Source organism: Brassica napus, chromosome C7 (assembly GCF_020379485.1).
Source record: "Brassica napus cultivar Da-Ae chromosome C7, Da-Ae, whole genome shotgun sequence".
Lineage (NCBI taxonomy): Eukaryota > Viridiplantae > Streptophyta > Magnoliopsida > Brassicales > Brassicaceae > Brassica > Brassica napus.
In genome coordinates, this window is record NC_063450.1 from 38,914,446 (window position 1) to 38,979,869 (window position 65,424).

General features: G+C 37.9%; 14 protein-coding genes across 20 annotated transcripts; 8 read left to right on the forward strand and 6 right to left on the reverse strand.

The window, feature by feature from the left end:
• The first annotated feature begins 3,145 nt into the window (after nt 1–3,145).
• Nucleotides 3,146–7,567, forward strand: LOC106409262 (polygalacturonase At1g48100). Of its 3 annotated transcripts, none has more exons than XM_048762070.1 (7): nt 3,146–3,703; nt 4,370–4,663; nt 4,963–4,995; nt 5,139–5,346; nt 6,198–6,279; nt 6,369–6,477; nt 6,806–7,567. In XM_048762070.1, exons 1-7 carry the CDS (start codon nt 3,452–3,454, stop codon nt 7,238–7,240), a joined length of 1,413 nt encoding a protein of 470 aa, XP_048618027.1. In that variant the 5' UTR covers nt 3,146–3,451; the 3' UTR covers nt 7,241–7,567. The 3 variants fall into 3 exon arrangements, with proteins under 3 accessions (XP_048618027.1, XP_048618028.1, XP_022561760.2); XM_022706039.2 differs by having other exon boundaries at nt 3,177–3,703; nt 4,960–4,995; XM_048762071.1 differs by lacking the exon at nt 4,963–4,995 and having other exon boundaries at nt 3,148–3,703.
• Nucleotides 7,568–7,812: 245 nt separating this feature from the next.
• LOC125589732 (LOB domain-containing protein 24-like) lies at nt 7,813–9,880 on the forward strand. The gene is made up of 2 exons (XM_048762076.1): nt 7,813–9,162; nt 9,257–9,880. The coding sequence occupies exons 1-2, from the start codon at nt 9,010–9,012 to the stop codon at nt 9,455–9,457; spliced, it is 354 nt and encodes a 117-aa protein (XP_048618033.1). The 5' UTR covers nt 7,813–9,009; the 3' UTR covers nt 9,458–9,880.
• Nucleotides 9,675–11,810, reverse strand: LOC106409663 (pentatricopeptide repeat-containing protein At3g26630, chloroplastic). The gene has a single exon (XM_013850249.3). The coding sequence runs from the start codon at nt 11,218–11,220 to the stop codon at nt 9,862–9,864; it is 1,359 nt and encodes a 452-aa protein (XP_013705703.2). The 5' UTR covers nt 11,221–11,810; the 3' UTR covers nt 9,675–9,861.
• Nucleotides 11,811–11,833: 23 nt separating this feature from the next.
• LOC106409666 (glyceraldehyde-3-phosphate dehydrogenase GAPA1, chloroplastic-like) lies at nt 11,834–13,666 on the forward strand. The gene is made up of 4 exons (XM_013850252.3): nt 11,834–12,091; nt 12,177–12,284; nt 12,458–12,762; nt 12,850–13,666. The coding sequence occupies exons 1-4, from the start codon at nt 12,050–12,052 to the stop codon at nt 13,595–13,597; spliced, it is 1,203 nt and encodes a 400-aa protein (XP_013705706.2). The 5' UTR covers nt 11,834–12,049; the 3' UTR covers nt 13,598–13,666.
• LOC106409665 (probable magnesium transporter NIPA8) lies at nt 13,628–16,675 on the reverse strand. Its single transcript, XM_013850251.3, has 13 exons — nt 16,307–16,675; nt 16,026–16,202; nt 15,870–15,951; nt 15,726–15,787; nt 15,555–15,640; nt 15,402–15,475; nt 15,216–15,318; nt 15,002–15,130; nt 14,814–14,913; nt 14,596–14,715; nt 14,306–14,469; nt 14,124–14,223; nt 13,628–14,031 (listed from the first exon to the last, which is right to left on the reverse strand). The coding sequence occupies exons 2-13, from the start codon at nt 16,116–16,118 to the stop codon at nt 13,804–13,806; spliced, it is 1,341 nt and encodes a 446-aa protein (XP_013705705.1). The 5' UTR covers nt 16,119–16,202; nt 16,307–16,675; the 3' UTR covers nt 13,628–13,803.
• A 164-nt stretch (nt 16,676–16,839) lies between these two features.
• LOC106409662 (DNA cross-link repair protein SNM1) lies at nt 16,840–19,229 on the forward strand. Its single transcript, XM_013850247.3, has 9 exons — nt 16,840–17,493; nt 17,576–17,815; nt 17,889–18,033; nt 18,107–18,241; nt 18,328–18,394; nt 18,467–18,544; nt 18,651–18,703; nt 18,785–18,922; nt 19,029–19,229. Exons 1-8 carry the CDS (start codon nt 16,859–16,861, stop codon nt 18,881–18,883), a joined length of 1,452 nt encoding a protein of 483 aa, XP_013705701.1. The 5' UTR covers nt 16,840–16,858; the 3' UTR covers nt 18,884–18,922; nt 19,029–19,229.
• A 267-nt stretch (nt 19,230–19,496) lies between these two features.
• Nucleotides 19,497–21,303, reverse strand: LOC106409669 (nudix hydrolase 13, mitochondrial). Of its 3 annotated transcripts, none has more exons than XM_048762075.1 (6): nt 20,779–21,303; nt 20,623–20,677; nt 20,329–20,443; nt 20,172–20,255; nt 19,926–20,075; nt 19,497–19,806 (listed from the first exon to the last, which is right to left on the reverse strand). In XM_048762075.1, the coding sequence occupies exons 1-6, from the start codon at nt 20,819–20,821 to the stop codon at nt 19,675–19,677; spliced, it is 579 nt and encodes a 192-aa protein (XP_048618032.1). In that variant the 5' UTR covers nt 20,822–21,303; the 3' UTR covers nt 19,497–19,674. The 3 variants fall into 3 exon arrangements, with proteins under 3 accessions (XP_048618032.1, XP_048618030.1, XP_048618031.1); XM_048762073.1 differs by having other exon boundaries at nt 19,497–19,854; nt 20,779–21,272; XM_048762074.1 differs by having other exon boundaries at nt 19,497–19,854; nt 20,623–21,247.
• A 1,564-nt stretch (nt 21,304–22,867) lies between these two features.
• LOC106349320 (nodulation receptor kinase) lies at nt 22,868–25,718 on the forward strand. Of its 2 annotated transcripts, XM_013789263.3 has the most exons (8): nt 22,895–23,510; nt 23,759–23,974; nt 24,058–24,263; nt 24,343–24,469; nt 24,575–24,649; nt 24,722–24,905; nt 24,994–25,126; nt 25,198–25,718. In XM_013789263.3, the coding sequence occupies exons 2-8, from the start codon at nt 23,821–23,823 to the stop codon at nt 25,450–25,452; spliced, it is 1,134 nt and encodes a 377-aa protein (XP_013644717.2). In that variant the 5' UTR covers nt 22,895–23,510; nt 23,759–23,820; the 3' UTR covers nt 25,453–25,718. The 2 variants fall into 2 exon arrangements, with proteins under 2 accessions (XP_048618035.1, XP_013644717.2); XM_048762078.1 differs by having other exon boundaries at nt 22,868–23,510; nt 24,994–25,718.
• A 650-nt stretch (nt 25,719–26,368) lies between these two features.
• On the forward strand, nt 26,369–27,763 carry LOC106409668 (protein COFACTOR ASSEMBLY OF COMPLEX C SUBUNIT B CCB1, chloroplastic-like). Its single transcript, XM_013850254.3, has 4 exons — nt 26,369–26,877; nt 26,956–27,086; nt 27,176–27,328; nt 27,411–27,763. Exons 1-4 carry the CDS (start codon nt 26,554–26,556, stop codon nt 27,598–27,600), a joined length of 798 nt encoding a protein of 265 aa, XP_013705708.2. The 5' UTR covers nt 26,369–26,553; the 3' UTR covers nt 27,601–27,763.
• A 982-nt stretch (nt 27,764–28,745) lies between these two features.
• On the forward strand, nt 28,746–35,279 carry LOC106410230 (alpha-mannosidase At3g26720). Of its 2 annotated transcripts, XM_013850716.3 has the most exons (29): nt 28,748–29,064; nt 29,161–29,244; nt 29,321–29,409; nt 29,486–29,660; nt 29,784–29,903; nt 29,993–30,076; nt 30,153–30,224; nt 30,294–30,407; nt 30,518–30,618; nt 30,701–30,794; nt 30,880–31,047; nt 31,146–31,235; nt 31,486–31,551; nt 31,647–31,703; nt 31,824–32,043; nt 32,217–32,350; nt 32,446–32,508; nt 32,590–32,649; nt 32,721–32,798; nt 32,901–32,948; nt 33,033–33,152; nt 33,221–33,286; nt 33,378–33,490; nt 33,577–33,661; nt 33,810–33,920; nt 34,002–34,097; nt 34,180–34,227; nt 34,671–34,739; nt 34,830–35,279. In XM_013850716.3, exons 1-29 carry the CDS (start codon nt 28,852–28,854, stop codon nt 35,058–35,060), a joined length of 3,069 nt encoding a protein of 1,022 aa, XP_013706170.2. In that variant the 5' UTR covers nt 28,748–28,851; the 3' UTR covers nt 35,061–35,279. The 2 variants fall into 2 exon arrangements, with proteins under 2 accessions (XP_048618034.1, XP_013706170.2); XM_048762077.1 differs by having other exon boundaries at nt 28,746–29,064; nt 32,446–32,649.
• An 821-nt stretch (nt 35,280–36,100) lies between these two features.
• LOC106410988 (transcription factor ICE1) lies at nt 36,101–38,507 on the reverse strand. Its single transcript, XM_013851640.3, has 5 exons — nt 38,352–38,507; nt 37,072–38,112; nt 36,749–36,973; nt 36,502–36,672; nt 36,101–36,391 (listed from the first exon to the last, which is right to left on the reverse strand). The coding sequence occupies exons 2-5, from the start codon at nt 38,089–38,091 to the stop codon at nt 36,308–36,310; spliced, it is 1,500 nt and encodes a 499-aa protein (XP_013707094.1). The 5' UTR covers nt 38,092–38,112; nt 38,352–38,507; the 3' UTR covers nt 36,101–36,307.
• A 3,547-nt stretch (nt 38,508–42,054) lies between these two features.
• Nucleotides 42,055–43,691, reverse strand: LOC106408140. Its single transcript, XM_022706770.2, has one exon. The coding sequence runs from the start codon at nt 43,662–43,664 to the stop codon at nt 42,180–42,182; it is 1,485 nt and encodes a 494-aa protein (XP_022562491.2). The 5' UTR covers nt 43,665–43,691; the 3' UTR covers nt 42,055–42,179.
• A 1,698-nt stretch (nt 43,692–45,389) lies between these two features.
• Nucleotides 45,390–47,046, forward strand: LOC106352421 (short-chain dehydrogenase reductase 3a). Its single transcript, XM_048762079.1, has 4 exons — nt 45,390–45,562; nt 45,656–45,736; nt 45,833–46,101; nt 46,440–47,046. The coding sequence occupies exons 1-4, from the start codon at nt 45,543–45,545 to the stop codon at nt 46,970–46,972; spliced, it is 903 nt and encodes a 300-aa protein (XP_048618036.1). The 5' UTR covers nt 45,390–45,542; the 3' UTR covers nt 46,973–47,046.
• A 9,328-nt stretch (nt 47,047–56,374) lies between these two features.
• LOC106409182 lies at nt 56,375–58,470 on the reverse strand. The gene is made up of 6 exons (XM_048764241.1): nt 58,466–58,470; nt 58,254–58,365; nt 57,805–57,888; nt 57,458–57,593; nt 57,180–57,256; nt 56,375–56,834 (listed from the first exon to the last, which is right to left on the reverse strand). Exons 1-5 carry the CDS (start codon nt 58,468–58,470, stop codon nt 57,222–57,224), a joined length of 372 nt encoding a protein of 123 aa, XP_048620198.1. The 3' UTR covers nt 56,375–56,834; nt 57,180–57,221.
• Between the last annotated feature and the right edge of the window lie 6,954 nt (nt 58,471–65,424).

The window sequence follows — 65,424 nt, forward strand, 5'->3', positions numbered from 1 at the left end:
GCAGCAAGGTGTAGGTAGCGTTGGTAAATTACGCGAGGACACTTTTAAAATCACCACTCGTTGACCAGTGTTTCTTTTTTGAGGTGGGATTAATTTGTAAAAAAAAAAGAAAATCCGACTCCCCACGGACAAACATATTGTGTGATTTTGAGTCTACTGTTATTGAATGTTTCTTTTGTTGTAGTTTGTGTTGTAGATTAGCTTATTTGTTGTCATTTGCTTTGTTCTTGTCCTTATCAAAATAAATTTAGGCATATTACGACTGCTAAGATTGGAAGCTGCATTTCTTGATGTTACAACATTTGGTTTTTACATCAGGGAAAAAAACGACGAAGGAGGAGCATGGTAGAATCGAGTGTTCTGGTCCCCTAGCGCCAGCCACTGGATTCGTGACTTCTGCCAAAACAGTTGCTCCTCTATGCGAGAAGATGATGCGAACGATCCGCTGCCTCAGATTCGGCTCTGAACGTCTCTGTGGTTGGGTCTGCCAGAACTTGTGATTGACAAGTACATAGGTCCTCAAACGCTTTCTTTGTTCGCAGAGACAGGTCACCATAGCGAGTTCTATTGAGCTTCCGAATATCATGCTTGAGGGATTTCAAACTTTGATGGAATCTGCTTAAAGCTGTTCTAGAGTGAAATAGCGGACCAGTCTCAGCCCACTTATGAGCAACTAGCGGCATGAACTCCTCATTGCCTATTAGATAATTGAAGAACTTAAAAGGTTTCCTCGTGCTGGTCTGGTGCTCAGTTAAGGAAACCAGACAGCGCGCATGATCCGATACACCCCCAGCATCAAACTTCGCATAGGAACGAGGGAAAGCTTGCAGCCATTCCCCATTTACCAAGACACGATCAGGTTTTTTACCAACTGGATCCAAACCCCTCTTATTCCACCATGTATACACTGAGCCCACATAAGGAAGATCTATCAAACTACACCCCGCCACTATATCCTGAAAGTCTCGCATGCCAGCTTGATCCACCATATAGTCTCAACATTGAGAATGTTCCTCGGAGGATAAGGTAACATTATAGTCTCCCAGCAGTATCCACGGAAGAGACAAGTGAGCATAGGCTACCCTCGTGCCTATGATTTCTTTTCATAATGATCGTCTCTCTGCTACAAAATTTGAAGCATAAATAGCCGAGCATATAAATTGCTCCCCTGTAGCTGGAATATGTACTTCACAAGTAATTATTTGTGCACTCTTGTGTAGAAGAGTAATCACCACATCTTCCTTCCAGCAAAACCATATCCTTCCAAGACGGTTGAACTCATAATTTGTAATACACTTCCACCCTGGAAGAGCGGATCTCATCACCCCGACATGATTCTCAAACTGCACTCGAGTTTCTATAAGACATCCAAAACTCAACTTTTCAGTTCTATAAGTATCTCTGCTTTTGTATTATTATTGCTTTTCAAAATGTTCAAAACTACATATATAGTTTTATATAGTCTTAACAATTTGCAAAATCAGTGTACAATTACAGGTTCACAGGTAAATAATGAATTAAACTTCATAAGTAGAATTGCAAAAATACAAACTTATCAATTATAAAATTGTTTTTCTCCGACAAAGCATTATCTTTTGTAATAGAGTATCTCAGATATTTCCAATATGTATGAAATTTTCTTATTTAAGGTATATTTGAATTGATGAATATCATCTTGATCACTACTTTACATATACTCTAATTAATGTCTTATAACTAGTAGGGAATAGTGGTGTATTGCCAACTTAAGTTTGTCCTAAACTCGTAAGCTTTTAATTCACCAAACACCCAACTTTGGGTTTTGTCTTCTTTTGGAAAATTAGTACTAAACCTCCTGCATTCAGATATAAAATATGAAAATAATCCTTTGTTAACTAGATAATTATTGTTGCTTTCTATAGCTCCTCTTTGTCTCTCGATATATAGTTATTAAAATACCTTTTTGGAAAGTTCTTCTGTTATTTTAATAGTTTGTTAATAATTAGCATATACCACATAACGCACAGATTTTTTTTTAACTAATAGCTCACAGATTGATCCACACAATAATACAAAACAATTAGATTACAAGTTTCAGATTAATCAATATTTTTTCTTGAAATATTTTATATGGGGAATTCCGTATACGTAGAAAAGTGTAAAGTTTCCTAATGTATTAAACCTATATCTATATTGTGTCCCTAATTAAGAAAATTAATGTCATTTTTAATATTTGGTTTAGTGAAGTACATTGATATCATTCAACAAGCTTTTGGAACTAACTAATTATAGGTATAATGTAAGTTTTGGATAAGGACTTTTTGCTTTTATAATGCAAGAGTGCATAACTGTTGCTTATGATTGAGGAACAAGCAATTGCTAATATTACAGGTCACTGCCCATTAACTTATTTTAATAATTACAGCAATTAATCACCTTTTCTGTTAGGGTCTTATGAAAAATTATCCATGGCATAATATATGTCTTATTATTAATTATCAGCTCATTTAGTTTTCTTTTTAATATATGCAGCCACCTTTCTGCATATAAAGTAAATTAATACCTAAGATGTTTCATGCATCTTTCATGATGTATACATAAATACGGCATTGTAAATGTATGGTCATTTCTTTTATAATTCTACAACGCTTTTTTGGTTGGCATTTGTGTTACCATTTTGTATTTTGTGTAGTAGCACATTTAAATACTGTTATTAATTACATTATAGCTTTTCATCTTTCTATTAACTGGAACCTTTACAAAGAATTAAAATCAGGCTTAAATTATTGCTCACTAGAATTATTAATCAACAATGGACGGAAAGAATGTATTTTAAACCTATGAAAAGTGGAGAAAGACAGAAATCAAGTGTCTAGGTTGCAGTTGTTTCTGTGGATTTAGAGAGTGTTACACTGTGCCAGCATCAATCATGTTTTGGAAAGAACTTACACTAAAGTTCTCATTTTTTTTGATAATAATGGCTTAAAAGAAACTTAAACAAAATAAAAATGTGGATGCGGTGATGAGTATTGTATAGATACACCAAGAAGAACATGACTGGTAAGAAACTGGACTAGTATATATGTAGAAACCAAAAACCTTACCGCGTGCAGACTTAGATTTACGTTTATGGTTTATGTATAGGGTATTGAATTTATTTTGGTGTAAACCATACTTTTCCGAAAGACTTATAGGTAAATCACTCAGGCTCATATATGTTACCATGGAATCGCATTTACGTCCACTCAACCCCAAATCCAATAACAGTAAGCCACTACACATCCATTTTATGTATGGGTAATACAACTTACAAGACAAACTTTTCTCTTTTAAAGTTTAAAGGGTACTTCTGAAAATAGTTCAAAGGAAAGGGTCATTTTGAAAAAAGATTGCTATATAACTCGTCCATCAACTACATCTCTTATAACCATCTCCTTTCCCACCAATAGTCACAACAAAAGCATAAGAAAATATGAAGATAATAAAGAGTTCGCCGCTTTTAGCTATGCTGATCGGCTTCATTATCATAGCAGCCGCAATCTCCACAATCTCCGTTGAGGGTCGTAAACATCACGTCAAGAGGATCAAACCCAAACACAGTCGTCATTCTAAAGATACCCCTACCGGCTCTCCTGCACCCGCCCCTTATCCGTCCACCCATGATGGTGTTTTCGACATCCTCTCCTTCGGTGCCAAGGGCGATGGGATCTCCGACGACTCAAAGGTACGCACAAAGATAATTCATATATTTCTAATACCAACGATTTAATTTCAAAGCAAGAGACATATTAGTCAGACGTTGCATTTGCGCTTGTGGGTTACTTTTGAAATCTTTAAAAATACTAAATATTTCAAAAATAAAAATGATTACTTGGGTATATGTACACTATTACATAAAATAAACTGTTTTTGTTAATTGTAAATATAAACAAAACATAAGCGGAAGGAGAATTGTTTAGCATTGTGTTTTCATTTTGCAAAAATATTTTATGAAATATGAAAATGTATTATATCCCCCAAAATAATTATAAAAGAAAAAGATATTCATCATCAAAACGCAAATGGAGAAATTGGGGTTCTACAATTAAGAGCTTACGTATTTTGGAGCTCAATAGTAACTTCAAAACTTCTTGTAGCGTTTTCACTTGTTAGTACACAATCTATTCGGTTTAATTTATTTGGTCGCAGGCTTCAAATGATTTATCAAAACTAAGGTAGATTTACATCCTTGTTACACTGCTATCTAAAAATATTTCTTTCTTTTACCTAAGCTTAAAATGTATCTAAAATACTTGTCGGACCAGATATTTAGATCTTTTTTTGGTTTTAGATATATGTATAGACATTTTCTTTATTGTTATGACATTTGTATCATTGGGGAGCTGCGCAGGCATTGATCGGAGCGTGGAAGGCGGCTTGTAGAGTAGCCGGAGGGAAGGTGGAGATTCCGGCAGGGAAAGAGTTTATGGTGAAGGCGGTGACGCTGCAAGGACCGTGCAAGGAGGAAACGGTGGTTCAAATAGAAGGAACCTTAGTAGCTCCTACTAAGATAGGGTCATGGCCTAAGTCAAGCTTGTTTCAATGGCTTAACTTCAAATGGGTCAGTCACGTCACCATCCAAGGCTCAGGGACTCTTGATGCTCGTGGCTATAACTGGTGGAACCTAGACAATTATCAAACTCAAGTACGTTTTTATTTTCAAGTATTTAAACAGCATACTAGATTATTTTTGGACTTAAAACCCGGATACGAGATTCAACCAAGAGATTCCAGCCTTTACTTTTAAATATGGTTAAGATTTTATGCCTTAAATAATTCAAGTTATTAAGTTTAATTTAAAGAAAATTATATTTAGTCGTCTTTATTGTTGTTTTTTTAATATTCGTTAAAATACCAAACCCGAACCGGAATTTCGGAATCGATTACAATCTTGAATTAGCGGATTTATGATTGTTTGTTTGCTTTTGTCTTCCTTTTCAGAAGAGAAATAAGTATATCCCACTAATGAAACCAACGGTGAGTATATATATATATAAGATTATTATTATTGTTATCAGACTAATTTGTCACTTTTTATATAAAAAGAAAATTGGTAAGCCTACTTTTTATATAAAAAGAAAATTGGTAAGCCTATTGATTGGCTTATTTTATACGCATAGGCACTTAGGTTTTATTCAAGTGGTAACGTGATGGTCCGTGATATAAGCATCGTGAACAGCCCATTGTGTCACCTGAAGTTTGATGATTCTGATGGAGTCAAAATCAACAACATAACGATATCTTCGCCGGAGAATAGCCCTAACACCGACGGCATCCACCTCCAGAACACACGTAATGTCGAGATTCAACACTCCAACATCGCTTGCGGTACGTAACTCCCTTTAATACAAATTACCTCTTTTTTATCTAACAAAAAAACTACAAAATCGAGAAGCTTTCCTATGATCACTCTAAACCAAATAAATTAGCCGGATCAGATTACAGATCTTGATGTATTTTTCTCCACTTAAGCTTAAGCAGTACTTATACAATATTCTAATAAATACCTTTCAATGTTTTTGATTAGTGATTATGATTGATAATCCACATAATCTATGAGTTTTGTCATGCGCTTCAGTCGTTTTATAACCAATGGTAAAAATGAACATATAGCCTATTGCATATGGAATAATTTATGACTTGGAGTTTGCTCTGCCTTCTACCGCGGCATTGCTCCCATATTATGTGACTCATTATGCAGTGAAATTTTGAGTTAAATAAACTAAAATTTAATTGAACATAGTGGTCGCCACGTTGTATCGCCAAAGTGAAATGAATATCAGGAAAAATAGATAAGTAATGTAAAAACTTTTTAAAAGTATTATAAAATAAAGACCCGAACAGGTAAAGACATCATTGGCAACAACACAACGGTATAACTGTCACCCAAACTAACTTTTTATGCAAACAAGCAAGCATGCAGAACGAAAAAGCTCTCTTTTCTTTAATTTATTGGTAAAATTTATAGATATATTAAGATAGATGTGTGGACAAGATTCTAAATGTTTAAACACCAGAGATTCTAATGTACTTAAATGCTAAACCCAAATCATGATTTAATAATTTTAATAAAAATTATTAGTTATTTATTATATATGCATATACTTATACGGGTAGACTTTAGTTCTAAAGTTAAAAATTCCACATTTTGTTTAACAAGCATTGCCTTTTTTATACAGGAGATGACTGTGTATCCATTCAAACCGGCTCCTCCAATGTACACATTCACCACATCAGTTGTGGCCCTGGCCATGGCATCAGGTTGGTACACACAGTATGTATATATGTATATTTCATAATATTCTTTTTGTTTTCCTTTCAGTCTTACTGATTTCTTTTTGTGATCACAGCATAGGAAGTCTGGGGAAAGATGAGACCGTTGCATGTGTGTCTGATATCATAGTTGAGGATATCTCAATACAGAACACTCTTGCTGGTGTTCGAATCAAGACTTGGCAGGTACGTATGTTATATTTAATATATTACAAAGATATGTATCACACTATAATTAAACACTCATGTTTGTGTATAGATGGTTTAGTTCATTTTTATTCAATTTATCAACAAAATTATATCTTTTATTTCGAAAGACTATAATAATCCAATTTGTAAATATTCGACTATAAAATGAACCGGTTGCTTCGTTTTCCAATTAATATTGAAGCCCCTTTTTAGTTTGTTTTGGTTCCATTTTAACTACCTGAATTAATATCAAACTATTTTATTTCATATACAATACAAAATTACATCTAAGTTTCGGTGAATGACGCGAAATGATTATCCGCAGGGAGGATTAGGGGTTGTCAAGAACCTAACATTCTCCAACATACAAGTAACAGACGTGCAAGTACCGATAGTAATAGACCAATATTACTGCGATAAGTCCAAGTGTAAGAATCAGACTAGCGCAGTATCAATTTCGGACGTCAAGTACAACAACATCGTCGGTAGTTTCACGGCACAACCGGTACGTATTGCATGCAGCAACAACGTACCATGCATGGACGTGGATCTAATGGATATTAGGTTACGACCTTCCGGAGGAATCAGAGGGTTACAAACTCATCAACAGCAACACGCTTTGTGTTGGAACTCGTACGGCAAAACACAAGGGCCTTTGGTTCCTTCAAGCATTGGTTATTGCTTAAAGAAGAGTAATATTGATGGTTATTATCCCAAGAGATTTATTGCTTCGTCCCATGAAAAACTCTGCCCTTTATAAAACCTTTAATAGAAATTTAGAGTTATTCTATTAGCTGGAAAGATTTTATATATCTTTTCGTGCTAGATGATAAGATTTTAAATCAGTTATGCCACCGGTTCTATCCCAATAGGTACCTGTGTTTGGCATATATTTGCTTTTAAATTGTGTTTCTTTTGGGAGATCATGATGTTTCTTTTTGCTTCCCTTCTCCAACTTTTTGTGGGTGTGAGAAGGTAATGGCTCTTTTATCAGCTTTTTCTGTAGTGTTATGATGTATGATTCCAGTTTCAGAGGTTTGATGTTATTTTACTTGTTGCTTGTAATAAACATTTAATCTTAATTTTACTTGAACTTCTTAACAAAAAGAATTTTTTTTCACTAGTAATTTCCTACTTCACATCTAAAATATTTTTTGATGGAGAAATATACGTGAATTGAAGATAACATGTTTATTTGTAATTTGTCGATTAAACTAACCTGCTTTTATAATCTGTTGATGAACTATTTGATATATCAAAAAGAAACCAAATTGTAAAGTGGATGTGCAACTTTTCATAATAATGAACTTAAATAATAAGGTTGAAATTATGTATGAAGAGAAAATAGAGAATGCTTGAAGGTAAAATGTGAAATATTGGAAGACAATTTTTAAAATTAAAAAGGCTCAGAAGACAGAATTGAGAGAATATTCCCAAAAAAGAACAATAACAAAAAACCTTTAATTTCCTTAAAAGCTACAAACAAAAAGGAGGTTTAAACTTTAGAATCATTTGTTAGTGGAGGTAGAACCAAGTGATAATACTTTGGCTTTGGTGGAAAGGCCACATTCTCTCCTATAATTTTATGGCTACTAACCACGAAACCTAACTTTTAATATAACAATAGCCATCCATCGATACAAAACTATAGAGAAATGTAAAAATAAATATTTGAAGTGAGAATCTCTACAAAAGTCATGAGTGATGTGAGGCTGAAGATGAGTAGTGATAGAGTGTCCTCACCGGCCATTTTGGCTCTCTTTAATCAAAATCTATCTCGCACGCGCATGTAACATCTCTTTTTATTTCGTTTCTAACTATTTCTTTCCCTTTTATTCCCTTTTAATGAGTACAGAATTATAGAAAAATAGAAGGCTGAAGAACCTAAGAGAAGCACACTTCACTCATAAAGAAAACTAGTGTTTCAAAAAAAAATCATACAGAAAACTAAAAAAGCCGACAATTTTTCGAAAAACCTAATCAGTTTACCTAGTTATGAACAATCCATCATACATATATCGCTTATAATAAAGTTTTCCTTTATTTATTTATGTTAAGCAAAAAAAAATGTTTTCCTTTCTAAATGCTGTGCATGTGATATATATATCACGTAATGTTGATGGTGTTACTGTTACTTGATAATATAAACAAAGAGGGTTGTAAAAGAATGCTTTTAAGTTTCAACCAAGCGATTGAGCTCTCTGATGTGAAGTTCATGCAGGAGAAGAAACTGACTGGGAAGTACTTCGAGGAGATATTAGTCAAGAGAATTAAGGCAACACCGATTTTTCCTTTTAAGTTTTAACAAAGTTAACACTTAACGGTAATATTCTACTAATTAGTAACAATTAAAATCATCATTAATAAGCTTACCTTATGTAAATGTCCTCAAAATTTTCATAAACTGGAAAGTAGCCGTTGGATCATTGGAAAAGAAAAGGAAACTAAGAAGAATACAAATAAGCCAAATCCGTGTTCTTAGATTTCATAATTTTTTGGTATCTTTCTTCTCTCTGGAAAAAATCTGTAATGAATCCAAAAAGATGTGCTGCTTGCAAATATCTGAGAAGAAGATGTCCAAAAGATTGCATTTTCTCACCTTATTTCCCTCCAGGCGATCCTGATAAATTTGCATGCATCCACAGAATCTATGGTGCTGGAAACGTTTCCAAAATGCTTCAGGTATATAAATTGTTTTTGTGTATGTGTATCTGTTCTACATCCCAATCTAAGATAACTTCTGGTATTAAATATTGATGGTGGAATCATTTGACAGCAACTTCCTGTTCAGACAAGAGCTGAAGCAGTGGAATCTTTGTCCTTTGAAGCAAAATGCAGGGTAGAAGATCCTGTTTATGGATGTGTTGGGATTATTTCTTTACTCCAAACAGAAATTCAGAAAACCCAAACTCTTTTGGCCAGAACTCAAGCTGAGATTGCTGTTGCTCAAGCCAAACATAGCCAAAACCCAAGTTAATGAATTTATGTAATACTATCTCAGTTTCATCTATAATTTTCCGAATAAAAATCTCTTCTTCATCTCTGTTTCTGATTGCTTGTACTCTCCTTGTATGCATTTTGTTCAAACAATGCGCATTTTGTTCAAACAATGCTTGTCTGTGGAAGTTTCAAATATGACTTTAACGAAAGTTCCAAAGTTAATGATCGTTTTGAGAAATCCATTACCAAACTCATAATAATAACATGTCTATATTAAGACGATAACACTTTTCATTTTTCTACCTTCTACAATTATGGAACATTTTCAAGTAAACAGGAGAGCTAAGACATGAACTATACTTGTATAGTTACAAAGATTGCATATGAATCTGTTTAAAAGAGGAAAAAAAATATATGACACGAGACACTTAACCTTCAAAATCAGCTTGCATCCCACTTGGAGAACGTAATTTGATGCTGGTTCCAACTTTCGTGCCTTTCGTTCGCTCTATCCGTGCTTTCAACTTCAAATGAAGTGCTGATGTTTGAATCAGAATCCATAGAATCAACATAGCTCGAAACTCTGTTCACTTCCAAGGCTTTCTCCAACAGTTGGATCATACAAGCATTATGTTCTTCAATAGGTGTGATACCATAAACATAGATCATGCGTAAGAAGTACCTCAACCCTTCTTTCACATTCCCAGTGTTTGCACAAGCAGACAAGACACCAACAAAACTGATAGCATCCGGCTCCACCCCTTCTTCACCTTCCATCTCCCCAAACAGAGACAAAGCCTCGTCCCCCAAACCATGAACCCCCAAGCTAGTGATCATCGAGTTCCAAGTCGCTAAACTCTTACTCTCCATCACATCAAAGACTCTCCTCGCATCCTCCAAGCTCCCACATTTACTATACATATCAATCAAAGCAGTCCCAAGGAAACAATCAAGCAAGAACCCATTCTTGTGAGCGTAGTCATGAACCCATCTCCCCATAGACAAGCTCCCTAGCTGAGTCGAAGCTTGCAACATACTAACTAACGTAAACTCGTTAGGCTCCACGTCATCCACCTGCATCCTCCTGAAAAGCTGAAACGCCTCGTCGGGTCTACGGTTCTTAACGTAAGCAGCGATCATCGCGGTCCACGAGACAACGTTCCTCGTAGGCATTTGCCCGAACACGATCTCAGCATCATCTAATCTATCATTAGAGACAAGACCGTTGAGCATAGTCGTCCACGAGACAATGTTTCTACCAGGCATTTCATCGAACACCTTGCGACCACAATCTGGTCTCCCACATTTAAAGTAAAGATCCATGAGAGTGTTCTGTAAGAAGACATCCGAGAACAAACCGGTTGTGATAGCTAAACCATGGACTTGTGTGCCTAAACGAGGAGACGAATCAGCGAGGCAAGCTTTGATGACGAAAGGGAACGTGAATTTATCGAACTGCGAATGGATTGTGAGCATGAGGACGAAAAGGAGGAGAGCTTCGCGAGGCTTGTTGTTAACGGAGAGAGATCTTATCATGAGGTTCCAAGTGAACGTAGAGGGAGAGTGGAGCTGACGGAAGACGAGAGAAGCGTATCGGGTTTCTCCGAAGGAAGAAGAGAGGGTGATGAGGTGTCGAGCGAGGAGCTGGTCGTTGGCGAGGTCGTGGCGGATGATTTTGGCGTGGATTTGTTTGAGTTGGGGGAAGTTTGAGCATGTTCTGAGGAAGAAGTAGGCTTTTTCGGGTCGGAAGTGGGGAGGAGAGAGGAGGTTTGGTGGTGGAGACGGCGACGGAGCCGCCATGGATTAGTGATAATCCACCGGTTCTCTCTCTCTCTCCCTCTCCTCGATTGATCGTGTGTGGTGGATGGTGATGAAGCAAGGGAGGAGGTTCGAAACGGCGTCGTTTAGAGAAAAACATTTACAGTAAAAACACTAACAATTTATGGAGTAAAAAGTAAAATATACTGCTTATTTATAAATTTTATTTTCATCCATTTTAAAATTATTTATTGTTTTTAATTTACTAAAATATGTATATTAGTGTGTAGATGCATTATAAATACATTTCTATAAATAATATGTTAATAATAATGATAAAAATAGGAAAAAAAACCATTTGAAAGAAAATATAATTATATTCTACTTCTATGTATAAATTTTATATAAAACAATTTTTTTTTGAAAAAATAATAATTATTATTATTAACTTATGATATTAATAAAACGATATCTCATTTCATTAAATTCTGTTATATTCTAAAGTTGTGTAATTTGATTAAAATAACTAATTTACTATGTAGTAATTTATAGAATTTGACTCTATTTTAAAAGAAGAAAAAAATTAGTAAATGTCAATTAAAAGCCTTAATAGATATTAGACCATGACCACAAAGACACGTTGAAGAGACCTGTGAAAATGTGATCATATATAAATGTGAGAAGATTACAAAGATAGTGATTTGATAACCACAACCATACAAATGAGTAACAAAAAGCTATCCAAAATCTAATCTTCTTTTCCTCCGACTCATCATCATCATTTCCTTTTACTATATTACCACCTCTCTCCTTCACATCTTCCTTCTTTCATCTGCTGTTACAACCTTGACTTTGATCCTGTCTTGTCACCATGGCTTCAGCTACTTTCTCTGTCCCCAAACCATCTCTTCAGGTACCTCCCTTCTTCTTCTCCTGATGATGTCTCTTACAGGCTCTTTACAAGTTGAGTAAACGTGTTTGTGTTTTGTTGTCTTCAGGGTTTCACTGACTTCTCAGGATTGAGAAGCTCCTCTGCATCACTTCCCTTTGGCAAGAAACTTTCTTCCGATGAGTTTGTTTCCGCTGTCTCTTTCCAGACCTCTGCAGTGAGTTCTTTGTTTTCCTCCAGCATTATCTGTACCACTCATGTTATGTCTTTATGACATGTTTATACCAAGAAAACAGAATGTATGTTGATAGATCGGACATGTTCTGCGACCAGACTTTGTCTGTTTTGCTGTTTTGTAAATCATTTAGATGTTTGTGTGCATGTTGCTAGATGGGAAGCAGTAGTGGATATAGAAAAGGTGTGACCGAGGCTAAACTTAAGGTGGCTATCAATGGATTCGGTAGGATCGGGAGGAACTTCTTGAGATGCTGGCATGGCCGTAAGGACTCTCCTTTTGATATCATTGCCATTAACGACACCGGCGGTGTCAAGCAGGCTTCTCATCTCCTTAAATACGACTCTACTCTCGGAATCTTCGACGCTGACGTGAAACCTTCCGGAGACGCTGCACTCTCAGTAGATGGAAAGATCATCAAGGTTGTATCTAACCGCAACCCGTCTCTTCTCCCCTGGAAGTAAGTCAACAATACAATGCAGTTCTTTGTCTGAAACTTGATCAGTCTTTATAATCATTTGATGTTGGTGGTTGGTGGTTTCTTTAGGGAGTTAGGAATCGATATTGTCATTGAAGGAACAGGAGTGTTTGTGGATAGAGAAGGTGCAGGGAAACACATTGAAGCTGGAGCCAAGAAGGTTATCATTACAGCTCCAGGCAAAGGAGACATCCCAACATACGTTGTTGGTGTCAATGCAGATGCTTACAACCCCGACGAACCGATCATCAGCAATGCATCTTGCACTACAAACTGTCTTGCTCCCTTTGTCAAAGTTCTAGACCAGAAGTTCGGTATCATCAAGGGCACAATGACAACCACTCACTCTTACACCGGTGACCAGAGGTTACTAGACGCTAGCCACCGTGATCTAAGGAGAGCAAGAGCAGCTGCGTTAAACATCGTTCCCACATCCACAGGAGCAGCTAAAGCAGTGGCTCTCGTGCTCCCTAACCTCAAAGGGAAACTCAACGGAATCGCTCTCCGTGTACCGACACCGAACGTGTCAGTGGTTGATCTCGTTGTGCAGGTCACCAAGAAGACTTTCGCTGAGGAGGTCAACGCTGCTTTCAGAGAATCTGCAGAGAAAGAGCTTAAAGGTATCCTTGAAGTCTGTGATGAGCCGCTTGTGTCCGTTGATTTCAGATGCTCAGATGTGTCGTCCACCATTGATTCTTCGCTAACTATGGTGATGGGAGATGATATGGTTAAGGTGATTGCTTGGTATGATAATGAATGGGGTTACTCGCAGAGAGTTGTTGATTTGGCTGACATTGTTGCCAACAACTGGAAGTGATTTGAATGTTTTATAACAGGTTTCAAACAATAATAGTAATAATAATATACAGAGATGTAACGTTATACATTTTTGGGTTTTTTTTTTGCAAGAATACACAATCGTGCAATGGTCTTTTTTGCTACTAAAGCCATAATATGATAAAAGAGAAGAATGTACCTGAGAAACTGTTTCATAGCTCTCTTCGTTTTTTTTTACTAATCTACTTAAGCCTTTGAAGGGTGATGATGATGAGATGTCTTTTCAAGCATTCTTGTTCCTTCTTCTTCCATGGCTAGTTTACTCCATCCTGATCCTCTCATTGACAAAATCTTGGCCCGTTCGAGTCCGTTTCCTCTGAACCCTGTAATCTTCGACGATACCATAGGCATCACGAGAATGGCCGATGCGTTTATGGAGTCTTCCCCAAAGCCCAATGCCGCTAAACAAGCAGTCTACAACACAAAACAAAGAAGAGTTAAAAAAATTTGTTTTAGTGTTGATAAAGCTTTACTAGTGAAGATGTTTTGGCTTTGGGGGTGGGTACCTTTGTCTTGGCAAATAGATCAGTTGCTTTCATATACATTCCTTGTACGACTACTCTTGTGTCTTTGCTATGTCCATCTTCAGACGATTGTGATATCAACCTGTTGAGAAAAAAAACAACAAAATGTCAAATACAGCTAACTTAATTAACAGCTTCGGGATTAAAAAGTAGGCGTTATCAACCTGTCCTCCTCGGATGGCACGTCAGAGGACACTATTGAGTCAAGAGATGATGTATTGTCTTTTGACTCGTTGCCTCTTGTATCATCAGGTGCTAGTAAAGATATGCCTATGAATACGCATAGCATTCCTGATATGAACATTGTTGTTCTTAGCGCATCGAAAACCTGTTTAAAGAAGAAGAAAATAATAAGCCTGGTGATTCAAGTTGGCCAAACTAATCATCTAACCCTTCGTAGCCTCAAGATGTAGAAAAGAGAGGAAAATGATCACAGTTAAGTAAATAAATGAACCTGAAACTCTTGAAAGTAGATGAATCCTGTACAAATGGAGAAGAAAGTCCAAGCAATCTGAAACATTGGAACTATGAGAATTGCATCATACAGAGACAATCCTTCGTTTAATCTTGTCATCTGCAGCACAAGCACATAATAGACAATTTTTACTTTAGTACAATCCATCAAAGGCGCAACAAAGCAGACACAAATTTCATCAGCTTTAAGGCTTTTACCCAGAATCCAGCTGTACTGAGGAATAAAAGAAGCATAGAGTATGTGAACCAGCTGTGCAATTGATAGCTACTAGACATGGCTAGTCTCAGCAAATTTGAGCTGCAAGATGAAACTCATATTAGCACTTGAAGTCAAGGGCATAACTTATCAGTTTGTTCAAGAAAAGTCAGTAGATTTACAAACTCACAGTGACTTGGCGAATAAAACCGAGCATGATCCTATAGCGCCAGAGACCACAGCATATGAGAACGGAAGCAGCATTTTCCAATAGGAGCTAATCTCTTGGCCAGGTGTAGATAACAAAACCTCTCCCTTCCTGAATATTCCGATTAAAGATATCAAGAAAGAGGGCAGATAAATGAAAGATAGTGCAAGACTACAGTTTCAAATGCAAGACTCACCTATAGAGGAAATGGTTTACAGCTACGATTAGAATCAAAATCCCACAGTATACTAAGAATGTGACATTGCTGTACTTTTCCGCCAACTGTTCCGGTGTGAAAACTGTGCACATGGGACTTGCATTAGGTCACGCCTTGTGAAAAAAACGATAGATCAAAAACCTTCAAGTTCAAGAATAGTTTTACCTGGTGACTGATGATTACCAAATGCTACCAGGAAAACGTTTCCAAGAACTATAAAGGCTGTAGCAACAAGTACTCTGTGACAAAGGCATACCAAACAACATTAGAAGAGGTAAAGTATAATGTTAAAGATTGCAGAGAGGATGGTTGACGTACTTGACAGTCACCATTTTGTTCAATACAACATAAGCAAAGGCTATGTTGGATACAAACTGAATGGATCCAAGAGCTGCTAAAAGCGACTGCAAAGAGAGTACGTCAAGGCAAGAAAACCAAAAGAGAAAATGTTATTAGTGCAAGCAGGGAGTGTAGAACAAATGACTCTACCTGAGCAGCATAACCAAACGAAATGAAATTGAGGCAGTTCCCAAGAAGAAAGACAAGGATCCCTATAAGTTTCCAACAAAGACAGAGCTAAGAACTAGCTTCCTCATTAATGGGAAAGAAAAGATTTAAGATCCAAAGCAATACCAACTCTCCATGTCTGAAAATGTATAATGGGCTTCAACGGCGTCTTTCCTCCACCACCATCCTGTAAAGCTAACCTCTCTCTCTGACAATACACAAAAAATCAACAAAGTAAGGTCAAATGTAACCAAAACATTATTGCGGGAGGCAAATGCAGACCTCGTTATGTCCCAATTTGAGAAGGTTAGTGCCGAAATTAATAGCAACGCTTCCAAAAATATTGATGAAAGCTCCAATGACCCACTCTCCCATGTTTAAAGAACAGAGATACGGGTCAATTAAGGATCATCTAAAGCTGCAAACTTGGAGCAATCAGAGGCCTTAAGCCTTCGAAATCTGCAAGAGAAGAAGAAGAAAAAAGACACAAGCTTGCTGCTTTGATAAGGCACATAAAGAGATCATATGTTTCTTGAATCCTTGTATTGAAACAGAGATCAAACCTGCGAGGAGGAGAGGGTAGAAGAGCTTCTTGTTCAGATCCAGATTGGTTCTCTTAACAGCAAGAGCAGATTGCAAGTCCTCCTCTCCCAACAAGAAAATGAAAAACTATTTAAGAAAATTGTAAAAAAAAAAATGGTTTTAGCTTTTTCCTTTTGACCAAAACACAATGGCGTCGAGCAGAAGGAAGAATAAAAATTGGATCTTTTCTCTCAAATGGAAGGTTCTAATGTTAAATAAAAAGATTTGAATTTTCGCGAGGAAAGGTCCCAATCGCCGAGAAAATTCCCAACGACGGTGACGGGTTAAAGGAGGAAGAAGAAGACGACGAGGACGACGATGAGGATGAGATTCGATTCAAATGTTGATGATTGGGCCCCCCCCTTTGTGTGTGTGTTGTTATCTGTCTTCTTTCTGCTCCTCACGTTTTGTTGGGCTTTCTTTTTGCCATTTTTACCCTCTCTCTCTCTCTCTAGCCGACACATCCTTTGGCGGGTTAAAAAAGGCAAAGTTGACCCTTTTGACCTTTCGTTTTCTCAGAAACATAAAAAAAAATGGATGCTTTTGTTGAAGACGACGGTTTTGGTTCTCGTTTCAACGACGGTGTTGAAGAAGAAGAAGAAGAGGGGTTTAGTTTCTTTGACGATGTTGTTGTTGAAGACGAGAGAGAAGAGGGTTTTGCTTCTGATTTCTACAAGGCTGGTTCTGATTGGTCTTGTTTGTTGGAAGGAGAAGAGGAAGAGACCGATAAGGTTACTCCCGAGAGTAAGAAGATGAAACAATCCAATTTGTTTGAGGTTTGGGGTTTACAGAAGTTTACTCCTGAGACTGAGAAGAAGAAGACAACGAAACAAACCGACTTGTTTCAGGTCTGGGGTTTACAAAAGCCTTCTCCTTCCACTTCTTCTTCGTCCAAAAAGACGAGTACTGCTTCAGGAAAGAGACTCAGAGACTCTCCATGGGCCAATGACACGCCTCGGCAATGCCCTTTTTACAAGAAACTTCCAGGAACACCGTTTACTGTGGATGCCTTTCGCTATGGTTGTGTTCAAGGCTGTTCTGCTTACTTCCTCACTCACTTTCACGCTGATCATTACATTGGTCTCACTAAATCTTGGTCTCATGGTCCCATTTACTGCTCTTCTCTCACTAGTCGTCTTCTCAGACTTAGTCTCTCTGTTAACCCCTCGTGAGTTCTTTTTGCTAATGCATCATTGTTGTCTAGAGTCAATCCTTTCAAGTTTGTGTGGTGATTATCTGTGTGTGTGTAGGTTTATCCATCCGTTGGAGCTAGATGTGGAGTACACTATTAACGGGGTCAAAGTCACTTTAGTTGAAGCTAATCATTGCCCTGGTGCTGCTCTTATTCACTTTCGCCTCTTGGATGGAACCTGTTATCTGCATACTGGAGATTTCAGGGCTTCTAAGCAGATGCAAACTCATCCTCTCCTCTTTAACAGACGAGTTCATGTCCTGTATTTGGATACAACCTACTGCAATCCCAGATACAAGTGAGACCAAGAATTTTTAATTAGTAGAACTTACGATGGATTTGATCCATTATTCTTTAATGTTTTTGTTCAGATTCCCCTCTAAAGAAGATGTGTTAAGTTACGTTGTGAGAATCACAAAGGAGTTCCTGAGGAAGCAACCGAGGACTCTGATTGTGGTTGGTTCTTATAGCATTGGAAAAGAATGTGTTTATCTAGCTATTGCCAAAGCACTTGGGGTATAAGTTACTGGACCCTCTCTTTAGCCATCTTTTCTGGACTTGTTAAGTTCTAACCTCGTGGGGTTATCAGGTTAAGATATTCGCAAATGCTTCAAGAAGACGGATACTACAATCTTTTGGATGGGATGATATTTCAAATAGTCTTTGTACAGATGGGAAAGCCACATGTCTTCATGTTTTGCCTATGTCAGCATTGAAATTTGAAGTATTTCTCTGAAACCAAGATGCTTATTTCAAGTATTGTTAGTTAACTTCCATAATCTTATCTTTGTTCTGATAATTTCTCTGAAGAGACTTGATGAACACTTGAAGGTTTATAGAGAACAGTATGGAGCCGTTTTGGCATTTAGACCCACAGGTGAATCTTTTTTTTTTTGTTTTGCAGTTTTTGATTAAACCATTGGTTACGAAAAGTGAAGTTCGGTTTCAGGTTGGACATACTCCGAGAAGGTTGGTGAACACCTTGATCTGATAAGACCAACATCAAGGGGAAAAGTTACCATTTATGGTGAGTTTCATTGTTGTAATGGTATCATCAATGGTATTATGTACATAGCTCAAAGTATCATGAATATGGATTTGTCTGAGTGTCTGTACTTATTTTATCTTTGTAGGGGTTCCATATAGTGAGCATTCAAGCTTCACAGAACTTCGTGAGTTTGTTCAAGTGCGTACCGTGAATGCTGTTGTTGTTGTCTATTCGTGTCTGTCCTGGATAGGTTTAACACTTCTTTTGGCATTAACACAGTTTTTGAGGCCAGATAAGATTATTCCTACAGTGAATATCTCTAATGCTGAGAGCCGCGAGAAAATGCAGTCATGTTTCAGAGAATGGCTCAGACGCTGAGATTCAACTTTAGGTTGTTGGATAATTGCTTCCTATTTGGTAAGAAAAGAATCTAGCTTTACGTAAAAATATAAAGATTATCCTATTGGTAAGAACACTAATAACTTTTGAGTTTCTAGCTGTGATACTTGTTTTTTATTTGCAGTTATCTATTTCTCATTGAAGCTTGTAGGGATGCTTGATGCTTCCGTAACATCCTGGATATTGCAACTGTAGAGTTGAAGCGCTGTCTTGATTATTCTCTTGTAAAACTTCAACTGGCTAATTCTTTTAGTTATGATGATTGGTAAAGTAAAGGTTTTAGAAAAAAACAAACCATTCTATATGTTACATTTACTTATCTTTACTTTGACGAATGATTAGCATCAAGCTGCATTATGCAGCTCCTTACAAGAAGCAAACGAGGAGACGATTCAAAGAATGAATAAGATAACCAAATCAGATAGAACGGAGAGAGAGAGAGAGATCTAAACTCTGGAGGTAGAGAATTGCCATTAACCTCACTGCAATAACTGAGGTTGTCTTTTTGAGTTTTTTGTCTAGTGGTTGTAGCTGTTGTTCTTTCAGACAACAGGAGACAGAAGAACCCATAGATACAATGGCAGAAAGCATCTAAGACAAGCCTCTCAATATATGTTTTTCTATTCATTACATTTAAGTCACAGGGTACCCTTGGAACAAAAATCATTAGGCTTCTCATGTTTTAACTTTGTTTACAGAAGAAGCTTCTTCTCAACAATCCATACTACACAACAACTGAACAAGTTTGATATGCCTGAAGAGAAATGAAACTAGTTAACTACAAAGCAGTACCGAGAATCTATTTGACGTTCTCCTCGCTTTGAAATGCCTGAAGGGGAAAGAGTTTCTTCTTTTGAACTTCCATCTTCTGTCATCACTCTTAGAAACTCTTCAAGAGCACTCTGCATCCACTCATACCGACACAGTTCCAAAGCTTCTTTAACATTCAGCTGTGAGTTTATAGAACCTCTTATCAGAACATATACGACACAGACAAAAGCAAAAGAGTTGTGCAGCTTACCCATCTCCTCTCGCGGTTTTCTTGCTCTGGCCATGCTGCAAGTTCTTCCTTCACCTCTAAAGCAAACATGTAACCTTTGCATCCACCACAACATTCAGCTTCCTCACAGCTACTCTTGCTTCTAAATTCCCAAACTCCTAATGGATCTTCCTATAGACACAAAACAAAACCAGACCAAAAGACAATTCAGTCTAAGCAAAATCTATTCAAGAAGTAACTTTTGATGAAGAAGAAAAAGAAAGTTACTCTTAGTATTCCTTTAACTCCAGCTTCTTCCATGGCTTCACGAGAAGCAGCTTCAAGAACAGTTTCATCATCTTCCCATCCTCCCTGAACAATAACACAAAAGTGATTAGTTTAAAAAAAGCATCAAAACGAACACTTAATTCAGGAAAAGACAAACCTTTGGGAAGACAAGATCATGTCGGTTAGGAGATGAAACCATGAGAACTTGAAGCTTGTTTTCGAGGTCAACACTTGAATCCTCTTCATCTTTCACCAGTCTATACGGAATGCATCTGTCATTATATTCAACACACCAGTTTTTTTTCCAATTATTGATTTGCAATATTGAAATTCCATTTTTTTTAAAAAAACAAACCAATCAAAGCACATCACATCATATCAAGAAAGACAAACATTGATAAAGTCAACCAAAACACACTAAACTAAAAAAAAAAAGAAAAGGATGTTGTACCCAGAAACGAGACGGAAGTTGTTGTCATAACGTTGACGGTCTCGTCCTGTACGTGCTGAAAGATTCGACATTTTGATAAAAACCTGTGACGTGGATGGAAACTAACTACAAAGAAAATGCAGTTTCTAAGCTTTGGAGAAAACAAAAGATCCTGACTTTGTCTGTTGGTGTCAGCAAGAAACATCAACATAGCTTCCATGACGAATCATCTTGTTCAACAAAGTTCATCTTCTTCTTTTTCTTTACCCAGAACTAAAGAAGAGAGAGAGACAGAGAGAGCAAAAAGAAACTGAAACCCAAACGAAAAAATGTTAAAGAAAGGAACGGCTCTGGTTTGTTTTGCTATCTATAGTAAAGGAAGAAGCTCAGATTATTCCGGGAAAGAGCTGACGAAAGTGTGTGAGAGAGAGAGAGAGAGAGAGAGAAAGCATTCAATTCAATTCAATTATTTATTAACCCACCACCCATCTCCTTCTTCCACGTTTCTGTTAGTGTTTATTTACTAGCTAGGGGTCCGCCTCGAACCCCACCAAAAGATATAATCAAATCATTTACTTGGATAGAGCTCAAAATCAAAAATGCTCTCTCACCTGGTTCGTTGACTAGAGTCTAGAGGCTATAGAAAGAAACATGAACCGCGAACTAACATGGTAGCCTTTGAACATCGATATGTTTTCTTAACGTTTCATATAAAGAAAAGAAAAAAAAAAGAGTACAGAAAGAAACACAAGGGTTAGATTACGTGTGTAACTCTTACCATTCAATGGGGGGATCTTTTGAGTTTTATGCGTACAAATGACGATGAACTATATACCAAACACGTGAAACACCAAACTAAAACCAAGTTAACCCGGTTTAATTAGTTGGTAATCTTGTCTTTTTTTAGTAGCTCACATAAACCGGTGAAGCCACAATCAAACCCGGAATGCTTAACGGGCCAAAACGTTAGGCTATAGAGCCCATGCATCATGTACAAGGTTAATTCAAATTTATTGGGTCTAATATGGGCCTTTTGAAAAATGATAAGACGGTTGGTGCAGAACATTATTAATGTTTATTTTTTGCAGTCACTTTTCAATCATTTCCAGTTTGTATCATTTATTCATGATGGCCACGACCGCCGCTTCAATCATTGGTCTCGTTTCACTTTCAAAATTTCATTTTTTTTCTTCTTTTAAATAGAGGAAATAAGATTCAATAAAAAGTCAAAACAAATGTTAAACGCAGATTGATGATGGTACATATATAAACGCGAAACGCATATCGTGGAAATGTGGGTTGAAACGTTAGCGTCAGTAACTAACGGGTATATATATAAGAAAGAGTAGAAGCAAATGTCTATACAGCTGGCTTATGGGTCCCTTGACCCCACCTTTTTACTCTGTCGATGTAGAATGTGGTCCTACTCCTAATTATTTAATTAAATAAAAAAGCGAGTTTGTTGAATTGTTTATTATTTAAAGAATATTTGTTCGCTGGATATCTATTTTATCATTAATAACAACGTTCTTTTTATAATTTGCCTTTTTTAATCAGCATTTTACAATTAGTGCCAGATAAAACAACACTTTGCTCCTACTTTAAAAACCTCTTTAAAAATACAGTACAAAGTTGTCTTTTTCGATTATAGTGGTTGCGTTCAAGTTTCAATGAGTAACACTCCAAATTTTAAAACAATTAATATTTTGAAAATACTAATACTATGCATAACTGTACAAATAGTCAAATAGTTATAACATAAATGGTAAAATTGTGAACCAAAAAAGTTTGATTGAACTTAAAAAAGTAGAACATAATACTATATTTTGTAATATCATCGCAAATTATCAATACAAGAATTATTTAATTATTTTTGGATAAAAATTCACATCTGTCAATAGCTGCTTATTAATAAATGAGCAGAAAAAAATTATTGACATTCAAGAAAAAAAAAACAATTTTTACCTGTACTATTAACATTCAAGTTAAAAAAATCTGTAGATAGTGTTAATAAATGAGCAGAAAAAAATTATTGACATTCAAGAAAAAAAAACAATTTTTACCTGTACTATTAACATTCAAGTTAAAAAAATCTCTAGATAGTGTAAATAAAAAAAATCAATAAAAGGAAAATAAAAACATGCGAAAAAAGGAAATAGAGTAAAAAAACAGAGAGATTTGCGGAGTAAATAAAAGAGGGGGGGGGGGGGGGGGGGGGGGGGGGGGGAGGCAGAAACAGAGTGGAGTGTGTGTGTGTGTGTGTGTTCGTCTCTTTTATATTTTGCGGCGTCTGAAACTGAGTTACACGGCGGTTCACGTTTCTTTCTTTCATTTTTGTTTTCTTGTTCAGACCGAAAAATAAAATAAATAAAATTCCTTTGGTTGGAATTGCAAACTGGCGAAGTGACCCACTTGTCTTCAAAGGGGTTCTCTTTTTATTCCCCCCACCACAAAAATTAAACAATGGGTGTGGTGGTTGTACAATAGTAAAAACTCTCTAAAAATGTCACTTCCAAAGAGCATCTGAAAGAAAGAAACAGTAGTAAATAGTTTTGATTCTTGTTGTTGGGCGTTGTTGTTGTTGTTGGTTCACAGTAAGTAAAAGCTTCAGTCTTAAGAGAGAGAGAGAGAGTTGTTGTCTGAACGATGTCACTTTCTGTCGGCATTGTCTGCGTCCCAACACAATACTTAGTTCGAGAAGTTGCTGCAAAGATTTGATGTTTCAAACCTCTTCTCCATCTTCCATTTTCACACCCAAATCTTCTTCTTTTTTTTTCATTTTCCTGGGTTTGATTATTGAATCTGCCAAAAAAGATTTGATCTTTCTCACATTGAATGTTGTTGTGGGGGAATCAACGCAGTTATTCGCCGATGAAGTAGAGAGTTTCTTTTCCTGAAGATCTGTCAAGGTTTTTAAATGAAAAAATCATTTATCTCCTCCTCCCTCTTTTAATTTCTTATTTTATTACTGCATGTTTGGTTTGATTGATTCAATTTTTTTACAAGTTGACACCTTTTTCATGTATGTATGTATATCTACAAAAGCTTTGTTTGCTTTTAGTTTTGTCTTCTTCTTTCTCCTCTTCTTTATAATCTCAATCGTATCTTCTTTTCTTCGCCGACATTCTCGTGTTTTTTTTTTTTTTTAAATCTACAGGGCTATCGCATGGTTGTAGTAGTAGTAGCTTGGAGCATCGGAGAGACCGTCTTTGTTACCAAATGTCAGCAATTCCTGCAGCAGCCATTGGTGGTGCTGTTGGAGCTCTTGTCTTGATTGCTATTTCGTTTTTTCTCATATGGTTTTGCATCTTTCGCCGCAAGAATGCGTCAAGAACTTCTGATGAGACAGGCTCTTCTGATCCATCAACTCAAGGTATGTTTAAATCACAACTCCCATCACTTTCTCTCTCTCTCTATCTGTTGACTTTTCTTGGGTTCGAAATGATTCTATTGAAGGAAGAAACGTTGCGATTGAGTTGTCAATGAGAGAAGCTAGAAGGTTCGAAATGGAGGAGCTTGCTCAAGCCACCAAGAGTTTCACCAACAAAAGCCTTATCGGTATTGGCAAGTTCGGAGAGGTTTACAAAGGTCTGCTTCAAGACGGTGTTCTTGTCGCCATCAAGAAAAGACCCGGCTTGCCTACACAAGAGTTCGTCAACGAGGTTTCTTATAATAACTCTTTCAATGTTTGGTTAGAACACAAGTGTTTTGAGAAGGCTTACAATGTATATTTTTCTACAGGTTCGTTATCTATCGTCTATCAATCATCGTAACCTTGTAACTCTTTTGGGTTATTGCCAAGAAAGCAACACGCAGTTTCTTGTCTACGAGTATGTTCCTAACGGAAGTGTTTCCAGTCACCTGTACGGTAACTCTCTGTCCTTGTAGAGATATTTGGTAACTGAATCAGTTTTCGTAACTTGTGTTTAGTAGACAATGTAGTCCTCATTTTGGAATCTTGTCTTTTGATTAGGTGCTGGTGGTAAAGTACCTGGAAACAGGCTAGAGTTCAGAAACAGGCTTGCCATATCTATAGGAGCAGCTAAAGGTTAAAAAAACTCATGCTTCTTGAATCATATGCCTTCTTGTGTACTGATCTTGCTTGTGTTTATATCTCTAGGCTTGGCACATCTCCACTCGCTGAGTCCTAGACTGATACACAAGGACTTCAAAACTGCTAATGTTCTTGTGGACGAGAACTTCATTGCTAAAGTTGCGGATGCAGGAGTCCGTAATTTCTTGGGAAGAGAGGATGTTGGTACATCTTCTCACGTTGTTGCAGACCAGATCTTCCTCTCCCCTGAGTAAATCTAGCTTCTCACCTCTGAGGCTTCACATTTTTTTTGTTTACTGTTTGCATCCAAGTTTCTCATATGTTTCTATTTTTGACAGGGTTCAAGAGTTCAGAAGATTTTCAGAGAAAAGTGATGTATATGCTTTTGGGGTGTTCCTCTTGGAGTTAGTAAGTGGAAGAGAAGCATCAGAACCATCCCCTTCAAGCTCAACACAAACTCTTGTCGAATGGGTAATGTACTATGTAATCACAGAGAATGTTGATAATGAAGTGTATTCTGAATCTCACTTATTGATTTGCAGATGCAAAACATAACGGATTACACTGAGATACCAGGAATGATTGATGAGAGACTAGGTGGTACATACACAGCAGAAGGAGTGGAGGAGGTTATTACACTGACATTAACATGTCTTGATGTCTCAAGCGAGAAGAGACCAACAATGAGTTATGTTGTGACAGAGCTGGAGAGGATATTGGACAAAGAAGTGAGCTTGACAACAGTCATGGGTGAAGGTACTCCTACTGTTACTCTTGGAAGTCAGCTTTTTAAATGATCAAAAAATTACATTTATATATACATATATATATATTTAAGAGGAGGATGAAGGAGAAGACTGATCAGCTGTTTATGTTAAGTGTATAAAGAACAGCTGAGCTATTATTATTTGTTTGTTTGTTTATTTCCTCCTTTTTTTCTACTTCCTTTGGAGGTTATTTTCAGCAATTTTTTTAAAAAATGAGTGCAGAAAATATAACTTTGTAAAAAACATTATTTATTGATGATATAAAAAGGAAGCAATGAGTGTGGAATGTTGTGTGATTTCTCTCTGTTGTTGTTGTTGTGTTAGCAAATCCATCTGTTAGGACTAGCAGAAAATCACTAGCTGTTACAGTAGATATAATAAAGTTTGGACCAACAAATTTACAGTGTCAGAAAATTTGAACTCCCTGTTAGAAAGATGATGGTACTCCTTTGTTTCATGAACCCTACTACTTATTATGTTTGGACCCAAAAAGATTCAGAGTTACTTTTTTTTTTTTCCTATAAAGTAGCAACTTTGGGAAAACGATTTGACCTTAGCTTTTTCAACCCACCTATGATTTATAGCCTTTATTGCCAAAGTAGAGGACGGTCCAGCAAAACTTTGATCAAAAAGATTCCAATTACAAAACTGGTTGTGAGATGTTGTGAAGCAACTCTGTTTTATCTTTTGTCTCTAATAAGATTCTTCCTTTCTCAATGCTCTGTTTTCTTGTTCTAGTAATTAATTAATGTCCCTAAAAAAACCTTTGTGGGCACGCAGAACTATAAACAGTAGTCATTTTAAACAGATGCCAAAAGGAAATCAAAATCATGTTTGGGTCTGATTTTGTGTCGGGGAGAAAGATCTCAATGATAAAGACTCTTCTCTCTCTGTTGATGAGTGAACTCGTTAAATGATGGTTGGTGGGTCTCATTTCATTTATCTACCTTCCAGATCTTTGATGACCTCTTACAGAGAAACAGAGGTTCTGTTATTGCAACGACGTACGTCATATATTCAAATTAAATTAAAATTAAAAAAAAAAATTAGAGCCACTCGATTTTGGATAGACTCATTGAATGACACACACATGATTGTGTAAAAAGCCATTAGAGACTCTCTCTCTCGACAATGGCGACGAAGCTGTTTTCTCCGTCGCTGTCTTGTCCATGGGTGACTTCAAGAGATGTAGTAATCAAAGGGCGGAGACGTGACTTTGTCACGAAACGAAACAGAGTCTCCCCTGTCACCGCCATGGTTGTGGAGCCTCTCAGTGCTGTTTCTTCATCGGCGGTTCAGATTCATCAATGGTGGGAACAGAACCCTAGTTCGTTGCTGTTTATGGCGGAGACTGGTGGTGGTTACTCGTTGGCTAGCTATTATACGTCGTTGGGTTTGTTCGTTATTTCAGTTCCGGGTCTTTGGTCTCTCATCAAACGCTCCGTTAAATCAAAGGTTCGAACTTTGTGTCTCTCTTTCTCTAACTTTCACCATCAAACGCTCGAATCCAATGTTTGGAGCTTTTTTTTTCAGATAGTGAGGAAGACGTTCGTTGTTGGAGAAGGAGAAGGAGTCAAGAAGGAGCCAAAGCAAGTTGCTGGAGAGATTCTCTCTTTCTTCACTAGGAAGAACTTTAACATCACTGATCGTGGAGAAACGATCACGTAAGCTGCTAATTCAGAAGAAAGCTTCGAACTTTTTTAATTTTTGTTTCAGTTACTGACATTGTTTGTTTGTTTGATTGTGATAAAAGTTTTGAAGGAACAATGGTTCCCAGTAGAGGACAAGCTGCTCTGCTCACGTTTTGTACATGTATAAGTTTAGCAAGTGTGGGTCTTGTCTTAACCATTACTGTGCCTGATTTTGGAAACAATTGGTTCTTCATTACCATTCTTAGTCCACTCGCGTAAGCTTACACAAACTCTCTCTCTCTCTCTCTCTCTCTGGAACTGTTTGTGAATGATTGATGATGAATGGATGTGTTGCAGAGGAGCGTATTACTGGAAGAAGGCGTCGAGGAAAGAGGAGATAAAGGTGAAGATGATGGTGGGAGAAAACGGTAAATTGAATGAGATTGTGGTTCAAGGAGATGATGTACAGGTTGAAGAAATGAGGAAGGACCTTCAGTTTAGTGAGAAAGGCATGGTTTATGTTAAAGGTCTCTTTGAGAGATCATGAACACAGACACTCAAATCCCATTTTTGCATTTCTTATTTTTGGGAGAGAATTGTTGATATAACTGTTCAAATATGAGTTTAAATGACCATTTGACTCATTTTCATAGTCCATACTTCATACTAAACTAATTGGATTTATATCAGAAATCTATATTATTGTGTCATCAGAATGGATTGTTGTTAGTTCAATTGCTTGAGCAATTTTATTGTCTTTTTCTTTCTTTTTTGCCTGTAGGTTAAACTCCTAAATTATCTAGTAGAATCATTTGAAAATTACACATTTAAGTTTGATTTGAAAATGTCTACTTTTCAAAAGAGAGTTCAGTTACATGATATACACCTCGTTTAGAAAAAGTCCACGGATTTACAGATTTAAAATTTTTTAGTCATAAAAATCTAGAGTCTCCAAGTATTTCAAATCTATGTACCTAAAACTAGTGTTCTAAAAACTGGTTTAAGCAGTGTTTGTGCATCCAATACTAATCAACAATCCTCTAAAAGTGTCTATTTCCTGTTATTGAATTTTTAAACATTGCCTAAAACCTTTTACTCATTCAATTTTTTTGATGAAAAAAGAGTTTTTGTTTCTTAGTTAGAGTATAATTCTACGCATACGCAAGTAATATTTCAAATAAAATAACACTAACAATTCTAGATGCCCTTTTTCAAAAAAGAAAAAACACTAACAATTCTACGTGAGTTATATTTCGAATAATGTTTTTGGTTTACAACAAATCATTCAGAGAAATGGGCTTTTATTGATTTGGATTAGGCTCAGCGTAACTCAGCCCACGAGAAATCAACGGGTCCCATCTCTCCTCTAATTTGTATTTTGGTATTTCCCCTTAACTTCGATTATATTGGTAACAGAAAATCATCAGCAAGACAGCAATCATTCGCTTAGGCTGGCGCAATAATTCAATTTCTTATCTTAGCAATTCAATGGACCATTGTTATCACTTCTCCCACAAGCAACTCTTCAGTATCCTAATTAACACATTACTGAATTAGACTTTTATTATTTCTTAAAAACGTGCTTTTAATTGTCTCTTATTGGTGAGGAAGTGGATAAAGTCTATCTCTATTTTTAATTATTAACAAAATAAAAATTAAATTAAATTATCTAAAGAGGACAACGTCACTATCGATTCTTCACGCGCGTCTCTCTCTTCTTCGTCCTCTACAAAAACACTCGTCTCTGTACATTGATCTTCACGCTCATCTCCCTCTCTCTCTGAGCTCTCACGCGTCCATGGCGGTCAAATGTTTCCACTCCTTTGCTCTCCATCTGCTTCTGGCGACGATCGTGATCGGCGTCGTCAACTCCGAGTACATAGAGTACAACACAGCACCGAGAATCGTCACTGAGAAAATCAATGTTCACTTGGTTCCTCACTCCCACGACGACGTTGGGTGGCTCAAGACCGTTGACCAGTACTACGTCGGCGCCAATAACTCCATTCGGGTACTCTTCTTCACTCTCTTATCTATGGAAGTAGAAGAATAAGAATTGGATTCTGCGAATTTAGGGTTTGGTTTTGTTGTGGATTTGATTGAACAGGGAGCTTGTGTTGAGAATGTAATCGAATCTGTCATCGCTTCGTTGCTGGACGATCAAAATAGAAAGTTCATCTATGTTGAGATGGTAAGATTCTCTAATATAGATTAGATTTTTTTTTTTGTTTGCTGATAGAATTAGCTATGGTTGAGTGTTGTCTCAGGCGTTCTTTCAAAGATGGTGGAGGCAACAAAGCAATGCCAAGAAGGTTAAGGTTAAGAAGCTTGTTGACTCTGGTCAACTTGAGTTCATGTGCGTTTTCTTTGATCTCACCTTTTTTGTTTTATTTTTAGTGTCTTGTATGTATCTTGATATGTGGTTATTGCAGAAATGGTGGAATGTGTATGCACGATGAGGCGACTCCGCATTATATTGACATGATTGATCAGACAACGCTAGGCCATCAGTTTATCAAAAGTGAGTTTGGTCAGGTTCCTAGAGTCGGTTGGCAAATCGATCCTTTTGGACATTCTGCAGCACAGGCTTACTTGCTTGGTGCGGAGGTATGATTTGTTCATCATTTGGTTACTTTCACTTCACAGAGAAACAAAATGAGTGTACGTGAATGATAAGCATGTATTAGCTCAAGTTAATTTGATTGGACAACCCTTTGGTTTCTTCTACAGTTAGGCTTTGACTCGCTGTTTTTCGCTAGAATTGACTACCAGGATCGTGCAAAGAGATTAAGAGAGAAGACACTTGAGGTTATTTGGCAAGGTTCCAAGTCCCTTGGCTCATCTTCACAGGTCAAAACTGTTAGAGATCACATTATAGTTCTGTTGTTTGCATAAATTTAGCTGGCTTTGTCTCATTGCTATTTTCATTTTGCTTGTAGATATTCACCGGAATATTCCCAAGACATTATGACCCACCTGATGGTTTCACATTTGAGATAAATGATGTCTCACCTCCTATCCAGGTAAAAGCAATCGAACCTGATGTTCTGTGTTTTAACTTTGCTTGAACGTGCACTTGATAAAGGATCTTGAATATAGGATGATCCTAGCCTTTTTGACTACAATGTTCAAGAGCGCGTCAACGACTTTGTAGCTGCAGCCCTTGCACAGGTAAATATCATATCTTTTTTTCCCCTTGAAAACAGCAAAAATGTTTTTACTTGGATTTCTCTTGTCAAGGTCAATGTAACCAGGACAAATCATATCATGTGGTTGATGGGAACTGACTTCCGGTACCAGTATGCATATTCATGGTACAGACAGATGGACAAGTTTATTCATTATGTTAACAAGGTACACTGGCTTTTATACTACTAGGAAATTCGTTTCAGTTGGAATTAACTAATTTCAAAGGTACAAAATAGATACCAATCTTTTATTCCCTTGTCGTTTGCGCAATCCAGGATGGGCGTCTCAATGTTCTGTATTCGACACCATCTATCTACACCGATGCAAAATATGCTGCAAACGAGTCGTGGCCCCTTAAGACTGACGATTTCTTCCCGTGAGTTGATAGCTTCCGGTTGAACTCTCTAAATGTTCAAATGCGTGTTGATTGTATAAAATACTACATGTACTTGTGGCAGGTATGCGGACAAACCTAATGCATACTGGACAGGGTACTTTACGAGCAGGCCAGCCTTTAAAAGATATGTGCGCGATTTAAGCGGCTACTATCTGGTATGGCTTAATAATTTTATAAAAGTTCATAGATTTGTGGTTTCTTTTAGCTTCATTCTTACTGACCATGTTTGTTTTTAAACAGGCAGCTCGACAATTGGAATTCTTGAGAGGTAGGAGCAGTTCAGGACCAACAACTGATATGTTAGCTGATGCTTTGGCAATTGCGCAACACCATGATGCAGTTAGTGGTACACAAAGGCAGCATGTGGCTGCAGATTATGCTCTTAGACTCTCAATGGGTTACCTGCAGGTGTTTTTTTTGTTAGCTGGCAACTCTTGTGTTTTCTGGGCAACCATTTTCTCTTGTATGTTCAGTTGTTTAAGAATTTTGTTTATGATCCTTACTAGGCCGAGAAGTTGGTTGCCTCTTCCCTTTCGTTTTTATCAGCATCAAAATCAAGTCCTGATAAGAAGAATCCCGACACAAAATTTCAGCAGGTAATGTGCTTGTTTAGAGTTCTTCTAGGATTCCAATAATATTATGGCCGAGCTAGAAGAGTTAAGAAGACTTTGAGATCAATTTTATCATCTTTTCTTTTCTTCAAAAGATGCCTTTACTTCAGGCAAATAAATGTTTAGTAAGCCGCTTTATAGCATTTTTCATGAACACTTTAATGACTTAAGTTCCAAAGACGTACTGTATTCTAATGGGTTAAGCTGATTCCTGTCTTGTGTATCATATTGGCAGTGTCCCTTGCTTAATATTAGTTACTGTCCAGCATCTGAAGCTCGTTTGTCCAGCGGCAAAAGCCTGGTAAGTCTGCCAAGGTGATGTACTTTCAGTATATAAAGTCTTGAACCTCTTGGTTAGTTGTTGTATCTTTTGTTTACATTAATCTCTCCTTGTAGGTGGTTGTTGTTTACAATTCTCTAGGATGGAAACGGGAGGAAGTTGTCCGAGTTCCTGTAAGTACTTTGCATTCTCCTTGGTTGATCAGTGAAGCTCTCACTTTATCATTGGTTATTGTCCAATATTATGTGCCACTCATTCCGGCATTACCTAGTGTATGTGATAACTTCTACTAGGTGTCGTCTGAAAATGTTATCGTGAAAGATGCATCTGGGAAAGAAGTCGTGTCGCAGATTCTACCTCTTTCAGACATCACATTGAGAATAAGAAAGGAGTATGTCAAAGCATATCTTGGAAGATCACCAAAGGACACTGCAAAACATGTGCTTGCATTTATAGCTTCAGTACCACCTCTTGGGTTCAGCTCGTATGTCATCTCAGACACTGGACGAACAGGTTAGCTATGTCCCAGAATATGTACTATTGTGAAGAAAATTTGGTTGTGAATGATAGGATCTTTAAACAAAACTTCATGTATTCTGGCTCTACTAGTCATGACAATTGGTTCTCACTGGTTCCAACAGTCATTTTATACTTATTTGCATCTTTTTTTTCTAATTTGATTTAAGGGCGTGGACTATCTGCGTCATATGTTACTTCTGGAAGCTTGAATCAAGATGTAGAAGTTAGCCAAGGAAATCTGAAGTTGCTCTATTCAGAAGAGGGTGTGAAAATGAGTCGTTATTTAAGTACCAAAAATCAGGTGTGTGTGCCTTTGTTTTTTTAAATCTAGATGTCCCTACATTTCCATTCGAATATGTAGGCATGATCTGATGATGATCTGGGGTAAATTTCAAGGTTACTGCAGAACAAACATATGCTTATTACATTGGAAGCAATGGAACTGACAAGGATCCACAGGTTCAGCTCTGTAAAAGATACAATCTCGTTTACTTTTTTATATTCATATCATGTTTTAAACCGTTTTCGTATACTTATAAGGCTTCTGGAGCTTACGTTTTTCGACCAGATGGTTCACGTCCAATTAAATCTGAAGGACAGGTAAGACTTTTGACTGCCTCTGTAACCTTAATTCCTGACCCTGTGTAAACTAATTGTCTTGCCTGGCTCAGGCTCAGGCTCAGTTGACTGTTGTTCGAGGACCTTTGTTTGATGAAGTGCACCAAGAGTTTAACTCCTGGATATCACAGGTTATTTCTCTTGCAATTATGGATTACCCTCGAACATTTTTAATTATGTTATAGTAACTATAACTGCTTGATCTACCTTGTCATGGGTATGTTCATGTACAGATTACCAGAGTGTACAAGGGAAAAGATCATGCTGAAATTGAGTTCACTGTAGGCCGATCTCTCTCTATCTTCAGTTATCTTCCTTCTAAACTGATGAAGACAATTGTAGTCTTACTATTTCCTGCTTTCCAGGTTGGGCCTATTCCAGCTGATGATGGTAATAGCAAGGAGGTTATCACTAAACTTACAACCACCATGAAGACAAATGGAACATTTTACACAGACTCTAATGGTCGGGACTTCATCAAACGGGTATAGATGCAAACTTGTACCAACCGTAATGTTTTTATTGTGACATACTTCGTTTTAATTTCTTGCAGGTTCGGGACTTCAGAACAGATTGGGACTTGCAAGTCTACCAACCAGTTGCTGGGAACTATTATCCTGTAAGACATCAAATCCATCTGAGATTCCTAATCGTGATATGTCTGCACTATATTATATATGCCTTTTGTCTAACATATTCTTTTCTTCCAGATAAATCTTGGGATATACATGCAAGATAAAACTTCTGAGCTATCGGTGTTGGTGGATCGCGCTGTAGGGGGATCCAGCTTAGAGGACGGTCAGATCGAGTTGATGCTTCATCGGTCTGTCCACTAACTTTATCTATATTACCAAGACAAGCATATGTGGTTTCGCTTGTGTTTCACCTTCTTTTTTCTCATTCGTTCAGGAGAATGCTCCATGATGACATTAGAGGTGTTGGCGAGATTCTTAACGAAACAGTCTGTCTCCCTGATGGATGCAAAGGATTGACGGTAATCTTAAGTTCTCATCTCATCTGTAGTCGTCTATGTGGCAAAGTATCAGCTTTAAGGGAAAATGTGACAGAGTAGGTTTCCAGTAGAACCAGATCTTCTCCCTTTTAGCCTGAATCAATTTGCTTTGCTTTGAGTTGTTTTGCAGATACGAGGGAAGTTTTACATACAGATAGACAAACCTGGAGATGGTGCAAGATGGCGTCGAACATTTGGTCAAGAAATATATTCTCCACTTCTTCTGGCATTCACGGAACAGGTTGCTCTGTAATAGATAAACAATATTTACTCTCCTCACTTCTTTGAGATAGGGAAGTGACATAAGACATTCTGCTTGTAGGAAGGAGATCATTGGATTAATTCACATAAGACGACATTCTCAGCGCTTGAACCGTCATACTCATTACCAAATAACGTCGCATTACTCACCCTCCAGGTTAGTTAGATTCTATATTGCAACTACGCCATAAGTGTTTTTATTTGCTGACTACATAAATGTTTAATCCTAAACCTTTCAGGAGTTGGAAAATGGGGAAGTTCTTTTAAGGCTTGCTCACTTGTTCGAGGTTCTTACTCGTCCTCTATATGCTTTTAGTTGTAGTTGTAGACTTGTAGTGTAACTCTAAGCCTAAGATTCCGATTAGGATAGCAAATAATTAGAGAAATTGGCAAACTTGCATTATGTAGCAGGAAAATAAAAACTAAAGCTTGCAGTGCGCAACGAACTTTTGATTGAATGTAGAACGAACCCGTCACGTCTAGTGTGTATTTTTCACCTATAACCAATTTTGTTTACGCGCTTATACTCCTGAAAAGCTGACTATGCGATTAATCCTCAGTGATATATTATTTCTCCGGACGATTATGTTGGTTTTTGTTAAGATTACATGTATAAAATAAGAAGTATCGATCAATCTACTAATTGGCTCTAGAATCCCATCCGCTTTTACTAATTGTTGACTGATTGTGCTCTGCTTTTTCTGTCGATGTCGTCTTAACCCTTGTCAAGGTTGGGGAGGATAGTGAGTACTCAGTCATGACAAAAGTAGAGCTAAAGAAACTATTCAACAACAAAAAGGTACGCAAAAAGAGACAAGACAACTCATCTCTTATTCGTGTCATTGTGTCCTAACAAAAACAATCTGTTTCTTGTTAATTGCTTGAACAGATAAGCAAAGTGAAAGAGACAAGTCTCACAGGGAACCAAGAGAAAGCGGAAATGGAGAAGAGAAGGCTAATCTGGAAAGTAGAAGGCTCGGCCGGGGAAGAGGTGAAGAGAGGAGAAGCTGTGGACGAGGAAGAGCTGGTGGTTGAGCTTGCTCCGATGGAAATCCGAACCTTCTTAATCAGGTTTGATGATCACAATGAAATGGTTGGTGAAGAGAGAGCAACAACATAGATTTTCAAGTAACACACGTTGTGGTCTTTTTTATAAAGCCTTCACTGGACTCTTAATAAATATGTCCAATGTGGATTAATAAAATATTGCATCACCTCTTTTTCTATTTCATTAGTATGTTTGTGTGTGTGTTGAGTTAAAAGTTGCCATTGAGTAGCTAAAAATGGCATTAACCCATGTTTGATGTGACATATGGTTCAAAACTCCTTTTGCTTTGGATGCGAAACTCTACTAGTAATTAGTAATACTAGTAGTAGTCTGTTAGGGAGAAACGCATTTGGTTAGCAAAGAATATTGATTTTAATTTAATGCTCTGAAGAATCAAGAGATGACATCATGATGAAGAAAGAGTAAGAGCCCTTCTTTTCACTGGAAATTTGAAAAGTTTAAAACCTCAAAAAGGGCAAGACTTTTTGCAGAGAAAACTATCAGAAAAGTACGAAACTGTTTGAATCATCAAAAGAGAACATTAGCAACTGGAGTCACGAGGTCTTCATTAATCATACAAGAGAGTACAGAGAGAGATAGAAATTCATTCAGAGCTCAAACTAAAACCCAAAAAGCTTAGTTTATTTTATTTTTTGAAAGATTCAATTTAGAAGGAGGCCCCACAACTTTACTCTGCATTCATCATCATTCATAACATCCTCTAGGTTCTCGTGACAATCTCTCTCTTCTGTCCCTAACCGCCATTAACTCTGTCTCCTGTCTACCTTTACATTTATGTACGGATACAACGGATATTACAAAGCTTTGATTTTTTGAGCAATTAATGAAAAAGAAAAGACAAAATGGTGGGGGCCTTTTCTTTTGCTCTGCCATCGTCCTTTACCATCTTTTTTTCTCCCTGTTCATTCTTCAAATCTCATTGCGTACTTCTTTCTAACATCATCATCATTACCGATTAAAATTCAAGATCTTATAAACCTCGGACTGCTTTGTCTGTTAAACTCGCATTAGATTCTCTGTCAGAAACTCAAAAGCTAGCTTGACTAATATTTTGCTCTTCTTTGAGAGATAACTCATTAAGATGTCATAAGTGAAAAAAGAAATTATTAATCATAGCTTGAGGAGATGAAACATAATAAAGTTAACATTGCTAAAAAAAAAAGGTTTGAAGTCATGCTTAGTTCAAACAGGTTTAGTAAATAGAAAGAAAACATAGAAGAAAATTGCAGATTTAAAGGGCTTTAGTTTCTTCTAACTCTGCTCCATCAGATGCTTAAGGGACTTGACTCAAGATCAGCTCAGATCATACCAGCGTAGCCCGCTGTATCGAAAAGCACTGCTTTGATTTGATCAGGCAATATCTCCTGTCCTTCTTGGCATTGCTGATATTCACACACACACACACACACAAAAGAAAACATGTTACTACAAAAAAATCTTGAAAAATTCCCAAATATTTGAAGTGAAACGTAGATGTTGTTATAGTTCTCACCTCAGCGCGGAAAACATCCAAGGCAAACCCGTTGAAACAGCTGATCACAGCTTGCTGAACATCCAATCCAAGATTATCCAAGGCCTTCATGGTAGCGAGCAAAAGACCCGGTCTACGACCACAGAACATGTGAATGTTCACTGCTCTTCCTTCCCTTAATCTAACCTCAACCTGTGGATTAACAAAACAATAGTAAATATTTTAACCCAAAGAAAAAAAAACCCATGAAGCTTTGTTTAAGCCTTACTCTTGCTTGCTGGCCTTTAGGGCTTGGCAAAGAAGAGGGGCATAACTCTTCCTTGACACGGCAAGAAAGAGTTTGCGGTGTAGGCGTTAATGGATGGAAGCTTGACGAAGTTGGAGGCAAAGATCCAGCTGGAGTGGACTCAAGTTCGTTGTGAAGATCATTGATCCTTTGTAAAAGCTCCTTAAGATAATCAATTGCATCTCCAAGTATTGATGCTCTATCCATCTGCAAATGACGTTAAACCAAATCTTACCACCACAAGCAACTACATTCATAAACCAATGCTATAATCAGATAAAGAGAGAAGTAATTAATTGTTTTACTTTGCTGATCTTGGGGACAACTGATCTAAGCATGTAAAGCCTATCATTAAGCTTCTTCCTCCTCCTCCTCTCAGCCATCAGATTCTTAGCAGGCATCCCTTTTTTCTTCCCTTTACCTCCTCCATTCTGAACACTCTCAGAAGCTTTACCGCTCTCGTTCAGCTCATCAGACTCATAGTTCAGCCCTGAAACCTCAACTCCAGTCTCATCCATATCTCCATCATCGCTCAGCCTCCTCATCCCCGAGCTCTCCGAGTTCCCCATCTTGCTTCCAGAGCTCTGACGCATGGCTGCACGCTTCTGGAACAGAGTAGGCTGCGCACCAGACGACGCCAACACCTCTAAAGGCTTCAGAACCTTCGGTCTGCTCCCGACAAAACTCGCAGGACTCCCAAACCCTTCCAGCTCCAACGGTGTGAACCCACCTCCACCTCCTCCTCCTCCTCCGCCGCCGCATAAGGGCGGTGTGTTGTTGTTTTCCGGCGGGAGAAGCGACCGGGCAGATAAGAAGTCAGGGACAGAGCTCCCCAACTGCGTCAACGAACCGAACCCCATGGAAACCGGAGCTTGGATTTGGTTAAGGAAACTAGAATCCGACCCGAACTCGAAGGCATTGTCAAAAGGGTTTGCGGAGGAAGGAACGTTGAGGAGACAAGACTTGTTGTTAGCGGCGGCCAAGAACGAAGCTTGAGACGGGTCGAGGCTAAAAGCTTGAGAAGGAGAGCAAGAGGAAGACGAGTCCATGGACTGGTGAAGAAGAAGAAGATTGTCGTTGGGGTTGAAACCAAACCCACCGAGGAATCTGAAGTCTTGCTGGCTCTGCAGCATCTGGAGATCTTGTGGATGTGGTTGGTTACTAGTGAACCAATCACCACCATCTTCAAGCATAGGCTTGTACTGAGCACCGTCTTCTTGATTCCTACCCCACGAAGCTTCCTCGTTCTCCTCCTCCTGAACCCGTTCTCCGCCGCCGCCGCCGCCGCCTAACCATACACCACCGCCGTTTCCGTCGAGAACCATCGTAAAGTTGAGAGCTTTAACCTGAATTTCGCAAAACGAGTGAAGACAATTCTTACAGAGGAGAAGAAAAGTTTGAATTTTTAAGAGAGTGGAGATAAATGAAAAGGGGCATTAAAGTGGAATCACGAGGAATCCATGAGGTGGGCTTTATCAGAAAAAAAAGAAGAAGATTGGATTCTAGAGAGAGAGTGATAGATTCAGAGGTTCAATTTGAAGGAAGAAAAATGCAACTTTTTCTCTTTTTTGCATTCAAGACTTACCTCAGATCTCTCGTGACTTCTTCGTTACCGTCGTCTCACCGTCACTGCTTCATCCTTGTTAGGTTGCTTCTCTCTCTCTCTCTCCCTATGTGTCACTGTCTCTCTGATTATATAGAGACAAACAATGTGCAAACTATACTAATGATGATGATTAGCATCAACTAATGGCGTGAGCTTTATGTACTAATCCATGCAACGCGTGTCTTCCATGCACTTATGTAACGGATGTTATTACTTAATCATTAGCAAATTAATTCAACTAACTCGTTTTATCGTCATTCACTTAAATTTTTTTTTTTTTTTTTGGCTCAACTTCAAATTATCATTAACCAAAGAGGTAGTACATGAATTTTGTAACCACAAATGATTTCAACCACACTTACAAACAAAGTGATCTAGTATCACCTAGAAACACATAGATGGATCTTACGCTACCCAATCGTTTACTTTGTTATAATTCTACCCGGTGAGTACAAACTCTCCTCACGACTCGGGAAAAGTTGCCTCTTAAACCACACCTAAATTTGACCACACTAAGTGAAAGCATTAAGACACAACTAACTAAACCAAATCAAGATTATACGTTTAAAGCTCCAGCTTTAGTCACCAACATGTACGAGTTCAGCTCTTAGACCAAAACATCTTCACCATATGGTGCAAGTCTAGACATGGCCATCGTTGCCGTGCTCAAACGCCTGAAAGACGGAAGCACGTCCGTACTGGTAAACTCGGGCTCGGCGGCAAGCAAACAAACGTAGCTGGAACAGCAATCAGGGCTTCCAATGCCGTGGTCTCTACCACTGTAGATGCCGGAGAGCCACCTTCAATGCTGGGAAGTAGAGCACCACCACGTACCTGCAACAGAAATCATCCGAACGGTTGACAAGTCCGACGGAATGAGGCCTCTGCGACGCGCCGTACTCCGAGAACCAGAGGTCAAGAGCATTTTTCACCGCCAACTCACCGCTCCTCCGTATGGGATACCGTCACACCAGAGGGTAGAGACCAAGCCGGAGAAGGGTTCCCACTGAGCAACGCGCCGCCGCCGTGAAAGGATCGCCAGAGATCTACAAAATGAGAAAATCAGATCTGGCGTCACACTTCACCCTAAAAGCCGACCTTTTCCGATCATTATTCAGAACAAAAAAAACGCGAAATATATACTGATCGACCTGGTCCATTTCACTCGATCGGCGAAGGTCGATTTACAGAATAGATCGATCGATCCCGTGCCGAGGAAAGAATCCCAAATCGATTTTTTTGGTTTTGTATGATTATATCCGGATTGATTCCCACTTGATTTGACCGACCAAGCATGATTTCAACTCTTTAAACTCGATTTCTCTGGGATGAAAATGAATATTCTCAAATATTCTCAAATATTTGAATTTCTAAAAATAGGAATTTGAATTTCTAAAAATAGGACACGCCTCTTCAAGAATGTTCCATCGACAACAACCAATAACACCCCTTTGAATTTGAATTTCTAAAAATATGATATTTTTCTCTCTGATGAAAGTGAATATTCTCAAATCGATTTGTCGCTTTTTTTGTTCCTTTTTCGTTTTTTTTTTAAAATCGATTTTTTAAAAAAATATAAAAGTGAATATTCTCAAATATTTTGTTTCCATATTTTTAGGAACTGATTTCTTATCCGTAGAATACAACTAATATGTAGAAATCAGTTTTTACAGTTTTTTCGAATTATAGTAATGTTTAGAATTTGATTTCTACATGTTTTAGATTTATAGTAAATCTGTAGAAGTCGGTTTCTACATGTTTTAGAATTAGATTAATGTGTAGATTTTGATTTCTAAGAATTTTAGAATGGTAGGTTAAGCGCGGAATGTGTATTCTACATATTTGTAGAATACTCCTATTTACGTAGATCACGTATTCTAAACATTGTAGATTCAATGAAAAAAGTAGATTTCGTTTTCTACTTCGTAGAATGTCATTTCTACTTTTTTTATAACATAATCTGAAATTTATAATTTTAACTTTTTTATAACTGGAAAATATACCATTAAGTTCATATAGGTATTTTAACAAATGTAACTATTTTTCCAATTTTTTTTTGTTTGTAAAACTATTTATTAAAATTATTTTCATAAATATTAAAATGTATTATAGGAAAATATGACACAAAATATAAATTAATCTAAAGGTACATAGTTACTATTTTTTTACTCTAAAAAAACAGTTTTCCCTATTTTTTATTACTATATCTCAACTACAGTTGGACATTTGAAAATTTAGAAACGTCAAAAAAGTCCTAAAATTTAGAAAGCTCTACACAAAGATATGGACCACTTTTCTAGATATAAGGGAAAATTTATCTTTCTACATTATTAATTCATGTTCTAACCAAAATTCTTTCTCTAAATAGAAAACATACAATTATGGAGAACTGGACAAGGGATATTGGTTTCTAAGTTGATTTCCTGACCAATGAAAACATAAATAAGCAAGACAACTGTTGAGAAAACATTGTAAATAAAACAATTCTCATACAAGAACTTATAAAAAAAAATATGGACCACTTTTCTAGATATAAGGGAAAATTTATCGGTGTCAAGAAAAAAAAAGGGAAATTTTATCTTTGATATTATTCATTCATGTTCTAAACCAAATTATTTCTCTAAAAACAAGAATATATATATATACTAGGGTCGGCCCACCCTACGGGCGAGATATTAGTTAATTTGATATTCACTAAATGTTCGAGTTGAAATTTGTTTTAAAATTCAAAAATATGGTTATTTGTTATGTGTTACTTATTAGTATGCGGTGGTATAGTTGTTTTTCGATTATTCTTGTTTTGGTATTGTATCAAATTAACTAATTGTCCAACTCATAATTATAGATGTACAAATGTGGATTTGTGATAAAGTTTGATGACAATACTGTTTTTTCTTTTTAATTCTTATTCATAGTGGAGTGTGCATGTGTCAGAAAGAGGCCTATAACAACTTTTATGTTTTTGCGTATGGATTTTAAATATATATTATTTTGTATAATGCATACTTGCTTTACAACATTTGCTTGTAAACTAAAAAAACTGTTTTCTATATTTTTAAAAGAGAAAATATTTAGTCTATAATATAACATGGACATATGTATTGACTATATATAGAAGTTGAGTGTTATTTTAAAATGACATATGTATAGAGGTTTTTCAACCATTACTTCACTGGCACAAAACATTTATAACTGTAAATATCTTCTTTTAAAAGCAAAACTAATAAAAACGTGTACAACAAATGTATTTTGATATATATTATACGCATCAAGTTATAAAGGTTGGAAACATTGCAAAACTGTTTGGAGCAAAGTTTTTAACTTCACGATCTTCATCTTGACGTCAGTTCAGTGTCGGCCCTGGCCACAAGCAGAAGAAGCATGGGCTTCCAGCCGACACGATAATAAGTATTTTCGCGGCCACATATTTATAAAAAGTGACTTCAGCCTAGTGGTTCCAAGAGAAATTACCAGTGCTAGAGGCGCTGGGTTCGATTACCCCTGACTGCATTCATTTATTTTGGCTCCAAATATAAAATGGGTGGCTTCATGGGAGAGAGGCGAACATTTCAAACATTTCTTTATATATATAGATAGATATTAATAGAAAACATACAATTATGGAGAACTGAACATTGGATATTAGTTTCTAAGTTGATTTCCTTACCAATGAAAACATAAATAAACAAAACAACTGTTAATAAAACATAGTAAAGAAGACAAATCTTTTACAAGAACTTATATCCATGTTCATCAATAAAACATTATAAAGGAAAGAATAAGATAGGTGAAGAAAGATTCATTATATCATAGATGCATAGATGAGACAAGGGAGTCCTGAAGATATGCACACGAAGATGGAAGAAACTTGCTTGCACGTGTAAGTAGCTCTATCAACTCCTCTCCTTGTCCCTTCAAAATGTAAACTTCTTCATCAACCTTCTTCACCAGTGAGCTGTTGCAATCTGAAAACAGAACCTTCACAATCGGACTTAGCTCTGACGTGGAGCCTGCTTCATCTAAGCTCGAGCACAGACCAGTCAAGGACCAAGAGTTCGGATTCAGGATGATAATCTGGAAGAGATGCGATTTGGTGGTTAAGTCTTTTACCAACACATGAAACGATAACTCTTCTTTGGCGCATTCCACTAGCTGATTGGTAAACATTCTCTCCAATGTGTGTCTCCTGAAAACATCAGAGGATTCACCGGTCGCCGGCGATGTGGAGATGTAGCACTTGAAGAGTCTAACTCCACCATCTATGGGTTCATTGTTGCTCCCGCAGCCAGAAGGATAGGCTCCAAGAGGAGATGAGCACTCTGGGCAAGCCAACTCAATCCAACCAACATTCTTGGAGACATTCGATGCCTTTGCCATAAAAACATCCTCAAGAAACCCATCAAGCAGAAACTTCTTATCAAGTGTAAGTCTCTGGTCCAGCTGAAAACCCTCACTAGAGCCATGTGAGTCATGTACACAACATTCAGGAACTGATGATACCTTGTCTCTCGAGTCATCAACCTCACCTCCATTCTCATGGCTCTCACTATCCACTTCACTTCTTACAGAACCAAATTCAACTCCACCAAGATCACAACCCCGACCCGTTCCAACTTTATCAGACAAGACACACTCTACGAGATCATCCTCGCTAAGCAAAACGGTTGTAGCACTAAGCAGACACAACCCACTAGAGCATGCATAAGAGTTAGTGTACTTAACCACCATCTTCTCACTAATCCCACCAAACGAACAACAGCAAGTACCAAACCAGTTATCAGCTGATTCCCGCCAATTAACAGACGGCATCTCCGAGAACTCGTAAAGGGCTCTCTTTGTTAACCTAACTGAGCATTTTCTACAGTGTAGATGAACTCCTCCCATTAAAGTCAGAGTCTTTACATCATAGCCCATCACTAAAGGCGCAGACTTTTCGCCATCTCCAGTCACCAAATCGGAGACTAGAGGATGATCAACGGGGAGTAACAGAGCAAGTCTAACCTCGATGTGATCGTCCAAAGCTCTGAACTTTATCGGAGATTCGGCATCGAGCAACACCCTAGGAACAGGAACACTGAGAGAAACACCATTTTCTCTTCTCTCTGCTTCGGAACCGATCCATGAGACGAGAAGTTGAGATTTTTCGGGGATTATAGAGACACTGAGGTTATTGCAGTGGTTCTTAGGGTTAGTTTCAGAGTCGAAAAGAAACAGACGAAGGTTCGGAGAATGAGACTGAGCTTCCCATGTGTACCGCCATTTCCTCCTCTCTGTTTTAGGGTTTTGCTCCATTGAAGTTGGAACCTTGCTCTGTTTCAAGATTTACCATTATAATTACGGTTATATCAATGGGCTTTAATGAGATTAGCCCATGAAGAATAGTTATTTGGGCTTTACCGGATCAGCTACGCCCATGATGAATCCAAAAATCACGTGAACCCACGTGACAAAAAAAGATACTGAAACACTGTTGTTGGCTGTGATAAAATGAGACAGGTAGGCAGAGTAATAACGCTTGCGTTGTCTGAAGACGGTCTCCTTTTCCATACGCAAGATGACAAAACAAAAGGTGTTTTGATTTTTTTCTTCCACATTTTTAAATTAGTTAGTTACTCAATAATTTCACACTGATTAGTTATCTTAATCTTAATTAAAACCCAGGCATCAGGAGGGAGGGGTTTGAGTTGTGGAGCAAGTAAAGCCTGCAAAACGGTGTCGTTATTGCCTTTATTGTCCCTTGATATCTAGACAAACCTCTCCATTTTAATTACTTACTAATTAAAACATACCCAACCAAAGTTAGTGGCCACTAACATGAACTTTTTTTCTTATTTGAATTCCTTTTTACCTTTCGGTTTTCTGGTCAACAAATTTCCAGTGATTTTTGCTTTTTGAGAATCTCTGTCTTATCCAAGATTCTCTCTTCTTTTTATTTTGTTGTTTTTAATTCTTATCCAGTCCATAGAGTTAGTACATTGGTAGAAGGAATGATGGAGTTGTAGTTCCATTATTTGGGTATAAATTAGCCAAGATTTATTTTATTTATATGTGAAAAATGTACAATATTGAAAACTGGAAAGTGTATGCAGACCCGACTTTATATAGCTAATCGTCTAATTTTTTTTTATAAACTACAAAGTTTTGATACCTTTAAACTCTAATTTAATTGCGTTACTATTTAAAGCCTCACACTCAGAGAAATATATAGTAAGATTAACTATTTGAACATCATAAATTACATTTATTCATTGTCATTTGATCTATAGAAAAATTAAAGGAACTTTACAAACGAAAATCTACCTAAATCATATCTAAAGACATGCACATAGGTTCGCTATGTGGAAAGTCTAATGACACTTTAAGTTTAAACATGGGTTTTCTGCAAAAAAAAATCTTTATGTGTTTTTTTTGTAAATTAATCCGCGAACTCAGAAACCCACGGATCAACCCTCCAAGTGCCAGTCAAACCGCAATATAACCCTCGGCCGTATATAGGTGTATTTGACTGTGTATAATTTTCACATTTTTCAATACTACGTCGTTTTGACACTAAATTTTTAATGAAAAAATTTGTTGAACCCCACCTTCATTGTGCATTTACGCAAGCTCCCATATCCGAGAAGAAACAAGGTCATTTCGGAATGAATTTTTAGAAATCTATATAATTGTGTTTGTTAAGTAAACAAATATATTTGTTGGCCGAGATGGTTATATAACATGCACATGGTGTTTAAGGTTCAAGTTTCAAACCACGAGTTCAACAATTTTTTTTCATTAAAAAATTAGCGCCAAAACAACCTAGTATTAAAAAAAATGTGAAAATTATACACAGTCAAATACACATATATACGGCCGAGGGTTATATTGTGGTTTGACTGGCACTTGGAGGGTTGACCCGTAGATTTTTGAGTTCGCGGATTAATTTGTAAAAAAAGCCACATTGAGGTTTTTTTTTTGCAGAAAACCCTTTAAACATTAGCGATTAAACAAATATAGAAGAATAAAGAGAGGGTAAAAATATATTTTAATGAAATGTGATCTTGGCAGATATTCTCTACACTTCTCACAACCTTTTCTCTCGTTGTTTCCCATGATAAAAAGCTTAAGCCTCTTGTACCCAAAATTCTCATATTCATATTCACATAGTGATTAAAAAGAGGAATAAGAAAAATGTTGAGGTCATTCACAAGGTACAAGAGCTGATTATAGTCGATTCTCAGTTATCTAATATTTAAACAATTGGTCTCCGTTTCAATTTTCTTCTCCGTGTCTTCCCTTCGCAGAAACTTCAAACTCATTGTAGAAAATGGTTCCAACTCCAAGCCAGTTATCTCTACTCTCCTATATTCAACGTCTTCTTCAAGGTCAAATCTATATCAATGTTCTTTAATCTATCAATAAAGTTATATCTCATATTCTGGTTTAAACACGTGAATTCTTTTTCCACAAATAAATATTAGAAGGTTAGAAGGCAAAGTAGCAGTCATAACAGGCGGAGCAAGCGGCCTAGGGAAGGCCACGGCGGAGGAATTTGTAAATCATGGTGCTCAAGCCATTATTGTAGATATAGACGAGGAGGCTGGTCGTATGGTCACTACCGAACTTGGCTCAGCGGCACATTTCATTAAATGCGATGTCACTGAGGAGGAACAAGTCGCTAGAGCCTTCGAAACCGTCATGGCTCGCCATGGGAAGCTTGACGTACTGCTCAATAGCGCAGGAATATCGTGTAAGAAATATTTATATCAAGAATTATAATGGGAATCTCGTTTTGTATAAGAATCTGCAAAATATAGTTGTGAAATGGACTTCAATGGTTTTTTGGATCATGAGTTGCGAGAACAATTTTTATAGACGCGGTATTTTACGAAGTCCAATATTCAATAAATTAAGCTCATCATTTCGATACATTAATTTTTATATATAAATTAAAATACCAAAAAAACACTGGACAATAAATTGAATTTTTTATTTCGTGTTCGTCAAAATTTGATGAATCTCGGATGCATGGTACATCTTAACGTGGTTGAATGTTATTTATTCATTGACATATCTTGTACAATGCAGGCTCCATATCACCACCAAGCATAGCCGACCTAGACATGGACATTTACGACCAAGTGATGCGTCTCAACGTACGAGGAACCGTCTTAGGGATAAAGCATGCGGCTCGAGGCATGATCCCCGCTGGCTCGGGCTCCATCCTTTGCCTCTCTAGCATCAGCGGTTTGATGGGCGGTTTGGGCCCATATGCATACTCAATGTCTAAATTCACAATACCGGGTGTGGTCAAGACGGTTGCTGGTGAGCTGTGCAAGCATGGCTTAAGGATTAACTGTATATCACCTGCGAGCATCCCAACGCCTCTAACGCTAAGGATGTTTCGAGAAGCGTTGGCTGGTCACAACATTCCGGAGGAACATCTTATGGCGATTGTGAACGCGACGGGAGACTTAAAGGGAGAAAAGTGTGAAGAGAGAGACGTGGCTAAAGCGGCTTTGTATTTGGCATCTGATGATGCTAAGTTTGTTACGGGGCATAACCTTGTTGTTGACGGTGGATTTACATGTTTCAAGTCTCTTAATCTCCCTTTCCCTTAATGTTCGGTCTAATACTCTAATTGAAGTATTTTATTTGTATTCCAATATTGTTAATTAACAGTGGTTAAGAATAATTATCGCTATGATATGGTTGGGTATGGAGTTGCTTCTCTTTAGAGTTTGTATCTATTTCTACATTGTTAAGTATATCTTTATAATGGTTCCTGAAGTTCGCCCTAGAGAGAAACTCTCTCGAGCCCGCATCCCAAGACGTCGTTTCGATGGATCTTCCTTGCTCCAACCACGACGCTCTTTCCTCCTCTCTCTGAAACAGCCATGCTTCTCTCCATGGACATGATGGTGACTATTCCTCCGTCGTGTCCCCGCCCCCCTCCAGATCCGCCGCCCCCGTCGTTCCTGATGCAGCACTGCTCTTCCTCCTTGAAGATGATGGTGACAGGCCTTCCTCCTCTTTCACAGCCCAGGCCTCCTTCAGATCCGGCGTGGAACAAGCATCTTCCGATTGAAACTCCTCCCGTCAAGCCACCAGAACCTCCAGACCCACCAGACGTCTCTGTCAGCCTCGTTCTTTTCACTTCCTCCAGCCCTTCTCCACAAGCTACTCAAGTCATAGATCTGATGTTTAATTTTTCAAGGGTTTCAAGTAAGCTCAGTGATGAATGTGTTGTTCTTGTGTTCACTGGTGACACCATCTTTGTCAACTGGCGTTCTTTTCCTGTGGTATACAGGTTGTATCTTTGTCAGTTCGGGAATGGGTCTTCTCCCGGCTCTTATTCCAACTTTCATTTTATCAATCCGCTTATAGACGTCCAGGTCCACCGTAGCTCCTTACTCTCTGTTTACTCCTATTCTTTTGGAAAGGATGCAATGCTAGATGTGTGGGTGACTTTGGATTTGTGGGTTCTGGCTTTATTTGGTACTGTACTGATGGACTCAGTGTCCTTTGGTTATATCTTTGTGCCTCTTAGTGGTTTTTATGTTGCGTTGATGCAACTCTCTACTGCAGTATGCAGTCCTATTATTGTATTCAACCTGGTTTGTGGTGCAGTGTCTGTGTGTTTCTCTTCTTGGTGGCAGTTGAAAGAGACGATCATTGTGATTTGTTGCTTGGTGAAAATGGTTATGGCGGGTATTGATTGTCCGCTTGGCTCCTGTTTGGAGCAGTCTCTTTTCCCAATATTTCTTCATGTATGGAGTGAATTGGATGAACATGTGTGGCTGGTATTGCAAGGATTCTCCTCCCGGCTAACGCTCTTCCCTGCCTTTAGTGCAGTGGTTGTGACTCTCAGAGTTACCCGAGATGCAATCGTTCAAGAAACTCATGAAACCGTTGTGATGCGATTTCTAATGTTTACTTCTTGTGATTTGTATTTTCATTCTATCTTAGGTTTATCTGTTTCGTATTCCATTGGGCTCTTTGTAGCTTTGTTGTACTCTCATTTCATGGAGAGTAAACTCTTCTAAATTCAATACAAGTTGGTTTGATCAAAAAAAGTATATCTTTATAATATTATTTGAGAAGTCACTTTCTTAGGTGTCACACTCACGTTAACTTTTATTTTGGTTGATTACTATAATACTCTTAATGAATTAAAAATATATATATTTAAATACTATTATTTCTTTTTTAAAATTTTCTAAATAAAAATATCAAATAAAAAGGAAATATTTATAAAGTACAAAAAGAAATTGAAACCGAAAATATATGTATATATAATATGATTTCATAAAAAAAGAAAAGTTCACAAAATAGTAATATTTCATTTAAAAGATATGATATGTCCACATCAGACAATAAAATCGACCAATCAAAGATCATTTTTCTGCCACGTCACAATCAGGCTTTCCAAAAAAATTGTGTCTATCTGAATCGTCTTTTCATCTTTTTTCCTCATACAAAACGTGAAGTTTCTTCAGATGATTGTCTTCTCAACTTCCATATCATCCTCCATCACTCATAATTATATATTGATCCAACCCATAGAGACACTAACAATAGATTGATTCGTCTGTTTGATTCAATATCATCACCTCCACTCAGTTCTAAATACAAATTTCCCAGTTTCAGAATTCAGATCGACCTGGGAGTACTCAACCGACGAATAATAACAGCCGGTATCACTTTGGATCGGCCGTTCAACCGTGAATAATTATAAAAGAGCCCTTGGCGGCAGTGGGGTTTGCAATTTGGTGTTGTGTTCTTTGGATAATACTTATTGATGCAGTTTTACTTAGGTGTTTCGGACTTTATGGGAGCCAAGACCAGAAAGAAGGCGTAACATGGTCTCTTGGTATTTGGATGTGGCTCAGGACCGTGCTGTATGGCCTTGCGGCACAAACCCAATCTCTATGGCTGGTCTCTTTAAACCAGTTGTAGAAAAGAGATTTGGACTTGGGTCTGGTGATAGTACTAGAGATGAAGGAGAACCAATGGTGTCGAACTTATGTCAATGGGTTCATGGGGATTTCTTGCAGGAGATATACTGGTTTTGTCCCTATAAACTTTGTCTCTTGGTGTCATGGTTTAGAGATCGAAATTTGTATAAAAATGGACACGTTAATCAGAGAAAAGGCATGGCATTTTTTGAATTATTTCCATATCATGCATGGAAAATTGTGTATACCATTTGGAGGAGAAAGCATGAGGTTTCGTTCATTATATTATGGCTATGGTTTTTTATTTGTAAAACACTTCGGAGAGTGTTTATTACGGTGAATATGGTGTCAACGATTTACCCGACTCTGGTTTCTAAACTAGATTATATCCAACTATGTACGGTGCTGGGACTTTTTTTAAAATTGGTTCAAGACAACTTGGCACCATTTTTGGACTGGAGGTTGTGGATTTTAAGTTGTTTAAAATGGTTGGGCATCTTCAAGCTTGTTTCCCTCGCTCTTGGGAGGATGATCAAATTTTAATTTAATGAGGATCCTAAGTTGGAATTGTAGAGGAATGGGGAGTCAAGTTATCTTCGGGAAATTTGGCATAAACATAAACCTGATTTTTTATTCTTATCAGAAACCAAGCAAGATTTTGAATTTGTTCAAAAATTTCAATCACATGTTGGATATGATCGCTTGGTGACAGTGGATCCTAATGGACGGAGCGGGGGTTTGGCGCTTTTTTACAATAATGAATACCAGGTTCAGATTCTCTATTCGAGTAATAGGATGATTGATGTAGAGGCGGTGGCACTTGGGAAAAAAGTTTATCTTACATTTGTATATGGAGAACCGGTACAAAAATTGAGGGAACAGGTATGGGAGCGGTTGACGAGGTATGGGTTATCGAGAACAGACCCTTGGTTCATTATTGGAGATTTAAACGAGATTACCGGAAATCATGAAAAAGATGGGGGTTCTTTCAGAAGCGCAAGCTCTTTTGTTCCTTTCAATGATATGATTAGAAACTTCGGTTTGTTGGAGTTTCCAGCTCGGGGAAACACATTTTCATGGCAGGGGAGAAGGGGAAAATGAAAGGGGGCAGTAACGATCAGATGTCGGCTAGATCGGGCTCTAGCAAACGAAGACTGGCACACACTTTTTCCCTGTTCTTATACTGAGTACCTAGGAATGGTAGCGTCTGACCATCGACCAGTGGTAGCTTTTCTGGAGGATAAATTCTACCGTAGACGAGGCCAGTTTAGGTTTGATAAACGTTGGATCGGACATGATGGCCTCATGGAATCAATAGCCTCAGGCTGGCTGGAAAATAATGAAGGACAGACAGGGGATGTTGTTTCAAAGATTAGCAATGCTCAACATGAAATTGCAGCGTGGCGGAAAAATAACCCACCTTATGGAAAGGACAAAATTCAGAATCTCCAAAAAGCACTGGAAGATGTCCAATCGGATAATAATAGAACGCAAGAGGAGATTTTGGAAGTCTCTAGGAAATTACAAGAGGCTTATAAGGATGAGGAGGAGTATTGGCACCAAAAAAGTCGGAATATGTGGTATTCATGTGGAGACCTAAATACTAAATTCTATCATGCTTTGACAAAACAAAGAAGGGTTCGAAATAGGATTGTGGGTCTTTATGATGAGACTGGTAATTGGATAACGGAAGAGAAGGGGGTAGAAAATGTGGCGGTGGATTACTTTGAAGATTTGTTTAGTACTACTTCTCCTTCAAATTTTGACAGTTTCCTGAGGGAAATAGTTCCGTCTATTACTCCACAGATGAATCATGGGTTTCTGAGGCCAGCAACAGAGGAGGAAGTTCGTCAAACTTTGTTTATGATGCATCCGGAAAAAGCTCCAGGACCAGATGGGATGACAGCGCTTTTTTTCCAACATGCATGGCATATTATCAAAAGTGATTTGGTTGCGATGGTGAATAATTATTTGATCGCAGGAGAAATGGATTCAAGGTTAAATATTACCAATATCTGTATGATCCCCAAGACGGAAAGGTCTACAAGGATGTCAGAGTTGAGGCCAATTAGTTTGTGTAATGTAGGGTACAAGATTATTTCTAAGGTCTTATGTCAGCGCTTGAAATTATGTCTCCCATGGTTAATATCGGAGACACAATCAGCATTTGTGCCAGGAAGGTTGATTTCGGATAATATTTTTATTGCTCAGGAAATGTTTCATGGACTGCAGACTAATAAGGCTTGTCAAAGTAAATATATGGCGATTAAGACGGATATGAGCAAAGCGTATGATCGGGTGGAGTGGGGTTTTATTCAAGCGTTACTCCTCAGGATGGGTTTTGATCCGCATTGGGTTAAATTAATTATGGAATGTATATCATCAGTTCAATATCATGTTTTATTGAATGGGCAGCCGCGTGGACATATAGTTCCTCAAAGAGGTTTACGGCTGGGGGATCCCTTATCCCCTTATCTATTTATCATGTGTACTGAGGCTTTGATTGCAAATATTAAGAAGGCTGAAAGGAGTAATCAATTCACGGGAATGAAGGTTGCCAGAGCTTGCCCTTCGATTTCTCATCTGTTGTTCGCAGACGATAGTCTTTTTTCTGTAAGGCACAAAAGGAAGAATGTCACACTATCCTTAGGATTTTGAAGGAATATGAGGTGGTCTCGGGCCAACTGATTAATTTTCAGAAATCCTCGATTCAATTTGGACATAAGATTGAGGAGTCCACTAGACAGGAGTTGAGAGACATCCTAGGGATACAGAATTTAGGAGGGATGAGATCATATCTGGGTCTGCCGGAGAGTCTTGGGGGATCCAAGATACAAGTTTTTGGATTTGTTCAGGACCGTTTGAATAATAGGGTGAATGGATGGACGTTTAAATTTTTTTCTAAAGGTGGAAAGGAAGTAATCATTAAATCAGTAGTCACGGCTTTGCCTAACCATGTGATGTCGGTTTATCGGTTACCAAAGGCAACGGTGAAGAAATTGACGAGTGCGGTATCAAAATTTTGGTGGAGCCCAGTGGGAAATACAAGGGGTATGCACTGGATGTCATGGGACAAAGTATGTACAAATAAGGACGAAGGAGGTCTGGGTTTTAAGGACATAACAGATTTCAATACGGCTATGCTTGGAAAGCAATTGTGGAGGCTGATAGAGAAACCTTCAACTCTTTTTGCTAGAGTTTTTAAAGGACGGTACTATAGGAATGCCTCACCGCTAGAACCAATCCGTTCATAGTCCCCGTCGTATGGTTGAAGGAGTATTGTATCTGCTAGATCTCTGGTTAGCAAAGGAATAATCAAAAGAGTGGGAATGGAGTCATCTATCTCTGTATGGAGTGATCCATGGCTCCCAACCACTCGCCCGAGACCAGAAAAAAAAATCAACATGACACTTATCAGGACCTCACAGTGGACTCTTTGATAGATCCAATTTCACGAACTTGGAAGTCGAAAGTAATTCGGGATTCGGTGGATCCCCAGGATGCTCAAATTATTGAAAGTATTCCTTTGAGTAAGACTCAGATGGTGGATAGGAATGGATGGCACTTCACATATAATGGGAAATATTCAGTTAAATCAGGATATCAGTTAGAACGGGTCTATCCGGACAAGGCAAAACCATCAGTGTTTTATGGTCCCACAATGGATATTCTGAAAGCGTTCTGCTGGGAGGTGAGATGCCCTCCGAAGATTAAGCACTTTTTATGGCAAATGGTATCCGGATGTATAGCTGTTAAGAAGAATTTGCAAGCAAGAGGAATGAAGGGAGATATTTGTTGTGTTAGATGTGGAGCTGAGGAGGAATCAATAAACCATGTGTTTTTTGAGTGCCCTCCTGCGCGTCAAGTTTGGGCTTTGTCAAAGATACCGTCTAACCCAACCTATTTCCCCACTAGTTCTCTATTTACGAATATGGATCATCTTTTTTGGAGGGTACTCCCGAAAATGGAAGATCATCAGTTTGCGTGGATATTATGGTATATTTGGGAAGGAAGGAATAATAAGGTTTTTAGTAATTTGGATATTGACCCAAGAGATATACTTACGCTTGCAGAAACTGAATCAACACTTTGGGCTGAGGCTCAGGTGATGAAGACTAAGCAGGTACCACAACAGACTGAGGTTTTGAATCGTCAGCCGCGGGTTGGTCGTTGGTGCTTTATAGATAGTTCCTGGAAAGATAAAGAACCTTATTCAGGTCAAGGATGGTATAGCATACTCGAGGGCTTTCAGGGATTGATGGGTGCAAGGAATTCTAGGGCATGTATTTCACCTCTTCATGCAGAGATGGAAGCACTGATATGGGCTATGAAATGTATGAGGAATTTACATCAGTTTCAGGTTACTTTTGCTACAGATTGTTCTCAATTGGTGAAGATGATTTCGAAACCAGAGGAATGGCCGGCGTTTGAGAGTTATATGCACGACATAAAGCTACTGTAGACACGTTTTACTAGCTCAGAGATTATTCATGTACCCCGGACGGAAAATCAAAAGGCGGATAGTCTAGCACGATGTGCCAGAAAACAATCGTCTTTCGTCGTTCAAATGGATACGGAGTTACCAGATTGGTTCGCAGAGTCTATATGAGTCTGTTTGTTGATGACAAAAAAAAAATATATATATACTTTTAAAGTAATAAAATACTTTCCTTATATCTATATATTCTTAGATGAAAAAATATTTGTTTATATTTTATAAAAAAAAAGATTCACATATATGATCTTGATATTAGGAAAAAAGAAATATTTTACTTTTAAAACAAAATTTTACACAGTACAAATATATATATTTTCAAAGTAATAGAATTTATTTTTATATATCCATCTATTTTCTTAGATGATCACATAAAATAATTAAGTAACATAAACTGATATATGTTAAATTGACAAAACATAATTTATAATTAGTATTTTGAAATGTTTTCTTTTATTTTTTCATATATTTAGTTGACTATAATGTCTTACAATTACATCAAAACAGAATATAAATTATATTTTACTTATATAATATAATTTCTCAAAAACAATCACATTTTTACTGCATATTTTAAGAAATATTAAAAAACTAAAAATAAATTTCAACAATAAACATCTTTTTGATCAAATAACTATAACATGAGTGACTCGACTAATCCGACTTATATCTAAAATCATAGATTTAACTACAATAAGATATAATTTATTTATTTTATAAGAATATATAATTATATAATAAAAGTTTGTTTTATAAGAATATATAATTATATAATAAAAATTTATTTATTTTATAAATTTAAATTATTGGATGACTTAAAACATATTAACAAATGAAAAATAAAATATCAACTCAATATTACAATTTATTTCTTTTGTAAAATTTATATATATGGATAAGACTTTATAATATTATAATTATATTAATTTATGTAATTTGAAAAAAACACTTTAGTTTATTTTTTTATTTCATTCTAAGAACAATTAATATATCTTAAGTTATACATAATTTTACTAAAATATACTTACGTATCTAAGACAAAAAGTAACATAAATACAAATAAGAAAATTAATTAAAAATTAATATATCTAGAATAAAAAATATTATAGTTGAATTCAAAGAAATAGATGGAATCCAATATGTCCAAATGATAACTGAATCGACTGTAAAACAACAAAACTGATTAGGTATAAAATATCTAAAATCATATGTATAATTAAATTAATATAATATTGTTAATAGAAATTATACATACAAATTATAAATTAATTTAAAAATATAAGTAAATATCAATCAATTATTATAGTATATTTATTTTATAAATATTTATGTTCGTGCATGAACATGGGAAAATCACCTAGTACATTTTTTAAATGTAAAACCGTACTCTATCAGGTTCATTTTAAGTGTCTTTGTAGACTTTAAAATCTATTTTTTATAAGTATTGTTTTATATTTTCAATGCATGTTTGATAGTTTTCCTATTTATATATCTATTTTTTAACTCATTAATAAAAAAAATCAAATAAAACAAAATATTAATTAGGGATATACAGTAATAGAAAATTGATGATTTTCTTAATATATACGAAGAAACCTTAAATGCCATATAAAACAAAACGAAGGGAGTATTACCTAAGCTTCGGTTCTATTCAAATCTTAATATGTGAAAAATACAAATAATCACGGATCCTTCTAAATATTGGTCCCAATGAGATGATGATAATCTTTTAGTGCATCCAAATGTAGAATACTCTCTTCGTTTCAAATTAGATGCCATTCAAGATTTTTCATGTAAATTAAGAAAAATATTAAATGTTCAGTTATCTTTATTTAAATACTAGGGTCGGTCCGCCCTACGGGCGGGATATAGTTTACTTGTGATCTAAGTTATTATTTTTTGTATGATTTTGTGGTTTGTGTTTTAGGTTTGCATTTTCAAAAAATGTGTAAGAAAAAAGATCATATAATATCACATAAATAGTATCAGAAAAATAAATAATATCAATTTGAAACATTTATTAAATAAATGATACAAAATATTTGTTTGTATGAGGAAAACTTTGAGGATGTGAATATGATTTATATTCCTCAGAGTCGGAATGGTCAGACGGATTCGCTAGCGAGAGAAGCAAGAATCAGAAGTTATATTTTCTACAATATAGATCAGATCTGGACAAACAGAAGTGCTCTTCGGAGAATCGGCTCGTCTGCCCACAACTTGAGCTATTAAATGAACAGCTAACCAAAAAAATACATCAAATAATATAATAAACATTAATTTTTTAATTTAATTACTAAATATACAATATATATATATATATTTAAATAAACTAATAATTCTATAAATTAATAAAATATTATATTTCCAACATTATTAATTTATAGAATTTTTACTGACATATTTTTGCCTTCAGCATGCATCTACAAATATAATTGTGAATAGTCTTTTTAGAGATTACTTTCTTCGTGTTGTTATTGCTTACATTTTGCTTGTGTTAAAACGGTCTTCTTCATGTTCAATTATCAACCACTATGATAATCTTTGGGTCCTGACCGACTCGAGCAAAATAACTAATATAACATTAACCATAACATGTTCATGTCTTTTGCTATAAATATTCATTAAGATGGTTTAATACATAAATGCTAAGATTCAATTCGATTGCAAGGGATGAAGGAAGATACAGTACAAAGAATCTGTACAATAATTATATATATATCTTTAATGTAGTAACTTGTATAGTTTCCTCGACTCTGCTTCGGTTGATGCTGCTCAGACCAGGATAAAGATGATGACAGTCCCAAATATGTGAATAAGAAGGCATGTCTGCAACAAAAGTAAAACATATATATGAAACTTAGCTTTAACTGCTAAAAAACGGGATCAGAGAATTTAAAAAAAAATTGAGAAGAGAGTCTCTCCTAGTACCAAGGATGAATTTGCTTTGAGTTTTAGATGCTTTTCTGAGTTGAGCAGTGGCTTGTGCAGTTGCAGCATTTGAGTTATTAATGTTAAAGCTGATATCATCTGCCAAATAGACATTATAAAGTTTCTTAGACTAAGGTAGTAAAGGAGACATAAAAATTTATGATATACGGCTGTTAAGGTATATGTATGAGTATAATTCAACGTTAAATAGCATGTCGCTGCAAGATACGAGGTAACACAACATGTCCAAACAGAGAAGATGGATTTAAAATGAGGTTTCATGACCATAACCAACTTTAGAAACTCTGTTAACCTAATTTTAAGATTATATCTCACTGAGGCGCAAAAGAAAACTGCATGCTTGACTGACTCACATTTGGGTAGTGATTATGCTGAAAATAGCAACATAATAGGCTATATCATACAGTCAAATAATAATCTCACATTTTTTTTATTGTAGAAGAAGAGCTTGCTCTCGGGAGGTCCTTAAAGATTCAATATCCAGTTCATGTGCATTATAACTGCATGGAGTGGAATAACAATGAAGCATGTGTAAGTACGATTCAAATTCCACAGACTATTAGTAACCATCCTAAGTTAAAGTTTTCTAAACATTGAGAAAGTTTATATAATACATTAATCAAGCTCCTATTGTATGCGAGTACAAAATCCAGGAAACTTTTGTTTTCTCATCTAGTAAACAACTTGATTCATTTGATTACCTGGTAGGTATATCTTTAGTGACCACATGAGTATATGTAATTTCTCTTTCAGCTGCAAGTCTCTGAGCTTTCTGAAACTCTTTGAGAACTGATTGGAATTCTTTGGCCAGTTAGCATTCACAATCTTCTTAATTGGCTGCAAGATAATATCAACATAATATAGCAAAATTAATAATGTTAATAGATAAGCACGTCACACACATCATCTATCAGGCATCCAATTCTCTTTTGTAAGATTGGTGGAAAATCTTAAGCAAGATCTAATGGTATCACCAACAAAGTTGATTTCAAAAGTAATTGTCCTCTTTCACATGAGAAAACAAACAAAAATTTAAGCAGTTTCTTACAGTAGTTGCTCCATGGAAGTCGGCTTCGCTAGCTTCTTTAAGTTTAGCTGCACCAGTTCTGATATCTGTAACTTTGTCTTTTGCCTGCAACCAAATATAATTTCCAGAACCAATAGACGAATTTATAAAAAAATCAACAAAATCTCAATAAACAAAACCAAAATTGTCAGACATTAACAATGAATCTAATTCTTTTTCTACCATATTTAAGCAATATATAACCAATAAAGTCCCCAAAATCTTAACAATCACGCCATATTAGGAACCAAAAAACCCCAATTGAAGCAAAAGGCCTAATTAACTCGGAGAGGAGGGAAAAAAACAGAACTAACAGCTTATCTCGTACATGGGAAAGTCCCCAAAACCTTAACTATCACTTGTTTTATAATCTTTGATAAAGTCATAACTGGACGGAATAAGGAGATGGTTCTCAGAGTCGGAGAGCTTACCTTTTTATAGTCGCAGTTCCACCGCCTTGCTTGAATGAAGCTCACATTGAAAGTAGATCGTGGGTGGGTGATGGATTTAAGAAGGACATTAAGACCACCTCCAACGGTGTCTCTAATCAGAGGTTCTAAAAAAAACTAAAAAAAATAAATCAAAAATGAGATAAATGAGCAAAACCTGTTTTTAATATAACACTTTTAGAATCAGTAAAAACTCCATATGTGCCTCTTTGTTATTGGCTAAAACAAAAAAAGGAAAATCTGACCTTCTCTTTCTTCCTCTTCGTTAATGTTTTTTTTTGTTTGGTCTGAAAAATTGGTTCGTTGATGTTCGTAGATGTTTTGAGAAATCTCTCCAAATCATCACACGAGATCAACCGTTTGTTTGTTGGATGAGATGCTGAGCTTGGAGAAACAAAGGCCTAAATCGTCATCATCGGAGGAGGCGCAAGCTGTGATTTCGTGGGTCGTCTCCGGTAATGTCGATCACGAGAAGGTGATCGAAAAGTTCGGCTGCGATAGGATAGACGAGTCGCTGATTGCTCGTGTTGAAAGACTCACCGCCAGTGCCGGTGCTGCTTATTATCTTTCATCCTCCAAGAAACGCAGAGGTTTGATCCCAAAGTTCAAAACTTTTCATTCATTCTTCTCTGGGTTTCGAATTTCAATGTACTTTTGTAATAAGTTTAGGCTAAGATTTGTGTAGAAGGTTGAATTAGCGTATAGCAAGACAAAGATTGCGCCTTTGTGGGTACTTATTTGATATAGTTGAAGATTTGAGTAAAGCTTGTGACTTTGTTGGGTTTTGTAGGGTGTTTGGATCCAGAGGAAGCTGTTTTCAGAACGGGAGGATGTGTCTGGTTTGCTGATGGCTTCTAAGATATGTGGTGAGAGGTCTGGTCTCGCTGAGGAAGGCATAGACTATGCGAGGAGAAGCTTAGGCAACGAGTGCGTTCAGTTAGATGGAGCAGCGCGTCTTGTTTTAGGCATTGCACTCACCGAAAGCTCGAGAGCATCAGCTACTGAGACCGAGCGTGTAGCTAGGCTCTCCGAGGGGATGCAGGCGCTGGAGTCTGCTGATATAACAGACCCGAGAGTCCTGCACCGTCTTGCGTTGGAGAACACAGGGGAGAGGAAGCTGGATTCCGCGTTAGCTTACGCTAAGCACGCGTTGAAGCTTGGAGCAGAGTCTGATCTTGAAGTATGGTTGCTTCTGGCTCGGGTTTTATCTGCTCAGAAGCGATTTTCAGACGCCTAGACTATTGTTGATGCAGCGCTTAACGAGACGGGGAAATGGAAACAAGGGAAGCTGTTGCGTTTGAAGGCAAAGTTTCGTGTGGCTAAAGGAGAAGTCAAGGATGCTATTGTGACTTACACACAGCTTCTTGCACTCCTTCAAGTTCAAAGCAAAAGCTTGAGTTCTGCAAAGAAGATGCCAAAGGGATATGATGTAGAGGGTTTGAGGAGTCTTGAGCTTGTGACGTGGCATGATCTTGCTCTTATATATATAAACCTCTCGCAGTGGCGTGACGCGGAGACGTGTCTCTCGAGATCAAAAAAACTTCTCACCCTGACCTGGATTTTGATTCTAGTGTTCGAAAATGATGGAATTTTTTTGCAAACTAGATGTATCCGCAAGGAAGGATGTTTCATCATTTCAGGGAGATGTGTGTTGGAGACCATCTTGCTGTTAAGGGACCAAAGGTACTCTTTTATAAATTCACATATCTTGCTTACTTGATATTACAATCCAATTTGTTATTCTATACTTTACGTTCATGCACCTTCCTGTGTTCACTCAAGGTTCTGCAATTTCTTCTAGTTTTAAGACTGTTTACACATTAATCATTGGGTTCATGAGTTGTTTTTTCTACTTTTTGCAGTCAAGGATTTCTGATGTAAGCTATGAAGAGCGGGATGATCCTGATGGTGGATTGGAACGCAAAGGCTTATCAGGTGACTCGTTGTGAGATTTGTGGGAACCGAAATTTGCACTGTCGATTTCTGTTTAAATAAGGAAACTAGGAAAACCTAATTTCCCAGAGGTCCCGGATATCTGCTAATACCACACGCTAAGCAATCAGAACACAATAATGACAACGATAAAGTATAAGAAATCGAAAAGAGAGCAAAGTAGATCTTATTCCGAATTCGCGTTTGAGCGTTACAACAAGGTAAGAGCCTGGGCTACGAGAGCTATCGGCGAGATTCCTAGTTCCAAAACCCTAAGACGGCAATAACCTAATTGAGTCGCAGCTCGACTAACAAAAACGGAAATATGCCTAATTGCTCTAAGTGCTAAGTTTGCTCTGAAAAAAGTTTTCTCTATGCCTCTCGCCTAGTACCCCTTATATACTGGCTCCAAGGTCGGTTTACGCATTTCCTCTTCTGCCCTTAAGCCGCCATAGAATAAAAATGGAGATATTCCATTTTTTCTGATCTTCGTAATTATCTTCAAAATTTCGTATTTATCCACGGAAACTTTGACATTTATCTTCCCTTGCGGACCAAGCGTAAACCGACATGCGGTTTACGAGCTGTTGGTTAAGAAATCGTAAGTTGGGCCTCGAGTCGTGTCTTAGGTCCCTTTGGACCGTCTTTCGACTCGAAGCGTTTATTACGGCTTCTTTCGATAAAGAATGAACTTTCCGCGGTTTTTACGGTAGAGTTCGATTGATAACTTAGAAATGGCGGGGAACGTGAGATGGGTTCGCTACGGTATTCGGGAGATAGCATCGAAGGGTAGACGAGAATGCATGGACTGATGTCGTATCGACGTTTCGGAAGAGCTCGGTTGCTACGTAGCGATCGAGCGGAATGGGCGATCGAGCTTCTGCTCGAGCTCGGTCTCTACGTAGCGACCGAGCGGAATGGGCGTTTGGTCGCTATGTAGCGACTGAGCTTTGGCTCGAACTCGGTCGCTACGTAGCGACCGAGCGGAGCACGCGTTTGGTCGCTGCGTAACGATCCTTCTCGAGCTCTTGTCCGATGATTCGCGTTGATTCGCGTTTCTTCCGCAAAGGTTTTTCGTAAAGAAGAATCTATTTTGAAAATATATTTTTCGAAGAATTTTTCTACGTTTTTCTTCTTCGGGGATTTGGACGTCAACTTCGTCGTAACCGTTTTTGACCCCAACAGTTAGCCCCCCAGCACATTGGGAATGTGGATTTCTAGCGAGGTCCCAATGCGTGGTATGGCGAGTTTGGACGAGATTGGTGTATTTGGGCGAAGTTCGTGTCCAAAAATCCGCAAGTAAATAATAATTTCTCATGCCTATAAGAAGGAAGGTAACTTCTTAATAACCTTCACACTTACTCATTCTCATACTCATTCTCATAGAGAGGTTTTTCTTGAAAAGTTCTTTCTCTTTCTCTCTGTCATTTCCTCCTTGATCTTAAAAGAAAAAAGAAAAACACGAGATGTCGAGTAAGAAGAGGAGTTCGTAGAAAGGGTCTTTGCCCGCGAATGTTTCTGAAGAGCTTCGAGTGCCGAAGATGGAATTCGTTCCTCATTCAGTAGACCCCGCCGAGAACGAGGCATGGTGGGTGGCGTGTTACAGTTCGATCACGCCTCCCATAGAAAAATCGTTCCCGGTCATGAACCATCGTCCGGTGGAGGGAAGTGTGCCGAGTAGGAGCACTAGCGGATTTCTCGAGGTCATGCGGTCGTTCTACCATATTTCGGACGCTGTGGAATTCAGGATTCCTTGTCAAGGAGAGTGCGCTAGTAGTCCCCCGGAGGGCTTCTTTACTTGTTACGAGGCATTTGTAGTGCGTTGCCGTTTATGTTTTCCGATCTCCGAGATCATCGTCCGTGCGTTGGGTCGTTTCGGGGTAGCGATAAGCTAACTGAATCCTCTTAGCATCCAGCACCTCGTATGGATCCTGGTCCTGAGCTACGAGCATGGTCTCTCTCTCACCGTTGATCACTTCGAAGCGCTTCTTCGATTACAGATCATCCGGGACACGGACACGTACAGGCTAGTTCCTCGGAACTTCATGTCAGTGGTAAAGGGGTTCACTTCCAACTTCAACTCGTGGAGGAAGTTTTTCTTCTTCGTTCGTGTAGACGCAGCGTCCGTTGAGGAGAGTTGTATCCCACTGTTTCGGAGGTTGCCGAACGATCGTCCCTCTATCAACCCTCTTGCTCCGTTTCCTGAGGACATTATTGCGATGAGGGATCTGCTCAGGAATAGTCCTTTTTCTGGACTTCTTTTACGCCGAAGAGAGTTCGTAAGGTGTTGAGGTTTGTGCATCCTGGTCCTGCTTTGGGCGGAGAAACAAGGAGTGATTCCGAACCTGAAGACCAAGGTCCCAACGCCGGTCCCAACACCGCTCCCACTATTGTGACGGGGCCAAATTCTTCGAAGGGGAAACATATTGATCTCGGCGACCAGGAGTTTTCGGTGGACGATTGCATGCTTCCAGGATGGGATCCAAACCTTGCTTTCGGCGATGGAAGTGGTACGAGCGAGGTCCCTATTCCGGACTTCGATGATTTCTTCGCTGGTCTTCCGTCGGGTTTTGACGCTCCTCAGGCCACGAGCGAGTCAGGGAGGCCGAGAGTCGTTGCGGAAGGATCTCGCATCATTAACGGGGTATAATTTTTAAGAATTCAGACGATCGTTATTATTATTTTTGCTTATAACGTGTCAATCAGTTTTACAGAGTTTGAAGTTGCTTGGATCGCCCATTGAGGCGAGCCATAGAGAGGCCATGATCTATCGCTTTAAAGCGGAGAAGGCGGAAAAGGATCTTGCTCGCATGCGAGACGAGATGTTGGCGCGAGACGCTCAACTCGCTCGTGATCATGCCAGGGCTGTTCGCAGGACGGAACTGAAGGGCAAGAGGGAAATTGTCGAGGTGATGGAGACTCGCACTTCTCAATTTCAGGTTGAGTACGGGAATCTTAAGGGTGCTTTCAACTCGCTGGGCGACTTCCGTGAGTGTCGCGGCTCCGTCGGGAGCCTTTGGAAGACGCAGGAAGATGACTACGTTTTCGAGAGGGAGATGGAGTTAATGAAGGGTGGCATGAAGGATCATGCTTACGCTGAGTCGACCATTGCTCCGATCGACGGGAAGATCCAGGGATTCTGGGATCCTATCCCGGTTTCCCCTGATACCGTAGAGACTACGGCTGATTTTGCTGGTGATGATGAGGAAGTGAACTTTCCCGCGGATGCATTCGGGGCTTCCTTGTCCGGGAGTTTTAACTTTGATCTGTGAGTGTTTTGGCGGGAAGGAGTTTTTCCCTTTATCTAGTATTTTGCGGCCGAGTGTGGCCTTTGTTCATATATATCTGGCCGAGTGTGGCCTTGAACCCCTACCGCTATGCGGTATATATAATTGATGTCTGTTTGGGTTTACTTTGTTTAGAGTGGGTTTGAAGTGAACATGAGCTGTCGTCTCATTTTATCTTCGTTGAGGCGTTCAATCTGTTAGTTCGTTCGAGAGGTGAGTTTTCGTAGAAATCATTTACGATTTTTTGGGAACGTTGAGTTATGAACGAAGAGACATGTTTTAGGAATCTCGTATTGTTTAGATATCATGTCTTTGAGATGTTTGACACCAATGCGATGGGTTTAGGGTAAGACCTAGGTTTACTCTCGGTTTTAAGGTTTGTGCGGTGACTAGCCGGCTATCGGTTTTCCTGTTGCGATTTCTACCTGATTCGTACCTATTTAAAGTCCGCGATAGGTTCTCGGCTTATACGACTTGTATGGTACGAATCGAGCATCTTTCAAGAGACAATTTTTAAGCCAACTAGAACTGCTAGACCAAAATTTCGGATTTTTTTTGTAGCGCACTTTCGTCCTTGTGTTGGACGTTTGAAGATCAAAAGAGTGATCAGGTTGCGTTTGTTTAAGACGGCTGATGTGTTTGTCGGGGCCAATCGACGAACGGAGTGTAAGATTTATAGTGGTCGCGTTCGGACAATTTGTTCGTCCCATCTCGATTTTTAACTTGGCGACGTCTCGCAGTTATTTTGAAGACTATACATATATTTTTGAAGTGAGATTGTTTTGCGATTTTGTCTTAAAAAGAGCGACGTATATTTCGTAAAAAATTTCGAAATCTCGATAGAATTCGATTACAATAACGTATCTTTTCCTATGTGGGAGTATACGAGTATACGCACCCACTCTCCCCCCCCCCCCTTTTTGGAGAGGGGGATAGTTGAACTCGTCTTTCGACGAGCTGCCTACGTACCCCTTTCGGGGATCAAGCCATCTCGTAGTTCTGTTTTATGCCGCGAGTGTTTTTACTCGGCGGTTGTCGCCATGCTGACCGCCTTGATCGAGATGATCGTGGCAGGGTCAGTGTTCTCTTCCGGATGTTCCGGTTGAATTGTAGTGTTGGCTTCGGCCTCATGTTGAGTTTCGACGCCCGAAGCGTCTGCGTCGGCAGACGATATGAAATCGTCTTTTCTCGAAACGTTGTTGGTCGAAGATTTATCGATCTTCGCGCGTTTGCGATTTGCCGTTGCAGAGGTTGTCATCTGTCTTAACTTGTGTCTGCGAGGAAGCACAGTCGTGACTGTTTCTGACATTCCCAGATAGTTGCGACTCCGTTTGGGGTCCGGAATTTGACGCCCAGTTGGTACGTCGATGGAACGGCTTGCATAGCGTTGAGCCACTGGGTTCTCATGATCACGTTGTAGATGGCAGGATGATCGAATACCGCAAACTCTACGATTTTTGTGACCTCCTTGGCCATGACAGGTGGCCGAATTGATCCGAGGGTCATCGATACTTCGCCAGAAAATCCTGTGAGCGGTTTCGGAGTTGGAGTTACTACTCCGAGTTCAATGCTCATCCGATTGAGAGTGTCGCGGAAGATTACATTCACTATGCTCCCCGTATCAATGAGTACTCTTCCGACATCCAGATCTCGTATGACGAGGTCTATGACGAGCGGATCGCAGTGAGGTTGATCAATCCCGCTGGCTTCCTCCTTTGTGAAGGTGATTGAGCAGTTCAGATCATCTTTGGTAGGAGACCATGTAGGCCAGTTTGCGCTCGACTCCGCCTTCCGCTGGTAAGCCTTGATGCCAGAGACCGTATCATTGCAGAATTGTGATCCTCCGATGATCATGTTGACCCTACGACGATTGTTATCGTTCCCCTTGTCGTCTGGCCTCCTGCCGCGTTTATCCCCGAATTGGTTTCTTTGGG

Coding starts and splice junctions, on each gene's coding strand:
- LOC106409262 (XM_022706039.2), top strand. CDS start 3,452: ATGAAGATAATAAAGAGTTCGCCGCTTTTAGCTATGCTGATCGGCTTC. Junction 4,996..5,138: donor TCCCACTAATGAAACCAACG/GTGAGTATATAT, acceptor TTATACGCATAG/GCACTTAGGTTTTATTCAAG. Junction 6,478..6,805: donor TTCGAATCAAGACTTGGCAG/GTACGTATGTTA, acceptor GATTATCCGCAG/GGAGGATTAGGGGTTGTCAA.
- LOC125589732 (XM_048762076.1), top strand. CDS start 9,010: ATGAATCCAAAAAGATGTGCTGCTTGCAAATATCTGAGAAGAAGATGT. Junction 9,163..9,256: donor ACGTTTCCAAAATGCTTCAG/GTATATAAATTG, acceptor ATCATTTGACAG/CAACTTCCTGTTCAGACAAG.
- LOC106409663 (XM_013850249.3), bottom strand. CDS start 11,220: ATGGCGGCTCCGTCGCCGTCTCCACCACCAAACCTCCTCTCTCCTCCC.
- LOC106409666 (XM_013850252.3), top strand. CDS start 12,050: ATGGCTTCAGCTACTTTCTCTGTCCCCAAACCATCTCTTCAG. Junction 12,092..12,176: donor TCCCCAAACCATCTCTTCAG/GTACCTCCCTTC, acceptor TGTTGTCTTCAG/GGTTTCACTGACTTCTCAGG. Junction 12,285..12,457: donor TCTCTTTCCAGACCTCTGCA/GTGAGTTCTTTG, acceptor GCATGTTGCTAG/ATGGGAAGCAGTAGTGGATA.
- LOC106409665 (XM_013850251.3), bottom strand. CDS start 16,118: ATGGGAGAGTGGGTCATTGGAGCTTTCATCAATATTTTTGGAAGCGTT. Junction 15,319..15,401: donor TGGTAATCATCAGTCACCAG/GTAAAACTATTC, acceptor CCATGTGCACAG/TTTTCACACCGGAACAGTTG. Junction 14,914..15,001: donor GTTTTATTCGCCAAGTCACT/GTGAGTTTGTAA, acceptor TTCATCTTGCAG/CTCAAATTTGCTGAGACTAG.
- LOC106409662 (XM_013850247.3), top strand. CDS start 16,859: ATGGATGCTTTTGTTGAAGACGACGGTTTTGGTTCTCGTTTCAACGAC. Junction 17,494..17,575: donor AGTCTCTCTGTTAACCCCTC/GTGAGTTCTTTT, acceptor GTGTGTGTGTAG/GTTTATCCATCCGTTGGAGC. Junction 18,395..18,466: donor TTTGGCATTTAGACCCACAG/GTGAATCTTTTT, acceptor GTTCGGTTTCAG/GTTGGACATACTCCGAGAAG.
- LOC106409669 (XM_048762073.1), bottom strand. CDS start 20,821: ATGGAAGCTATGTTGATGTTTCTTGCTGACACCAACAGACAAA. Junction 20,256..20,328: donor ATGATCTTGTCTTCCCAAAG/GTTTGTCTTTTC, acceptor GTTATTGTTCAG/GGAGGATGGGAAGATGATGA. Junction 20,076..20,171: donor GAGTTAAAGGAATACTAAGA/GTAACTTTCTTT, acceptor TTGTGTCTATAG/GAAGATCCATTAGGAGTTTG.
- LOC106349320 (XM_013789263.3), top strand. CDS start 23,821: ATGTCAGCAATTCCTGCAGCAGCCATTGGTGGTGCTGTTGGAGCTCTT. Junction 24,470..24,574: donor TGTTTCCAGTCACCTGTACG/GTAACTCTCTGT, acceptor TCTTTTGATTAG/GTGCTGGTGGTAAAGTACCT. Junction 24,906..24,993: donor CAGATCTTCCTCTCCCCTGA/GTAAATCTAGCT, acceptor TATTTTTGACAG/GGTTCAAGAGTTCAGAAGAT.
- LOC106409668 (XM_013850254.3), top strand. CDS start 26,554: ATGGCGACGAAGCTGTTTTCTCCGTCGCTGTCTTGTCCATGGGTGACT. Junction 26,878..26,955: donor AACGCTCCGTTAAATCAAAG/GTTCGAACTTTG, acceptor TTTTTTTTTCAG/ATAGTGAGGAAGACGTTCGT. Junction 27,087..27,175: donor GATCGTGGAGAAACGATCAC/GTAAGCTGCTAA, acceptor TTGTGATAAAAG/TTTTGAAGGAACAATGGTTC.
- LOC106410230 (XM_048762077.1), top strand. CDS start 28,852: ATGGCGGTCAAATGTTTCCACTCCTTTGCTCTCCATCTGCTTCTGGCG. Junction 30,225..30,293: donor TAGCTGCAGCCCTTGCACAG/GTAAATATCATA, acceptor TCTCTTGTCAAG/GTCAATGTAACCAGGACAAA. Junction 33,921..34,001: donor TTCTGGCATTCACGGAACAG/GTTGCTCTGTAA, acceptor TTCTGCTTGTAG/GAAGGAGATCATTGGATTAA.
- LOC106410988 (XM_013851640.3), bottom strand. CDS start 38,091: ATGGTTCTCGACGGAAACGGCGGTGGTGTATGGTTAGGCGGCGGCGGC. Junction 36,673..36,748: donor CTAAAGGCCAGCAAGCAAGA/GTAAGGCTTAAA, acceptor GTTAATCCACAG/GTTGAGGTTAGATTAAGGGA. Junction 36,392..36,501: donor TGGATGTTTTCCGCGCTGAG/GTGAGAACTATA, acceptor TGTGAATATCAG/CAATGCCAAGAAGGACAGGA.
- LOC106408140 (XM_022706770.2), bottom strand. CDS start 43,664: ATGGAGCAAAACCCTAAAACAGAGAGGAGGAAATGGCGGTACACATGG.
- LOC106352421 (XM_048762079.1), top strand. CDS start 45,543: ATGTTGAGGTCATTCACAAG. Junction 45,563..45,655: donor ATGTTGAGGTCATTCACAAG/GTACAAGAGCTG, acceptor TTCCCTTCGCAG/AAACTTCAAACTCATTGTAG. Junction 45,737..45,832: donor TATTCAACGTCTTCTTCAAG/GTCAAATCTATA, acceptor AATAAATATTAG/AAGGTTAGAAGGCAAAGTAG.
- LOC106409182 (XM_048764241.1), bottom strand. Junction 57,594..57,804: donor ACTTCCATGGAGCAACTACT/GTAAGAAACTGC, acceptor ATTATCTTGCAG/CCAATTAAGAAGATTGTGAA. Junction 57,257..57,457: donor ACTAAAGATATACCTACCAG/GTAATCAAATGA, acceptor CACTCCATGCAG/TTATAATGCACATGAACTGG.